The sequence below is a fragment of the Engystomops pustulosus genome, chromosome 8 (assembly GCF_040894005.1).
Source record: "Engystomops pustulosus chromosome 8, aEngPut4.maternal, whole genome shotgun sequence".
NCBI lineage: Eukaryota > Metazoa > Chordata > Amphibia > Anura > Leptodactylidae > Engystomops > Engystomops pustulosus.
Window position 1 is genome coordinate 34,583,513 of NC_092418.1, and position 72,089 is coordinate 34,655,601.

A 72,089-nucleotide genomic window follows, 5' to 3' on the forward strand; every position below is an offset into this window, starting at 1 on the left:
TTACAGTGAACTCACGTGGCGACATTAAAAATTCAAAAACTGAAACAGGAACTTTGCATCAGTCGATAGCACAATGGGGGTCATTTACTAAGGGCCCGATTCGTGTTTTCCCGACGTGTTACCCGAATATTTCCGATTTGCGCCGATTTCCCCTGAATTGCCCTGGGATTTTGGCGCACGCGATCGGATTGTGGCGCATCGGCGCCAGCATGCACGCGAGGGAAATCGGGGGGCGTGGACGAACGAAAACCAGACGGATTCAAAAAAACCGCCGCATTTAAAACAAAAAATGTGTCGCGAAAATTGCACTTACCTTCACTAGGGCATTCCAGCGCGCCTCCGGGGAACTTCAGCGCAGCAGCGCCACCTGGTGGACGGCGGAGGAACTACCTCAGTGAATCCCGGCCGAACCCGAATCCACCGCAGAGAACGCGCTGCTGGATCGCGAACGGACCGGTTAAGTAAATCTGCCCCATTGTGTACATAATAACGCAACTTATACAATTTATTATTTGTATCTGTTTTTTTTTAGCAATTTTCCTCTCTGCAGACTCTGCTGACGATGTCTCCCATACCACATCCTTCCAGTGCTTCCGTGCCGAGTACTTTTGGGTAGTCAGGCACACTGACTGATCTTCATTTTTCGCCGCCTAGTACTGCACTGGGAAAGTGGGGCATTTTATGTGCACTAAAATCCATCATGATAAACCAGGACATTACTCATAGATCCCGGCATTGTGGCTGTGGTAATCTTCTTATATTTGTTATCCATGGCCTCTTCCCTTCTAAAATCAACCTTTTAAAAATATGCCAATGAGCCTGAAGGAGTGTTACCAGAGCCCCTCCATGCTGCAGATACACAGGCTGTTACATTGTGCAGGAGCACTTCCCTCCTCCCATAGCGTACTGAAACTTCCTCTGCTGCAGTGAGATTATATAAGGCAGTGGGATGGGAAAGTGCTGATAGAGCAGAGGAGGATGGGGAGACAGTGTAACACTCATGAAGCTGAAGAACAGAGGGGCTCCCGCAGGAGCCCTTTCAAACTCATTAGCATAATTCCATTGCTTTTAGAAGGAAGGAGGCCATGGATAATAAATATAAGAAGATTACCACAGTCACATTGCCTGGATCTATGAGGAAGTGTCCCTGGGTTATCATGATGGATTTTTTATGGTAGGTTTCCTTACCTAGGTTTTCCTAACTAAACCACTGCAAATTAAGGCGATGGCTGTCAATGGCTTGTAGTGTGATGGGCACCATGACACCAACTTTTTTTCAGCTAAGCACCTGGAAATGGTCCGAGCAGAGAGTTTGTAGCAAAGTCTTTTAAAGTTACAAGTCTGAGTTGGGATGTTCATCTGTTATTCCTCCTGGAAATGTAATAAGCCGTCTTTCGTGGTACCTCTGCTTGACATGGGTCACTGTATATGTTTAGACTATTGTCTATCCCCTAACATTTCGCTAATGCCGACTGCAGCATCTTCAGCATTTAGTAGTCATAGCAATAGTATATGAAACTAGGAAAATCAGCGTAGATCACACGCAGCGGAAGCGTTTCCTAGCAACAGCAGAGTAGTGGCACAAAAACATCTGTACGTGGAAATGAAGAGCAGGATACGGGTTTTCTTGGGAATGTGGCACAATTAATCCGCCTGTTTTCCGGCACCATGGCAGCGATACCAAGCCACCGTCCTTGGATAACATATCTACCAGGTCAGTGCTTCAGCGCGAATCTCTGCGGTCACAGACCCTGAAGTAAGGAGCTGACGTTGCATGAATTTCTTATTTGCTTCTGTAACTATTTCCCCTTCTTACAGCTGTGATTTATAGTTACATGTTAGTATAGCTCTAATATTTCTACCATACTATACAGGTGCAACATCAGCGTATTTGTATAGGTGGGTAGTTGGGTCTTCCTATACCAAGAGCAGATGACTGGGAAACAATGGGGGTCATTTACTAAGGGCCCGATTAGCGGTTTCCCGACGTGTTACCCGAATATTTCCGATTTGCGCCAATTTCCCCTGAATTGCCCCAGGATTTTGGCGCACGCGATCGGATTGTGGCGCATCGGCACTGGCATGCATGCGACGGAAATCGGGGGGCGTGGCCAAACGAAAACCCGACGAATTCGGAAAAACCACCGCATTTAAAAAAAAAAAAAAGTGTTGCGAAACTTGCACTTACCTTCACTAGGAATAGGCCGGTGAACTTGAGTGCATTTCGGCGGACTTCAGCGCAGCAGCGCCACCTGGTGGACGTCGGAGGAATTACCTTAGTGAATCCCGGCCAGTAGGCCCTTTGGGTGACAGAGCCTCAGCAGGCCCCGTTGCAGTAAACTTACTTGGCGGCATTAAAAATTTAGGAACTCAAACAGTCTGCTGTTCCCTTAAATCTTCCCTAATTTATAATTTATTCACATCCCCTGCTGCTCCTCCTAGTCCCAGCCGTGGACTTCAGAGCTGGGGCCTGGAGAGAATGGGGGGTGTGCTCTATCCTAGTTCCCCCGGCGGGAGCAGGAGGAGGGTTACTGGAGGGGGCGTGCTTAAATTAAAGTCTGCTCGAGTGCCGTCAGCCTGAGCGCCTCCGGCACTTTTATAATGTTATTATTTCAGCAATAAAGAAACCAGAAAACTTGTAAAACAAGGTCCCCCCATCCCCTAGACATATGGAGCAGCATATTTAGGACACTCTACCACCAGTAATCTGATGGTAGATGCCTTTTAACATTTGGGTTTACAAAATGTGAACTTAACACAATATTAACATGTGTATTTACAGCATGTTAACATCCACTTACAAAACACTAATGTTAACTTTAAGCAACCCTGCTCTGGATTGGCTGGAATTCGTGCAAAAAATGCAACATTTTACCGCAACATTTGCACCAAAATGTCTGACTTTTTCAAACGTCCACATCTGGAAACTGATGACTAATCAGGCACCCCACTGACAAAAAAACAACATGACGAACTTTGGGAAACAGCTGCAAAAGTCGCTAAAAAGCACTAAAAGCTAAATGTTGCAAAAAGAAAGAAAAATTTAAGTGGTTGATAAATGCCCTCCCCATACATGCAGACACTGGGGCTTATTTACTAAGGGTCATGCAGCCACATTTTCGTTGGGTTTTCTGACTTTTCGGGGATCTCGTCAGGGATTGTGTTGTAGACGATTGGATTTTGGCGGATCGCATCGGCTTTCATGCGACAGGAATCGGGGGGGGGGGGGGGGGGGGGCAGGCCAGATTCGGCCAAACCGCAGGATTTAACTTTGAATTTGTGTCGCAAGCACTTACATGCACCAGGAAAAAGAAGACGAACTCCGGCTGACCTGATCAGGGAAGCGACACATGCAGTATATCGGGGGCACGCTCGTAGTGAATCAAGGCAGCTGTGCATTGAAGTCGGGGAACACACCTCAGGGATCGTGCATGGACGGGTAAGTAAATCTGCCCCACTGTGTCTTACCGCACAGGACTTGTCATGGGCCACTCATCTTTCTATGGAGAGGAAAGGAGTGAGGTGCACCCTCTCTTCTGCTCCACCCAGGTTATGGCCCTGGTGAGCACACGGTCATCTGCATGACAGCTTCCATTTCTTGTGGCCTGGAGGCAGCCGGGGCCCAGAATACCGGAGTGGCTGGCGGTTGCGGCAAAGGCACGCTGTGGTCACGGAGCTTGGTATGGGGACCAGAGGGCGGTTCCACAGCCTGGCAGGTCTTGAATAGGTGGTGTGTGCAAGAAATATGGAGGAAGAGGCTGATGTACTGGTTATCCCTGGGGCAACCCCTGAGTGTCTGTAGGATAGGTCCCTGGGTAATGGATGGGGAAGCCCGTGGTGGTAGACAGCCATATCCAGGGATCAGACGGAGACAACGTTGTGCAAATCAACTTACAGTTCTTTACTGAACATCTGGTAACGGCCAAACGGTAACAGCAGGTTTAGCAAGCTGGAAGAGTCATGGAGAGTGGTCCACAAGAAAGTTACATTCAGCCTGGTACTAGCGGCAGGCTGGGCTGATAGTGTGCTGCTCACTCTGACTAGACTGAAACAGCCTAAAGCTGATGCCACACATGGCGTTTTTTGGTCCCGTCGACCAGGGGTTTATATACTCCCTTGGTCAGGTGGTAGCACTTCAACACTCAGCTTCCAGCTTGCTTTACAAGAACATCATTGGACTATAACATCAGGTATTTATAACTCTTGCCTCACCAGGCAGTGGCTACAGCTGCAATTACTAAGATTACCTAGCAGTAGCTTCTGGATGCGTTGTGCAGGCTCACCAGATAGATCCTGAAATGGAGAGGGCGCTATTTGCAACAACCACCTTGCTTATGCATTGGCAGGGGTGTTGCATTAGACTAAGGCTACATTCACACGATGTGTGCCCGCCGTACCGTAGTACGGTAGGCACACGTCGGCATCGGGGAAAGGAGCAGGGGATGAGTGCCACTCACCCCTACCCCTCTGTATAGTAATATATGGCGCACGGCGCCATATTCCGGGGAAAGATGGGACATGCACTATCTTCCTCCTGGCTATGGTACAGTGCCATACGTATCGCTCATGTATGGCGCCGCGCGCCCATTGCCGCCTATGGGGGACGTATATACGGCAGTGTGAATGTAGCCTTAGATGATATTTGTTGTGGTGTGAACACAGCCTTAGGCTTCAGCAGTCTGGCACCTACAGCACCTATTTTGTGTGCCAAATTTAATACAGAAGTTTTCGATCTGCCACCTAGAAGGTCATCCCTTTTGTGACATGTAGTTTCTAACTTCCTCATACTTACAATCAAGATACAACATATACACACCCAGACCAGGACAAGGACATGTGAAGTTACTTTCACTTTTCAGTACCTGTAGCTGCTATGTGTGTTTGTACCATAAGAAGATGCCAGAGTTGTCCTTCATTAGGGAATCATAGGGTGGTCCTAACCCAGGACATCACAGCTATATGCTCAGCTATTTGTGTGGGTTTCCTCCGGGTCCTCCGGTTTCCTCCCACACTCCAAAACATACTGGTAGGTTGATTAGATTGTGAGCCTTATTGGGGACAGGGACTGATTTGGCAATCTCTGTGCAGTGCTGCATAATCTGTGTGCACTATATAAATAAAGGAATTATTATTATCTAGGATAAGTGCACAATAGGCTTATAGGTTTCAGCTGCTGTACCCATAAATGCCAACCTTAAGGTCCCTGTAAGAGGCGGCCAAACTAGACAAAAGCAAAGTGTCAACATGAAGCGCCAGACACGAAACTCTAAGATAAAAGTGTCCATTTTTGCTAGCCATGATCAGCAAAGGTTTTGCCTAACTACTTGTAGTGTGATCACATCCGGGCCTCAGAGCCTTTGAGGGCCTGTACTGTGTCATGGACGAAACCTTTCAAGATTTAAAATCCATCATGATAAACCAGGGACATTACTCATAGATCCAGGCAGTGTGACTGTGGTAATCTTCTTATATTTGTTATCCATGGCCTCCTGCCTTCTAAAATCGACTTTTAAAATTTTGCTAATGAGTCTGAAGGGCTACTGGGAGTGTTCTGTAGCTTCAATGACTGTTACAATGTCTCACCCTACACCCAGCACTTCCCCCTTGGTCTGCCTGATGTAATCTCACTGCAGCAGAGGAAGTTTCAGACCAAGTGGAGGTGGAGGACGTGTTCCTGCACAGTGTCACAGCCTGTGAAGCTGTAGTACAGAGGGGCCCTGGTAACACCCCAGAGCACTTTTGGCTCATTCACATTATTTTAAAAGTTGAATTTAGAAGGAAGGAGGCCATGGATAACAAATATAAGAAGATGATCACAGTCCCGGTGCCTGGATCTATGAGTAAGTGTTTATCATGATGGATTCTGATAGTAGATTACCTTTAAAGTGAACACAGAAGAAAACATACGGCTCCAAGAGAAGGGGGAAAGGTAAGTAACTTTTTTTTCCCCTAAATGTACAGCAAAAGGAAAGGGGAGCAATGAGCGTGTGGGGGCCATTATATATCAGAAATGGGGGTAATATAAGATAGGGGGGTACAGAAAATGGGGGTTATTATGAGTTTGGGGTAAAATTAGGAGGGGGCTTTATATGTGAGGGTACTATAGGAAGGAGGGGAATATATGTTAGTGGTCTCATTATGGGGTATTATATATTGGGTCCATAGTAAGGGGGGATACTACTGTGCCACCAGTAAGGGGGCATTATACACGACGAGGGGGTAACTTTTAGGGCACACATGGCTGGGGTATGTGAGGTGATGTGACACGTGCTGCTCCAGCCCAGGGCTCACTGATCACACAGCACATTCTGGAATCCTCCACAGGACACGTCCTCCCCTGCACTGCGCAGCCCATCCGCCAGGTGTCGCTGTATCATTACACAGGAGGCCAGGAGAGCGCCACCAAGCGGACAGCCACGCAGGAAAGCCAGGCAAGACGAGAAGGGGCGGGATCATCGTATCACAGCCAATCACAGAGACAGCACCAGAGAAGGAAACGGATCTGTTAATGACAGCCAATCACGGGACGTAAGTCAGGGAAAGCGGGCGGGGCCTCCGCCAACAGCTCCGGAGCGAGCAGTTCACACAGCGACCCAGAGCCGCCTCCTCCTCAGGAAGCAGGAACCGAAACAACTACTCCCGCCGCGGCCTCGTCCTCCCGTGCTCCGCTCCTGCAGCCTCGTCCTCTGCTGCTGGCCATGCCGGCGAGGGGAAGGTAATGAGCCGCAGAGCCCCGGGGACAAGGCTGAGCAGCAGCAAGACGTATCAGCGGAGCTGGAATGACTGGCAAGCCAGGTCAGTGCGGCCGAGGCCTAGTGCAGCCCGGGGGCGGAGAGGAGGCAGCACCGGGAGCGCGGAGCCCGGCTATAGTGCAGCCACCGGGGGCAGAGCTGAGGCCTGTACTGCCCGGACACAGCCTGACTGCCCCGTCCTGTCACCCCCCTACCGTGGCACAGCCTGACTGCCCCCACATGTCACCTCCTACCCGGGGCACAGCCTGACTGCCCCCACATGTCACCTCCTACCCGGGGCACAGCCTGACTGCCCCCACATTTCACCTCCTACCCGGGGCACAGCCTGACTGCCCCCACATGTCACCCCCTACCCGGGGCACAGCCTGACTGCCCCCACATGTCACCCCCCTACCCGGGGCACAGCCTGACTGCCCCCACATGTCACCCCCTACCCGGGGCACAGCCTGACTGCCCCCACATGTCACCCCCTACCCGGGGCACAGCCTGACTGCCCCCACATGTCACCACCCCCTACCCGGGGCACAGCCTGACTGCCCCCACATGTCACCCCCTACCCGGGGCACAGCCTGACTGCCCCCACATGTCACCCCCTACCCGGGGCACAGCCTGACTGCCCCCACATGTCACCCCCTACCCGGGGCACAGCCTGACTGCCCCCACATGTCACCCCCTACCCGGGGCACAGCCTGACTGCCCCCACATGTCACCACCCCCTACCCGGGGCACAGCCTGACTGCCCCCACATGTCACCACCCCCTACCCGGGGCACAGCCTGACTGCCCCCACATGTCACCACCCCCTACCCGGGGCACAGCCTGACTGCCCCCACATGTCACCACCCCCTACCCGGGGCACAGCCTGACTGCCCCCACATGTCACCACCCCCTACCCGGGGCACAGCCTGACTGCCCCCACATGTCACCACCCCCTACCCGGGGCACAGCCTGACTGCCCCCACATGTCACCACCCCCTACCCGGGGCACAGCCTGACTGCCCCCACATGTCACCACCCCCTACCCGGGGCACAGCCTGACTGCCCCCACATGTCACCACCCCCTACCCGGGGCACAGCCTGACTGCCCCCACATGTCACCACCCCCTACCCGGGGCACAGCCTGACTGCCCCCACATGTCACCACCCCCTACCCGGGGCACAGCCTGACTGCCCCATCCTGATGCCACCCCCTACCCGGGGCACCAAATGTCATCTATTACAAAGTGCACCTCATGTTTAACCCCTTAACGACTTGGCCATGTAGCACCTTCCTGATTTGTTTCAAATCTGCCCCGTGTCACTATAAGTGGTTACAGCTCTGATACACTTTTACATACCCAGGGGATTTTGAGTGTTTTCTCATGACACATTGCACCTCATGATAGTTGAAAAATTTTGGTGATATGTTTTGCTTTTATTTATGGAAATTCTTTACTTTTCTGACTCACATTTGTGACTCTAAATTAACTTGATAACTGGATGTTATGAGGCCTAGAACTTTGGGTGCGATTTTTAACATTTTTCATAAGCACAAAATCGGACTTTTACATAGTTTGTTAACCCCTTGATCGGTTCACAGGGGTTAAAACAAAATCTTCTTTTTGCGGCTTAATGAATCAAATTTTTTTTTTTTTTTTTTTAAACACATTCTTAGAGGTTAAAACACCAAAACGTTCCTCAAAGTTTGCTACCCGATTTCTGCAGAGTGTGCCGGTACCCAATATGTGGTAGTAAACTGCGGTATGTGGACACGCCATGGCCTTGTAGGGGAGTTGTGCCAATCAGAGAAGATTTGAATTTTTGGGCAATTTGGACATAAAAGGGGTTATTTTCTGCGAGATCAGACTTTAAAAATCCTTAATTTTAGTGGCTGTTTAGCTTATCGATGAGACCTTATTAACTCTTTAATGTCTGGAGAAAAAGCAAATCACCAATTCAGGTTCTGGATTTCTTGCATTGGGCCATTCTCCTTGATCTAAAAATGTTATCTTTATTCTAAGGATCCCTATGATTACAGTGATACCTCATGTGTAGTTTTTATATAAGAAAAAAAACTAAAATCCATTTGTTTTAGTTAAGTCATCTTTTTGTACGCACAGCTAATATTTTTTGGCTGACAGGCCTGGTTATTTTTTGTGGGGGGAGTTGTTCTTTTCAGTGGTACCGTTTTCGTGCGTGTAACTTTTTAAATAAATTTTTTAGTGAAAGGATTTGATTAAAAAAATATATAATTTTGGTAAGTTTGTAGGGATTGTTATACGCAGCAATAACAAATATGTGGAGAGGTGTTAATAAGATGTGTGTTTAGGAGACTTTAAAGTGGTTTGCCTGTCAAACAAGTTAGGTCCTATCCACGGGATAACTTGCTGACTGCTGGGGGTCCCACTGATGAGACCCCTACAGATCACAAGAACAGGGAGTCATGTGCACCCCAGTCAGACCACCGAGATGAGTAAAGTAGCTTGAAGCACATGTCTGTTCTGCTCCATTCATCTCTATAGAGTGGAAGGAGATTGCCAAGCGCCATACTCGGCAATCTCTGTCATCTCCATAGAAGCGAGATGTAATAGTACAGCACTGGTTCTGCTGTGTCCATTATGTCCAGCATCAGGAAGGGGTTAATGACTGCCCCACGTCATGAGTGCCCAATCTTATACACCAGGCACCTCATGTCAACCGCGATGTTATCCTTCATGTCTTTCTTGCCTGTGTGTCAGCTGTGTTTTTCACAGCCCCATAGACCAAGAATAAGAATAGGACCACTTCTAAGTGTTTTTTCTTTTTTTTTTTTTTGCATGGATGCAAGGCTGAAAACAGGGCTGAGGAATCCTGCTGTGTGTATGAACCTACATAAATATATTTGGCTGTAAAACAGACACAAAATCCTCACCTGTGGAAACAATCGTGTGCATGAGGCCTGATTCTTGATATGTCATGCGTCTGTATGTGTGATTATCAGTCCATTTCCGTAGCAGCTGCACTATAAAGACAGCGCTCTTATCAAATAAAATACAAAATAATGGTTAAAGGGAATCAATCCTTGTAACCCAGGGGCACTTACTCATAGATTGTGGTAATCTTCTTATATTTGTTATTCATGGCCTCCTTCTTTCATTAAAAAATAAATAAAAAATCAACCTTTGAAATTATGCTAATGAGACAAAAGAGATCTATGAGTAAGTGCCCCTGATTTATCAGGATGGGTTTTGATGGTACATTTCCTTTAAATCAAACTACTGTAGTTCACATTCAGACCCCAGTCGTATAACTAAAAGTCTGGAATGGACTTTGCTGCTGGATTCAGTTGAGGTTGCTGTGATGTTATGGGGTCTCCAGTCCTGCAGAGCTGAAGATGGCGAGGGTCTCTGTGTTGTGTTATTGACTTGAATTCATACTGAATTCCCAACTTCACTCGCAGATTTTTGTTTGGTTATAGAAATATTGTTACTTTTCTTTTAGCGAAAAAGGAAGAGTGTGTCATACCAGCCCAGCAATTGTCAACAATAATAGCAATCTTTATTAGAACAAATATAACGATACAAGACCTCAAAAACATAAAAACACTTAAAGGAAACCTACCACTGCCCGCATGATGAAATCATGCGAGCAGACCACCCGGTAGGCTACTTAATGCTGATGCCGGCACATAGTTTTGTTAGGCACGGCGATCGTTAGTTTAGCTAAAAAAAAACTATTTTTTTGCATATTTAAATGAGCCCTCCGGTGCTACCCTGCGCCATCTTCGGGCTGGCGGTGGCTTCCGATGTTTAATTATTCCTCCTTCAGGTGCCGAGAGCTTGGTGACGTCACGGCTCTCGGCACCTGAAGGAGGAATAATTAAACATCGGAAGCCACCGCCAGCCCGAAGATGGCGCAGGGTAGCACCGGAGGGCTCATTTAAATATGTAAGAAAATAGTTTTTTTTTAGCTAAACTAATGATCGCCGTGCCTAACAAAACTATGTGCCGGCATCAGCATTAAGTAGCCTACCGGGTGGTCTGCTCGCATGATTTCATCATGTGGGCAGTGGTAGGTTTCCTTTAAAGGGCGCAATGAAGCACACTGTACACAACTCGGTGAGGTGAGTACAATATAGTCAACCTCACAAAACCCCTCTGGCTGTTAGAAATTTACATGGTGTTTATGTAAACACATTTTGTAAACAAGTCAACATGCAATACAAGAGTACAATAAACAAGTGAAGCAACACTCACTATATAAACTGTCAGAAGCTTATGTCACAAGGTAAGTAGGTCCAAGAACAGGCAGGGTGTAACAGGAGGGTAAGATACACCAAGTACAGCCAGGGGTCCCAGGTAATCACCCACGGGTACTTTTCTTTTGATGTCTGGTGACATTTTTCAGCGATTAACCCCTTCACGCCTCCATCTTATCTCCGATCGTCGCTCCCCCGAACGTCATCGGGGGGGGGGGGGCGATCGGTTGCCATGGTAGCCTTGGGTCTTCATTTGACCCAAGGCTACATGGTTTCTGCCTATTCATTACAATGAGCCTGTGGCTCATTGTAATGTACACTCACCGGCCACTTTATTAGGTACCCAATGCTAGTAACGGGTTGGACCCCCTTTTGCCTTCAGAACTGCCTCAATTCTTCATGGCATAGATCCAACAAGGTGCTGGAAGCATTCCTCAGAGATTTTGGTCCATATTGACATGATGGCATCATCCATGATGCGAATCTCCCGTTCCACCACATCCCAAAGATGCTCTATTTGATTGAGATCTGGTGACTGTGGAGGCCATTTGAGTCCAGTGACCTCATTGTCATGTTCAAGAAACCAGTCTGAGATGATTCCAGCTTTATGACATGGCGCATTATCCTGCTGAAAGTAGCCATCAGATGTTGGGTACATTGTGGTCATAAAGGGATGGACATGGTCAGCAATAATACTCAGGTAGGCTGTAGCGTTGCAACGATGCTCAATTGGTACCAAGGGGCCCAAAGAGTGCCAAGAAAATATTCCCCACACCATGACACCACCAGCCTGAACCGTTGATACAAGGCAGGATGGATCCATGCTTTCATGTTGTTGATGCCAAATTCTGACCCTACCATCAGAATGTCGCAGCAGAAATCGAGACTCATCAGACCAGGCAACGTTTTTCCGATCTTCTACTGTCCAATTTCGATGAGTTTGTGCAAATTGTAGCCTCAGTTTCCTGTTCTTAGCTGAGAGGAGTGGCACCCGGTGTGGTCTTCTGCTGCTGTAGCCCATCTGCCTCAAAGTTCGACGTACTGTGCGTTCAGAGATGCTCTTCTGCCTACCTTGGTTGTAACGGGTGGCGATTTGAGTCACTGTTGCCTTTCTATCAGCTCGAACCAGTCTGCCCATTCTCCTCTGACCTCTGGCATCAACAAGGCATTTCCGCCCACAGAACTACCGCTCACTGGATGTTTTTTCTTTTTCGGACCATTCTCTGTAAACCCTAGAGATGGTTGTGCGTGAAAATCCCAGTAGATCAGCAGTTTCTGAAATACTCAGACCAGCCCTTCTGGCACCAACAACCATGCCACTCAAGTGTTAACGAGCAGTTGGACAGGTGTACCTAATAAAGCGGCCGGTGAGTGTATAGTGTGCAGAAATGCCATATACAGGCGGTCCCCTACTTAAGGACACCCGACTTACAGACAACCCATAGTTACAGACAGACCCCTCTGGTGAAGCTCTCTGGATGCTTTACTATAGTCCCAGGCTGTAATGATCAGCTATAAGGTGTCTGTAATGAAGCTTTATTGATAATCCTTGGTCCCATTACAGTAAAAAATGTTTAAACACCAATTGTCACTGGGGCCAAGTTTTTTTTTGTCTGGATCTACAATTATAAAATATACAGTTTCGACTTACATACAAATTCAACTTAAGAACAAACCTTCAGACCCTATCTTGTACGTAACCCGGGGACTGCCTGTACTGTGATACAGTTGTATTGCAGTATATGGTAGGATTGATCGGACCGTCTAGGGTTAATGTACCCTAGATGGTCTAAGAAATAGTGGGGAAAAAAAAAGTTTAAAAAATGTGAAAAATGAATAAAATATTAAGTTCAAATCACCCCCCTTTCCCTAGAACTGATATAAAAAAACAGTAAAAATCACAGACATATTAGGTATCGCCGCATCCCAAAATGACCAATCTATCAAAATATAAAACCGGTTACGGCCGGCTGTGTCCTCCGAGACGGAAAATGGCGCCCAAATGTCCGAAATTCGACTTTTACACCTTTTTACATGACAAAAAAAATTATCACAATGTCGCACAGACCTCAAAATGGTAGCAATGAAAACTTCGGCTCATACTGCAAAAAAATGACACCTCTCAGCTCCGTGCACCAAAGTAAGAAAAAGTTAGCGTCAGAAGATGGCAATTTTTTTTTTCTTTATTGTACACATTTGTTTAATTTTTGAAAATGTATTAAAACGCCATAAAATCTAAATTTGCTATCACCGCGATCGTACCAAACCAAAGAATAAAGTAGAGCTGTTATTTGGAGCAAAGAGTGAAAGTCTTAAAAACTGAGCCCACAAGAACGTGACGCTCACGTGGGTTTTTTTCAATTTTTCCACATTTGGAATTTTTTTCCGGCTTCCCAGTACACGGCATGGAATAATAAATAACATCACGGGATAGTAAAAATTGTTACGCACAAAATAAGCCAGGGGTAGGGAACCTATGGCTCGGGAGCCAGATGTGGCTCTTTTGTTGGCTGCATCTGGCTCTCAGACAGATTTTAATAACGTCTAAGCCTGAGTCAAAGAGAAGAGCGTGGGAGTGATGAGGAGCGAAGTGAATATATATATTTTTTTTTTTGCTGTGACTACCTATCTACTCGGGGGCATGTGCTGTGGCTACCTATCTCCTGGGAAGCATGTGCTGTGGCTACCTATATACTGGGGGGCATGTGCTGGGGCTACCTATCTACTGGGAGTATGTGCTGGGGCTACCTATCTACTGGGGGTATGTGCTGGGGCTACCTATCTACTGGGAGGCATGTGGTGGGTGTCAAGATTTGGTGTAGTGAACCCCCTGGGCCACCGTGGATGATGATGTAAGCAGACCAGAATCTAAGTGGCACCTGGTATTCACCAGAGCCCGCCGCAAAGCGGGATGGTCTTGGTGCAGCGTGGTACCACCAGGTCATTCCACAGGCGCTACTTATCCACGGTGGTAGCAAAGGTCGAGGTACAGGATCGCTAGGCAGTCTCGTGGTCAGGAACAGGTGGACATACTCCAGGCAGGCGGCGATGATGCGAGGTCGGGGACGGAGCAAGAAGTCAGGGCTGGCAGCGAAGGAGCAGAATCAGGAACAGTTTGGGGGTCACAACGGGAGGTCAACACTTGGGAAGGGAACACTGTGGAAAGCGTCCTCATAGGCTTGAAGCACTAAGATCCAGCAGGGAATGCTGGGAGTTTCCGATCTTTATAGGAACCCAGGAAGTGGCCAGCGCCAATCAGCAGCGCACTGGCTCTTTAAATCTGCGAGTGCTGGCGCGGGAGCAGGAACGTGGAGATGTGCGTGAGCTTGGAAAGGAGTGCAACCACGGAGAAGGACACGGGTGTGCCTGCGATCCGAGACGTAGATCGCAGGGGCACCTGTGACACAGGGACTACCTATCTGCTATGGGTATGTGCATATGGTACGGCTCTTATGGAATAACATTTTAAAATATGTGGCGTTCATGGCTCTCTCAGCCATAAAGGTTCCTGACCCCTGAAATATGCCCTCACACAGGTCTGTACATGGGAAAATGAAAAAGTTATGGATTTTTGAAGGTGGAGAGAGAGAGAAATGAGCGAAAATACCCTGCGTCCTTAAGGGGTTAATGCTGCAGAAGTGGCTCATGTGGGCCCAGCACTGCTCAGCGATGCATTGTTTCCCGGATGTGCCTGTACATCTATGGGTTTGGATTGTGGGAGGAAACCTACTCAATCACGTAGAGAACATACAAACTCTTTGCAGATGTTGACCCTGGGTCCCCAGCGCTGTAAGGCTGTAATGATAACCCGTCAGGCAAATTATCCCCCAAAACTAAATATATTTTCAAAAACTGCCATTATAATGCATTGTCCCATCTCTTCATTGCCCCTCTACATGCCTGTAAAGTTAAGCAATCATGTCCTAAAGTTGTATGCAAATGAGATGAGAGGTCCTAAGAATCATTATCATATTCAGCTGTTTCTCGCCCCCCCCCCCCCGAATGCTTGATTCAGTCTGTATAATTATGTAATGGCTCCTCCACGTGATTCCTGGTGCAGCCTGTGTGTGTATGAAATACTCCTATACACATGGCTGGCAGCCTGTATAATGTTGTAATGGCTCCTCAATGTGCTTCCTGGTGCCGGCGGCCACAATGATGTGTAGCTGATGTCGGTGTCTCACACATGTCAGTAGATGAAGCACAGACACTAGCAATGCTTTACTATACATTACACACAGACATGAGCAGGGGGAGGAGAGACATCACTTTCTCTCTCCATGTGCACAGCATCATTTACATAATAAAGAAAAGATTAGTTAATTCATACATTAATCATTCTAAAATAAAGGCTGGGATGGATCCTTGTGAGCTGCTCCAACAGGTAGTAGTGACAGGACTAATGACAGAGACCAAATGACAGGTGTCCTTTAATGGGAACCTACCATCAGATCTACCTCAATAGGTTTAATTCCTGATCTTGTGGGGTAAGTGCAGTGAGTCGCAGCCTGTGGGTAGTGGATGTGAGCTGTATTTTTTTGACAGAGGAGGTCCATGGCATAAGCCATAGGCCACGTTCAGACAGCCATGTGCTTGCCAGGTCTGATACCGTGCGTAGCACACAGCAAGGCAAACCCCTGTGAAAAGTGGTTGGCCTGATCACATGTGCGTTTCCATCTAAATGCTTGTGATCGGTAACCAGCACCCATGCAAGACTCTGTGTCCTGCTTACAGATCACCACTGTGAAAGCAGCCTAATGCATGATGTAAGATTACTAGAATTATTTCAATTGGCTATTTAAGCTGTAATCCTTTGTATAAATAACTTCTATTAATGCTGTATACACATAGGAATGAGTTATTTGTACTAAAGTAAATTTCATGCTCCTCCTCAGCAAAAAAAAAAAAAAAAAATTCATCAAAATTTAAGAGGTGTATGATAACCCATATTACAAAATGTTGGTGCGACCTCTGCATTCACCTAGTATTTCTCTTACCCTCTATAATGGAAACGCCAGCAGAGTGCAGCTCCTATTCTTTATGCTACAGACCTGTATCTAGTAAAGCTTTCTGCATATTCGCCACTCATTGCTTTGTCTCCTGCCGCACCTTAAGGAGAAAGATTAGGTGGTTCCCGGTGACAGATCACATAGAAATAGTCCAGTGCACCCAGAGAAAACCAATGCGAGCACAGGGAGAACGTGGATCACCATAAACCCTTTGTCCTGCTCTGATTCAGACGTGGCCTTTGTGCAGTCAAGGAGAACTTTTTCAACACTGGTGTCAGGAAGACTGTTTCTTGGGCTCCGTTCACATTAAATTTATGAGGGATACTGTGGGAGGATTTTTTTGGTGCACCTGGCAGAAGGCTGCAATGCTTAAAGACAACCTGTCGTCAGAATTTTACTCCTCATGCCAGTAACACCTGCTGGTAAAGGGTTAAAAGTCCTCCCCATATCGCCTAAAATGATCTTGCACTGTACCTTATTTTCAGTTGGTTTTATGATATGCAAATTAGTCTAGACGAGTCCATTTCTGAATAGAAGAGTCTTGTTTTCTGCAGGCTGACATTGACCCTAGTTTTCCTCTTGATTGATAGCTAAGTGTGTCTTCTTCAGATCTCAGCCTGAGTAGATGGAGGGTCCTGTTCCTCTCCGCTTTCTTTCCTTACCAGAATACTGTCCCTCTCACTGCAAAAGCACATGGGGGGGGGGGGGGGGGAGGGGGGTTAGTAGGATTTACTGTGCCTGTTCTTGATGGAAGGTTCCCTTTAACACTGTAGCCGTACTGTAGATCATATACTAACTTTTGTACTGCTTAGTCTGTTTAGGTAAAATTGGGGCTTTGGCTAGCTGCCATTTGTCACATGGGATGTAGTTGTGGTTATAGTTGTGGTTGAAGGCGATCTTGACAACCCTTTGGTATCTTGTAGCAGACTCTTCACAGCTGCCTTATCCGAATGAATGATTCTGACTTCTGTGTTTATTTCTCTCCCCGTAGATCTGATAGCGCTTCATCTGACCACGACCCTTTAAAATACTCCACTACTAGAGATCGGGGCAATTCTGCCTCCTATGGATCACACACTTCAAATTCAGCTGGACGACAAAAGCAAGACGATGTCAGGGTCCATACTGAGGTGCACAATGAAGAGGAAGGTGAGGACAGTTGTATATAACCCCTTTTCAAATTAACATGTGTTCTGTTTTTTTTTTTTTTTTTTTTTGGGGGGGGGGGGGGAGGTTGGCTAAATATACAGCACAAAAACAAAGGCAACATTTTCAGTATATTACTATGCCAGGCAATGCCATGGAGTTTCTATCCTCTTATCCACATGCCCAGAGCAGGCAACAGTGATGGATGATAACCAATCTGAGGGATTTTAAATTGGGAGACCCCCCCCCCATCCTATCCTAATCCGTGAATGTATCTTTTCTTCTGGACGTGATAGAGAGTTGGTTGCTATTCGTTCCTTGCTTTTTCAGATGGCTTCAGCATCAATGGTGGATCTGGAGAAAATGCTTTTAGTCGGAAGTCGTTGGGGCAAGAGCTGAGGGTTAACAATGTGAGCCCTGATTTCACTGTTCAGCATGGAAACCGTGCTTTAGTCACAAAAGACATGAGGAAATCACAGGGTACGTTATGATCGCCATGAATGGGAACAATGGATGCATCTTTTCTTATGTCTGGGTATTGTATATTTCTCTTTCTACAATTTATCCAGAAATTCTTCAGTTGTTTTTATTGCAGCTTACTATTTAACAGTTGTAACATTAAAGGACACCTGTCATCAGGTCTCTGTCACTATTTCTGTCACCTCTACCTGTTAGAGCAGCTCACAAGGATTCTATCCCAGCCTTTATCTAGTCATTTCAGACATTAATCATTAGAAAATCATCTATTCTTTATATTGTGAATGAGGCTGGTCACTTGGTCAGAGGCAGTGATGTCACCCCTGTTACCCCTCCCCTCTCCCTGCTCATGTCTGTGTGTAATGTATAGTAAAGCATGGCTAGTGTGTGTGCTGCATCTGCTGACATGCTGCATCCTCCTAATACACAGACACAGATATCAGCTACACAAGTACCTGACATGTACTGCCTGGAGCTGCTGTATCTTTCACATACACACACAGACTGCAGGAGGCGTGGCCACCAGCAAGCACATGGAGCAGCCATTACATGGTGCAACTGTCAGTCAAGCACTGGGGGTGTGGCTGTGCCTCCCACTCATGAATAGAGTGGACAGCTTGAATATGCTAATGACTCAATGGACATTTCACAGGTCATTTGCATACAGCTTTAGGACCTCATTGCTTAAGTTTACAGGCATGTAGAGGGGCAATGAAGGGATAGAGGCAATGCTCTCTAATGGCAGTTTATGAAAATATATTTAGTTTAGGGGGGTTATTTTGCATGACAGGTTCTCTTTAATTCATTTTTCTCGCATCTTTAGAAACTTAAACTACAATTCCAAGTGGTTACAAAACTTTCTCTGGTCCCTTGCATGTGCTTGGAATAAGGTGGAAAGCACCAACGGCCCCACATCAGTTCTGCTTTCACTTCATGTATTATGTGAAAACAAGAACACTAACACTAACCCGTGGATCGGACCCCCCCGGTGTGCTTACCGGGGGATCCGATCCCTCCTGCCGCTGCCCCGGGTTCCGACGAGTGACCCGGGGCTGTCGGCTCCTCTTCTCACCGGGTCCTGCCTTCCTGGCAGGACCCGGCTGTAAGTAACTGAGCATGCTCAGCATGCTCAGTTACTTTCACTATACACTGCAATACAAGTGTATTGCAGTGTAAAGGCTTGAATAAGCGATCGGATGATCGCTTATTCAAGCCAAGAAGTAGAAAATGTAAAAAACTAAAAAAAAAAAAATAAATCTTTTTATAATATAATTAAATAAATAAATAAAATAAAAGTCCCATAATCTCCCCAGTAACACATAAAATGCAAATAAAGTATATAAAACACAAAACACGTACATATTTGGTATCACCGCGTCCGTATTAATCTGTACAATAAATCTAAATCAATATTGAACCCGCTCGGTGAACTACGTAAAAAAAAAACTCGAAAAACTTCCCATAATATACCATTTTTCATCAAACACCATCACAAAAAATGTTCTAAAAAGTGATCAAAAAAAGTTACGGTACCTAATATGATACGACTGAAAAGAACAACTGTTTTCGCAAAAAATAAGCCCTCAACCAGATCTGACAACAGAAAAATACAGAAGTTATGGCCCTGAAAAGTTGTCAATAGTTAAAACAATGCGATTTTCTCCAATATTGGTTTTGCTCAGGAAAATTGAGCAAAATAAGAAAAACTATATAAATGAGGTATCACCGCAATCGTAGTGAACCAGAGAATAAAGATAAAATATTATTTTTACGTTACGGTGAGCGGGGGGAAAAATGCTTACAATCCAAAATAAAAATTTATGATTTTGTTTGTGTCCCCCTTGAAATGGTTAGTAAAATCTCATGAATAAGCTTTAGACTCCCAAAATAAATTATTTATACATTGTATCTCATCCCATAAAAAATAAGCCCTCATATGATCGCATTACCAAAAAAAATAAAAATTTATAGGTCGTACAATGTGACAATACAAATCTGCTGTGAATGGCGCCTCCATTCATTCTATGCTCGGCCGTGCGTCCGTACAGCAGTTACCACCACATATGGGGTATCAGTAAACTCGGGAGGAATTGGGCATCAAGCGTTGCAGTGCGTTTCATCATTTAATTTATTCTGAAACTGTCAGTTTGGCCTAAATGAATGTATTTCCAAAAAAATTCCATAGTTTCTAAATCGCAGGTCCATATTTTTTAACCGATGTGAAACACTTAAAGGGTTAATAGACTTAATAGAAGTTGTTTTACATATGTTGAGGGGTGAACTTTCTATAGTGGGGTAATTTATGGGGTTTTACTATTATTTAGGCCTCTCAAAGTCACTTGAAAACTGAGTTGTCCCTCAAAATGTGAGTTATGGCAATTTTCATGAAAATAAGAAAAATCGCACCTAAAGTTCTGCACCTCATAACATCCTAGAAAAATGACCGGAAGCATAAAATATCATCTCGGCATAAAGCAGATATTCTGTAAATGTTAATTATCAAACTTTTTGGGTAGTTTTACTTCCTGTCTGGAAACCAGAACATTTCAAACTTGGAAAATGAAGAATTTTTACAAACTTTTGCCAAATTTTCACTTTTTTTCAGAACGAAACGCAAAACTTATCACTTAAATTTTATAACTAACATGAAGTACAATGTGTCACGAGAAAACATTCTCAAAATCACCCGGATATGTTAAAGCGTTCCGAAGTTATAACTAATTATCGTGAGACATGTCAGATTTGAAAAATCGAGTCTGGTCATTGAGCTGAAAACTAGTGTCGGTGATAAGGGGTTAAATGACGCCCTTCTTTTAGCTAAAAATAGTTTCCCTTACATCCCCATAAATCAACTTTGTTATATTGCCTGGCACAGAGCTGTCAGTCAGAATAATGGGGTGTGGCTCACTGCCAGCCTCAGAGGACAAGAGTCTGAAAAGCTAATTTGCATAACGAAAAACCGTCTTTAATTAAGGTACAGTGCCCCACTAGCAGCTAATTTTAGGTGGTATGGGGAGGACTTGTAACCCTTTATCAGCAGGCATTGCTAGTCAGGGAGGGTCAAAACCTGGTGACGGATCCTCTTAAACAATTGTTTGTATCTTTCATTAGAGCGATCGCTGTCCTATTCTGATGAGTCCCGACTGTCGAATCTTCTTCGGAGGATCACCAGGGAAGACGACAGGGACCGAAGACTGGCTACTGTTAAGCAGCTGAAAGAATTTATTCAGCAGCCAGAAAACAAAATGGTAAGGTTTGTTTTTCTATGATGCATCATGTTGAGTTTTGATGCTTCCGTTTTTCTTTTGTCCTGTTTAATGCCCGCTCTAGTTTTATAGTAAAAATATTCATGTGGTTGAAAAGTCAAATGATTAGATCTGACATGTGGTTGGTTCCAATTCTGATGTAACCTAAGCCAGTTGAAGATTTATTTATTTTTTTTTTCTTTAAATGTACCTTTTTAGTCCATATTCAGTTGTTCACGAGTTTCTGGTTTTGTATTATCGTTGTTTGTTTCTTTACCTCTAGTTGGCTATAACTATAACGCATTGATACAGTTGTTATCTCTGTGCAGGTGCTGGTTAAACAACTTGACAACATCCTGAGCGCTATAAGTGATGTGTTAAATGAAAGGTCAGTCCTAAATTTACTTGTATGCGTCTTCCATGTACTTCTGGAAAAAAAAATATATATGTATGTATGTATATATATATGTGTGTGTATATATTTTTAGAGGTTTATTCTCTGTTGAAATGAACAACATATGTCCAATTTTTGGCTTTTCTATGCAGTTTCTTTAACCCCTATTTTGGCCTTAAGGACGCGGTCCAATTTTTCAAATCTGCCCTGTGTCACTATAAGTGGTTATAGCTTTGGGACGCTATAAGATATCCACGGATTTAGAGAATGTTTTCTCGTGACGCATTGTACTTCGAATTGTTTTAAAAATTTGGAAAAAATTCTTTAGTTTCAAAGTTCTAAATTCTCTACTTTTGATGCAGATAGTCATAGCACTCAAATTCATAACTTACATTTCCCAAATGTCTGCTTTATGTTGGCATGGTTTTTTAAGATTCCACAGCTTTTACTGTTTAGGTGCCATATTTCAAATTTTTGGGATAATCTGCAAAACCTGTATTTAGATGGTCCTGCTGAACTTTTAATTGACTGCGAGAGGCCGGATTTAATAGCGAGAGCACTTTTAAGAAGTTTGTTAACCCTTTAGAGGTTTTATAAGGATTAAAACAAATTGGAGGTGCGGTGCGAGCAGGCAGGACAGCACTTCCGATCACAAGTCCCACCAACAGCAAAAAAAAGACCCATCATCAAAAATAATGCCGTGTCTGCTATAACCAATGTCCTTCATTTTTATCAGTGCATGACATGCCATGACCAACCAGGGCTATGCATTCTAAAATGTTTCCGCAAATACCATACCTCGCTAGAATATATATTTTTTTTTTTTGTCACTTTTTATGCTCATTCAGATGAATATTATGCGGACTGTAAAAATTGGTTTCCAGTTTCCCTCAAAACTCACAAAAGTAACAAGGTTGGGAATATGAGATTTCCACACTGATGTGACTTCTGAAGGGATTCTATAATTTACTTGCTCAATTCCTCTGCCAGGAAGATGGGACTTGTAATTCATTGAATTGTGGCCTAAAAAGCTAAAATGTGTTCCCTCCATTGTAGGCCCTGCCAATTGTCCAAAAAGCATATAATGGTCATTTTGGGGCAGTAAAATATTAAATCTGGGATCCATTGTGTTCATTCTCTTTAAAAAAAAAAAAAAAAAGAAAAGAAAAGAAAAAATAATAAATAAAGTTAATTTTCATATTTGCTTTGCATTCTGAAAAAAGTGGTAAGCTCTAAATACATGATGATTATCCCATATATATGGACCAAAAATGGTGTAGTATCCAAAATAGGATCACTTCTGGGGAATTTCTGTGATCTTCATTGCCAAATTTCTCTTCTAATGGTGGATAGGGTCTAGAATTGGTTCTAGCTCTCTCTCTCCTGCCAATTGTCCAAAAAGCAGATAATGGCCATGTTGGGGGCATTTTTCATCACAGCAGGAACAGTGAAATAGAATTTGAAGACCATTTTCTCAGTTTCCTTTACTCCATGTGACATGTTGTGATTAATTATAGGAGAAAATTGCATTTTTACCAAAAATTGCCAATTTTTGCCAGTTTTAAAAAGTATGGATAAATCGTATGAATTAAATTTTATCACTGAAAGATAAATCAACATGTTACAAAAAAAAATCCACCAGAATGTCTTGGATATTTAAAATTGTTGTAGAGTTATTCCATAAATTATCCACATACTCCAGATTTTTGAAATCTTGCAAGGTCCTTAAGGGGTTAATATGTGTTATATTTTTTTTGGGGGGGGGACAGATTCATCATACTGGTGGTATTACAGCCCCAGAAGTGGCACACAGGTCTGGGGGTCTCTGTGAAGCCTCCTACAAATAACGGGTTTCTCTTGGTCCTTGCCTCTGTCAGGTTTGTGTAGTTTTGCTAAAGATGTTCTTGTTTTGTTTCTCCAGTAGTAAACTTCTCCAGGAACTGCGGCAGGAGGGGGCGCAGTGTTTGGGCTTGCTCTGCGCAGCACTGAGCTATGAGGCGGAGAAGATATTCAAGTGGATTTTTAACAAATTTAGCTCATCTTCTAAAGATGAAGTCAAACTACTCTTCCTGTGTGCTACTTACAAAGCTCTTGAAACTGTGGGAGAGAAGAAAGCCTTTTCCTCAGTAATGCAGGTACGGAAGGAAAGCATTATTTCTTGAACATGATCTCTTATAGCAGAGCCAATGGTAAGACGCAAGGTTATGTTGGATTGTCCCAGCCTGGGATGCCAAGAAAGTGAACATCTTTGTGCCATTATGTTGGATAGAAAACACCATATGCCTATATGCAATGAAAAACGGTGAATATGATGGTTTGTTGTTGTTGACCACCACCTTCTTTCCTTTAGTTGGTAATGACCAGCCTGCAGTCCATATTGGAGAATCTTGATACACCAGAACTGCTGTGTAAATGTGTGAAATGCATCCTACTCGTGTCCCGCTGCTACCCACATATCTTCAGCACAAACTTCAGGGTGAGTCTTCTATGTAAAACTAAAGAAAAAAAAGCCAATTTCTTTTAGCATCAGTCTTTGCTTGTTCTTTGCCTTTTGACTGCTGTTTGGATTGTAACTTGCTTGTCTCCACTTTAAGGACACGGTTGATATTCTAGTTGGATGGCACATCGACCTCACACAGAAATCTTCACTCACACAACAAGTGTCAGGTAAGGGACACTACCAGGGCAGATCCTCATTGATTGTGTTTATATTCCATTTTGAATAAACCAGTAAGTCAGATGATTCTAGAAATCTCCACAATATTACTTTCACAGCCTAACATAATGAGTCAAGTAAATGCTATTGTAGTTTTTGTCATACTTTGTGCCCTCATTTTAAGTTCTGAATATAGCCTTTGTTTGCCTCGTGCTTATAGGGTGGCTACAAAGCCTGGAGCCATTTTGGGTTGCCGATCTAGCGTTTTCCACTACTTTGTTGGGGCAGTTTCTAGAAGATATGGAAGCCTATGCTGATGTAAGGAACATTTTATACTGCATAACACACATTATATTTTATGACTATTCCACAAATCTGCTCAAAACCTGAAAGTTGTTAATTCCTTTCTTCTTACTTTGTCCTCTGCAGGATCTCGGTAACATTGCCTCTGGTGAATCTGTTGATGAAGACATTCCTCCTCCATCAGTTTCATTGCCTAAGCTGGCAGCACTTCTCAGAGTGTTCAGTACGGTGGTACGAAGTATTGGGGAAAGGTTCAGTCCTATCAGAGGTCCTCCAATTACTGAAGCTTATGTGACTGATGTAAGAGTTAACAACATTGAGATGAGAATAAAAACTGCTTTTGTTGATTCAGCAGGTTATCTGTAAAATATTATTTGGTAAACTACACTCCTGTTTTCTCATTGGGGCATATGAATGGCTTAGATCAGCGTTTCTCAACCTGTGTGCCGTGACCCCGGTGGGGGTCGAAAGACCAAAACAAAGGGGTCTCCTAAAGCCATCGGAGCCACGATTTTATGGCATTTTTGGCACAAATACAATATTCTTGTACATGGTTAGGGTCACCACAACATGAGGAACTGTATTGCGGGGTCACAGCATCAGAAAGGTTGAGAACCACTGGCTTAGATGGTCAAGGTCATTTCATCAGGGACCCCATAAGCAAAAACCAGCCAGATTAATTTGTATAGCTACGTTTCTCTAAAGATGGTGATATAAGGCTTCCCTCTGTAAAAGCAATTGGATGTTGTTTGGAAGTGAACTAATCAGCTTTAAGGAATGTTCCATGAACAAGGAGGGAGGGCTTGGATAGGTATCCTTCTTCAGGTTGCTCTGGTACTTCTAGTTTTGGCCCAGTGAGAAGTTCTGGGGAGAGAGGGTACGCTACTTCAGTTCAATGAGTGTTGTTCTCCGGCACAGCACTCATTGGCTGATCCCATTTAATCTGAGGAACTTCTGGTTGGGCATAGGGGTCAAAACTAGAAGTATCTGAGCAAGAGAAGTATGTGTGTGGTTGTTGTTTTGCAACTGCTCCTGAGGGTTTTCCATATTCAAGGAAAAGTTAAATGTTATAAACTGGAAGCATTTTGTAACATAGATCCCTGAGAAATTCTTCAAATTGAAGATTTTACTTAGTGATTCTCTCTTTTTGGTCTAGAGGCTGAATTGAGGCCAGTGGTGTCCTAAGTTGTTAACCCTTTAAATTGTGACTGTTTGTTTACTTTTGAATTGATGCCTAAAATAACTGGGTACGAGCTGTATGACCGCAAAGCTTATGTAGATGCCTAGACCTATTTCGGCAGTGGTCCTGATTTTAATTATTGATCAACAATTTTTCCACTGAAGTGAAATTTTTCTTATTTAAATCCTCAGATCTTGTATCGTGTGATGAGATGCGTTACAGCAGCCAACCAGGTCTTCTCTTCAGAGACGGTATTAACAGCTGCCAATGAATGTGTTGGTGTGTTACTGGGCAGTATGGATCCCAGCATGGCAATACACTATGAAATGATAATCGCTTACGGGTTAGACCAGCTGGAAAACTGTCAGACATCCGGTACCGATTACATCATCTCTGTCCTCAATTTACTGACACTAGTACGTATGTTGTAAGGGTTTTCTCATTACCACAAATACATTGTTCTCCCAGGACCTAGGAGAAGGGGGATTTATCACGTTGTCTCCATGTTTTTAATTCTTTCAGATTGTCGAACAGATCAACACGAAATTACCTTCATCTTTCGTGGAGAAACTATTTATGCCCAACTCAAGGCTGCTGGCGCTACGGTTCCATAAGGAGAAGGATGTAAGAAATTTTGTTTCTAGCATTTTGTATAGCTCCTTTTATAGCCTCAGGAAGGGCTAAGCCCTGTAAATGGTTGGCTTTAATATGTCCAACCTCATTTTTAGGTAATTGGTGCAGCAAATGCCCTGTACCAGGCAGTATTGACACTGAAGAACATTCCCGTTTTGGAAACTGCATATAAACTGATTTTAGGGGAAATTACGTGTGCGTTAAACAGCCTCTTGGGTTTCCTGCAATTACCCGAAGCCTGTGCCGAAATCCAGCATGAAGCCTTTAAGAACCAAACTTTTGGTGTGGACAGCGCAAAATTTGTTGCTGTGTTTGACTTGAATGTTCTGACGACAATTGGAAATGCAAAAAATTCACTGATTGGGGTAAGTTCTCGAAATATTAAATGATCAGCTGCTTGTGTGTCTCGCAATGTATATTTTATGTCTGTTCCTGCTTTATTACAGATGTGGGCCCTGTCTCCCACCGTGTTTGCATTGCTGAGCAAGTACCTCATGGTTGTACACAGAGAGATTGCTGTTCACTATCCAGAGGTCCAATACTCTGTGCTCTGTACATTGTATTCACATTGTACCAGGTATGGGAGTGCATGTTAACTTTTATTTTGACACAAAAGTTATCTCAAAAGTACCAATTCCTCTAAACTATTTCCCTCTTTCCAGACATGACCATTTCATTTCCAGCAGTCTCAGCTCATCTTCTCCCTCCTTGTTTGATGGCGCAGTCATCAGTACAGTCACCACTGCCACCAAGAAGCATTTCTCTGTTATTCTAAATCTTCTGGGAACGCTGCTGAAGAAAGACAATATTTTCCCAGATTCTCGGTAAGCTAAAATACAAAAATTTTCAAGTAGGTTCCCTAACATGGATGCGTTACTGAAGCTCCTTTCCATCATAAGCCTTGGTTCACACTTTGTTTTTGCCATACGTTGTAAGGATATGTGGAGCAGATTCCCACTGCTGTGTCCTTTAAAAGATATGGCTCAGAATCATTCCAAGGTAGGCTTCGCCCTACAAATTCAACTTAAGAACCAACCTAAAGAACCTATCCTGTACGTAACCTGGGGACTGCCTATAAATCAATGATTTTGGTTGTGGCATCCAGTGGGAATATTAAGACGTCCACTGCAGTGTAAAAGAGTATTTTCTCCTTTGCACAGACATTATCTTATATGTAATAATTTTTTTTCTGTATCCGTAGGAATTTGTTGATGAACTGGTCAGCAGAAGTGGCTGTCCTCATGAAGAAATCTGACACATACGCACCATTGTTTTCACTGCCTTCTTTTCACAATTTCTGCAAAGGACTACTGGCAAATAGTAAGGCTAGGCAGTATGTTACTATTAGCAATCTGTTTTCTTTTAGATGATATCTACATTCTGCCATGTTTGTCATTCCACATTGCAGCTCTTTCTGAAGATGTGTCGATCAGCTCCCAAGTATGTAACAGCCTCCATGTTCTGTCATCCTCACTACCTGAAGACTTATTGCAGAGGTATGTTCACAGTACGCACCCTGGACATTCGATGTTCTATGTGGAGATTGCGAAGTTGCCTGTTAAAACCCTTTACAATTGTTTTTGGTATGAGAAATGTTGGCCATGCTTTGACTTTTCAGACTTGTATTGAGAGTTTCTAATTTGCCTTAAATGCCCTAACCTCTTGTTGTAAATGATAGAGGGCTCTCACTACACTTAAAGTGAACCGGTCACCAGGATTTTTTTTTTTTGTGCTGGTTCTAATAGCATATACTGTGCTGATTTTATGCATTTGTCCTGATTACCTGGTCCCCTGCTCATCAGTGTGGGGCGAGTCTCGGGGAACGGGCAGCTGCAGCCTGTGTGTGTGCCTGTGTCTCCTCTCCTACACTCCAGCAACCTCCTACCCTGCCTACTCAATGCATCTGACAAGATGTGGGGAGGGAGCTGCATGAGTGGAGAGGAGACCGATACAGGGACACACAGGCTGTTCCTCCCAGGGACCTTCCACACAATGCTGGCAGGGAGCCAGGTAATGTAAAATAAAATACTAAAATTATTCAGAATGCTGATACAGGCAAATTGTTTAAAATCTGCATAGCATAGGCCATTGGACCCTGTCAGCAGATAAAAATGTAACAGGTTCCCTTTTAAATTCTCCAGATGTGCAATTCTTCCCTTTCCACTTCAATATTTAAGTTAATATTGTATGTTACAGGTGTGTCGATGTGTGCCGCGTGCAACTCGTTTCTAGTGGGACACGGGTCAGACAAGCTTTTGGAAAACTTTTGCAGTCTATTCCTTTAGACATTGTGTTAAGGTATGTTGTACAGACAGAATATAAATTAAAAAAAAAATAAAGGAAACCACTTACTGGCAGTCTCCAGGTTACATACAGGATAAATTCTGTAGGTTTGTTCTTAAGTTAAATTTGTATGTAAGTTGGAACTGGCATATTTTGTACCAGAAACAATTTTTTTGTTCCTATGACAATTGGATTTTCAAAATTTGGGGTTGTCATGGGACCAAAGAGTAACAACAAAGCTTCATTGCAGACACCTTAGATCACTGTTATAGTTGACCATTGCAGCCTGGGGCAAAATTTCAGTTTTGCCAGCATCCAGAGGTCTGTCTGTAAGTTGGGGACTGCATGTAGTGCGTATTACTTTATTCTGTCCTATTGCCACATTTCAGAAAAATTGGAACAGAGATAAGTTACTGAATCACATCAGAAATCATAATTTTTAACTTGCTAAACCAGTGAAAACTATTGAAACAAAAATCATAACTCAAAGCTCCAAGACTACGAATATTAGTTTGCAGCAATTTTCTTTCCTGTCCCAGTCCCTGTGGTCTGACATGTCTGCCTAATATCACTGTTTGCATGGAAATTGATGGAGCATCTGTTTAATAATGTGAATAGTTTCTAAGGAAAGCTGTGATATTTTACCCCTTTTTTCTCTTTGTCTCCAAAGTAATACCAGTCACACTGAAATGCAGGAAATCTCCTCTGCACTAAGAATCCACATGAGCAAATCTCCCCGCAACACGTTTCATCCACAGGACTTTTCTGATGTCCTCAGTTTTATCCTGTATGGGAGTTTTCATAGATCAGGGTAAGACTTGTGTTTGATTCGGGAGCAGAAAGATTCTAGGTCGGAGCAGTTTTATTTTTGCCTTTTTTATTTTTTTATTTTTTTTTTGTGTAATTTGTGGAAAAATATAAATTGTAAATTGAACAACCAGTTGTCTGATGGAAACATACTAAAATGTGTCCAATCGTATGTATGTTTGTTGCTATGTTATTTAGAAGTAGGAAGTTTGTTTTACATTGGAGAATCGTCCTAAAGCCAAGAGGTTTACATCCGGCAGAGGGAGGGGAAAAGTGCTGAAAGAGCAGAGAGGGAGGGGAGATGGTGTAATGGCCTGTGAAGCTGTAGCGTGGAGGGGCTCTGCTAACACCCACATGAGCCCTTCACACTCATTAGCATAATTTAAAAGTTTATTTTTAGAAGGAAAGACCCTAGATAAGAAATCTAATGCCTGGAATTGGGTAGATTTCCTTTACGTCCCACTAGCATAAGGACATGCTGTAGGTTTTAAGGGCCACAGAACCGGTGAATGATTACCATAGACCTCTAGTTAGGAAGGTTGTCTTAATCCAGACTAAACAAACCTTTACATTAAGTGTAACCATTCAAAGCAACATCGGTGATTAATTTCTATTCTTTATAGCAAGGATAACTGGCTGGAGAGGTTGTTCTACAGCTGCCATAGACTGGATAAGCGAGACTCTGCACTCATTCCACAAAACCTCCTGAAGATTAAGGCCGTCCAGTGGCAGTGGGTTGTGTGGGAAGCGGCTCAGTTCACAGTTTTGTCAAAGTTACGGACACCACTAGGAAGAGCTCAGGATACGTTCCAAACCATTGAAGGTATGTAGTAGCCACTTCTCATCTGCACATCTTTGTCAAAGTTTGGCCATTTGTTCTAGTTAATGGTCTTTTATCTTCTTGGTCATCTTCTTGTTTATGGACTGAACTTCCCATGTGTTCAGGTATAATACGAAGCCTGGCCGCTCACACCCTGAATCCGGACCAGGATGCGAGTCAGTGGACCACTGCCGACAATGATGAAGGGCATGCTTACAATCAGTTGCGTCTAGTACTTCTCTTACAGTATTTGGAGAATCTTGACAAGTTAATGTACAATGCATATGAGGGATGTGCAAATGCGTTAACCTCTCCACCCAAGGTACGCGATATGTCATAATGTATTGCAGAATGAGATGCGATAAGAGCCTTGTCTTGACATTTGTCTCATTCCTTCTTGAAAGGTGATCAGAACTTTCTTCTATACGAACCGGCAGACGTGCCAGGACTGGCTCACTCGTATCCGTATTGCCATCATGAGAGTGGGATTGTTAGCCGGACAGCCAGCTGTGACTGTCAGGCATGGCTTTGACCTGCTCTCAGAGATGAAGAATAATAGTGCTTCCCAGGTAAGTAGTCTTATAGTAGGATGCTCTTGTTGAGCATTATGGCCAAAACTAACTGTTTTTTTGGGGGTGGGATTATTTTTGTGAAGGGAACAGAATTTGAGCTTACAGTGATGATGGTGGTGGAAGCCCTTTGTGAACTGCAGTGCCCAGAAGCTATACAGGGACTTGCTGTGTGGTCCTCCGCTGTGGCCGGAAAAAGCCTTTCTTGGATCAATTCTGTGGCTCTACAAGCAGATGGAAGGTACTTTAACCTGCATCATGTGATTTAATTTAGTTTTGTGTTTTTGTTTGACTAAATCCAAGACCTGCAGATATCCATAATCTGGTTGTTTCCATGTGGAAACATATTGGGCTGGAGTGGCCTTATAAAAATTAAAATGGCACAAACATGTTAATAGCTGTAATGTAACTACATTACACCTGCAGATGGCTGCCTGGCCCAAGGCCTAGTGACCCAGCATCTTGGATCTATCACTGATCATCCACTTGCATTACACACAGGATTATGGCCTGAGCAGGGGACATCTGCAGCTTCAGAAGAAAGAAACCTACACCTCTAGCTTTTCCCCAGATGGCTCCCTGCTGGTAGCAGAGTAGCTAATAAGCATTAGCCAGATATATACATGTTCTGCTAAATAAGGAGACTTAATGTGGTCAAATGTGTGTCAGCGGTCTCTTCACTGAGGATTAGGCATTCATACTGAGACATTTGGGCCCCTGCAGACGATGTTGCTTTTGTTAAATGTTATTTCTATGGGTTCATGCACAGATGTAGTTTCCTCACCCCTGTGTGTGAGCCAACTGCATGAGCCTGACCCCCAACCGACCAACCATGGGTCCATTGTAATTCTCTTCAGTGGGGGCTAAGGATGTGTTCTGCACTTATGCTTGGGACTTTCCTGGCACACATTATAGGGACAATAAATTAATTGGAGCAGACCCCTTATTTGTTATAGTTGGATGCCTATGACTAGATGTCATTTTGCCTTCAGTTTGTAACCAGCTTTTGTATTGCAGGTTTGAAAAAGCGGCGGTGGAGTATCAGGAACACTTGTGCGCTATGACTGGGGTAGACTGCAGCACTTCAGGATTTGACAAGACAGTCCTGAAATTGGCGAATTCGAACAGCACCTCTGCCAGCCCCAAACATGCTAATGGTATGTACTGAAAGCAGGTTGTGGTGGACTTGGGGATTGAGTTTCCTTCGGTCTTGTACTGCTGCTGGCAGCTCCTGCTTTATCCAGGGATCATTACAGTAACTATGATGAATGCCAGAATTGTCTCTGGTTTTCAGGGGATGCCAGAAAGACTGTCCTGACAAAACCCAGTGATCCCTTACCCGAAGTTGTCAACTATTTGGGCAATAAGGCCTGCGAGTGCTACATATCCATTGCGGATTGGACTGCAGTGCAGGAATGGCAGAATAGCATGCACGACTTGAAGAAAGGAGCTTTGGGAAGCTGCATTAACGTGAAGACAGACTTCAATTATATCAAGTGAGTCCTTACTGTGCCTCTGACCTTGTAGACTGAGGGTCACAGATGCGTGTACACACCAGATTCATGTTTATAACAATGAATAGCAGTGACACATCAATGTTAACAAAGACGCTGGGTTATAGTTTACACCTGAAATGGTGCTTTATATTAGCAATGATTTTACATATGTTTTTTTTTTTGTTTTGTTTTTTTTTTCTTTTTACCAGGGCTTTAAGCAGCTTTGAATATGGAGAGTTTCTTGAATGTGCAGAACAGCTTGAATTACTACCTGGAGAAAACCTCAGCCTTGTAAACGGAGGCTTTAAGGAAAAAATAGGTACCATTCTTATATCTGTAATTGGGTTCCTTGTTGATGATCTGATGCAATACATTTAGAGCCAAGGGGTGAGCACCCCTGCAATGGGCCTAACTGTGTACAATTTTTTTTTTTTTTTCCCCCCACAAGGGAACACTGAGATGAATATCATTTTGATCTCTTTCTAAGGCACTGCACTTCTGTCCCTCTGGAGCTCTGGTCCATGTGGTGTATAAGGGGTTAAGCACCCGGTATCAGAGGTTTTACAATCCTGGGTTTTGGAGCTGGGGGTGGGCTGGGATAACGTGTGTGTGGGGGGGGGGGGGGAGATGCAGTAGTGCTGATTGTGTTCATGTAAGTGACCAACAGTGAATGTTTAATTGGTGTAATATATTTTTCCTTTTTATGGATGAATAATTCTGTGATGTATCCTGATCATAGGGACACCCTGCAGCTACTGGGACCTTATGTTGACTATCAAATTTTCTGCCTGACTAGAACGTTTAAAATAGTATTAATCTTTATTAGAATTAATTTAAAATGATATAAGACTAGTCTTGTTTAATATATATACTTTGTTCAGGCGTTGGCCAGCAAATTGGACTAGTATTATGGTCCTACAGAGGTACAGTGTTTGATAGTGTTTATTTGTTTTACACTGTCCCTGTATGCGAGCCACAGATAGTCTAACATGCAACAGAATTTGTTTGTTGCTTTAGACCAGGCATAACATAGGCGGCACTGATGATCGGCGATAACCTATATGTGGTATTGATTTGCGTCGCACCTAACGCGTTTCTGCATCCCTATTTCGTCTTAGGATGCGTCCTCAGAGGTGCTAACTTGGTGCTATTAAAGGTGCAACCTGATTTTTGTTTACACCCGCAGCATTTCCCCCCATGGCATTGTAGCAGGCCGTAACGCGGCCGTCTAATGCCGGGGGTTTTATGGGGTAGTCTCCACCCCTTCCCGGGGAACCACCGGGAGGCGGATTGAAAACCCGGCTCATGGTTGATGGACAGGCCATCAACTCGTTGCTACTATGTAGCTACTTACATGGAATCCTGAACCGGAGTCGCCCGGCTTTTGAACGCTGCCGCTCCGTGTGACTCCCTGTAAGACATCCCACTGCGGGGAGGCGCGTGACTGAGCATGCGGCACGCCTCCAAGTGGTGACATCACTGGGGCGCATCACATGATCGCACGACCATAGTCACATGATCGGATTCATGTGCGGTTTCCATAGAGATGGTTTAATGCATCGGGATTTCTAAGTATTTGGCAGATAGAAGGTGGAGAAAGCTATTACGAATGGTGCTGAGGTATCGGAGATTGTCTTCTGTGATGGTAAGTAGGGACATTGTGAGGCAGTTACATGAATGCATATGCAATGGCAGGATATAGGATGATGTACCTATATGAAACGGGCATATGGGATATAGTCATTAAGACCCCGTGGTTTAACTGTATCGAGGGTGAAAATCCAGTGGGATTCTCTTTGACAGACTAGTTTGTCAAAATCGCCCCCCCTGTTAAGAGGGTTAACGCTTTCTATGCCCTGGAAGCTGATCACCTCGGGAAGTCCTTGGTGACATTCCCAGACATGCCTGGCAACCGGGGAATCTTGTTTGTTGACAATATCCCTGACATGTTCACCTATCCGTGTTCGCAACTCACGGATGGTTTTGCCAACATATTGGGTGGAACATGTACAGGTTAGAAGATAAATAACTCCCGAAAGATACATTTCTTGATGGGGAACAATTTGCCAGTATTTGAGCTCTGAAAAGTTGTCCCCTCTTGAATGAACTTACAATTTTGGCATCTTTTACATTTAAAGGTGCCTGGCGGGGGTTTTGGAAGCCAGGTAGATTTTTTACTTGGCAATAGATGGCTGTGAACCAAGCTATCGCCCAGATTTCTACCCCTACGGAAGGTAATCTGAGGAGCATCTCCGATTAATTCCCCAATATCTGAGTCTCGTTTGAGTATACCCCAGAATGTTTGAAGCGTTTCACGAACCAATTGGTGTCCAGTATCATATGTCCCGATGATGCGGGTCTGAGAGTCGGTATTGTCTCTGGGACGAGGATGTAGTAAGTCCGTTCTATTGGTGCTTAAAGCATGATGGTAAGCTTTCTTTAGCACCCCCTCGGGGTATCCTCGTTGACGAAATCTCTGGTGCAGTTCTTTGGAAGATGATACAAAATCGGGAAGGAGGGTGTTATTCCTTCTCGCTCTCAAGAATTGCCCTTTGGGTATGCCTTTCAATAAAGGCTTGGGGTGGTGACTCTGCCACCGTAGAAGATTGTTTGTCGCTGTAGGTTTTCTGTACATATGGGTTGTTAGCATCCCATTATGAGATTTTCTGATGGTAAGGTCCAGGAATACAATTTGATCTGCCCTGAATTCGGATGTAAAGAAAAGACCTATTTCGTTGGTGTTCAGACAAGCGACAAATTCCTTGTATTCTTCTGGTGTTCCAATGACCTTATGTTGATCAGTGTTGGAGTACATTAGCGTTCCAGTTCCCGCACAGCACTATCATGGGGGAAATAAAATTCTTTATGCAAGACCTCTCCTTTACTGGGAAGAGAGAAGCCATGTGTGACTTGAATATGAAACCTATTTGAAAATTCTGTTTTATTTCAAAGACATGAAGAAACTTCTTCCCAACATGCTCGGTCCTGATCCGCGAGAACTTCAGAAGTGTATTGAGGTCCAGTTGCTGAGAAGTTCTGTGTGCTTGAGTTTGGCCCTGAGCGAACCAGAGCAAGAACAGAAGTGGCAGGCGATATCTGAGTAAGAAAAGCTGCTGGTTCATTTTTTTTCCCCTTATGATGTGGTTCCATGGTTTCTTAGCCATCATTGGGTGTGACATATGGGGCTTTGGGCACTTCTGCTGTCCCTAGAAAGGATAAGAGGGCTCCACACATGTGTAAAATCAAAATAAATTAGTATTTTTTTATTCTTTACAGGAATCTTGCAAAACATCTGAAGCAAACAGCCCGTATAGCTATGGGACCTTTAAGGCTGTCGACGCTGACTGTATCCCAGTCATTTCCAGTTTTAGGAACACTGCAGCTATACTGTGCATCCTCTCTGGAGAGCACCGTGTCAAGCAGATTGTCTACTGAGGTAAGGATGGTTCTCATTACATTTTTTTATAGTGAATCAATGGTAATTAAATGTACGAATTTGTATAAATTTTCTATTGAAATGTTAAGTTGGTGCCCATAATTGGTTGGTTTATAATGTCACTTAAATAAGGACTAAAATACGAAGTCAACATTGTTGCTTTTCCTCCTAGGACTGTCTGATACCTCTTTTCAGTGAAGCTTTGAGGTCATGTAAGCAGCATGACGTGAGGCCATGGATACAAGCTCTGAGATACACCACCTTCCAGAATCGCATGGCTGACAAGTTCAGAGGTAGGTCTTTACTGCATGTCACATACTGTCAGGAAAGGCAATGGTTTATTTACTGTACGGCTTATTATCCTCACCTCCCCCAGTCACCAGTGGCTTTTCCAGGTAACCTGGAAAACCCCTCTGATTTTACTTTAGAGGGAATGCATCATTTAGTAGTTTACTACATGTCACTAGCACAGCATTCTGTTATTTAGTAAGTGAAAGTAGCTCCATCTGCATCTGTTTCTCAGATTTGCTTGTCTATTAATACTTTACAGATCAAACAATGTCTGTCAAGACTCATCTGATGGAATTGGGTTTAACAGCTGCTAAATGTGCAAGGAAACGGGGCAACGTCACACTAGCCGCAAGGTTAATTGGCCAGTGCAGTAATATCCAAGTTGGACAAGTTACTAATGCCCAGGATCTAGTGGCTAGCTTTAAGAAACTCTCACTACACGGACAGATGGATGAAAAATGGGGACCGGAGCTTGACATTGAAAAGGCTAAATTACTGTACGCCGCCGGTGAGTTTGACCATGGATAATATAGTGTGTGTGTGTGTGTGTGTCTGTTCATTTATCAGTTGCCACCTTTTTTTTAATATATAACTTTGCGGAACGTATTCAGACTCCTTTTAAATTTTCTTCGTAGCCAATTGGTAAGATCAAAAAAGTTTTATTTTTGTTTCTTGCTCATTAATGTACACTCTGCACCCCATGGTGACAGAAAAAAACCAATGTAGATATTTTTGCTAGTTTAATAAACAAGAACTGAAATATCACTTTGGTCGTAAGTATTCAGACCCCTAGAAGTGGAGGCAGCTGTGAAAGAGATTAAAACCAGCCAAACGCCTAATTGAAATACAAACACGCATGCGTTTTTGGTCCATTTAAAAATGGTCCAAGAACGCAGTGTGATAGCACCCTTATACTTAACTCACATGCTGTCCATAGTGGTTCTAGTCTTTTTATTGGAGTTCAACTGTTTTATTAAACAAATTGGACTTTATTAGGAAAGGCACATGCCGGTCTATATATGACCTCATAGCTTTATAGTGCACGTCAGAGAACATGAGAATAATGAGGTCCAAGAAACTGCCGAAGGAGCTCAAAGAATTGGGGCAAGGCACAGATCTGGCCAAGGTTACAAAAAACATTTCTGAAGTACTCAAGGTTCCTAAGAGCACAGTGGCCTCCATAATCCTTAAATGGAAGAAGTTTGGGATGACCACAACTCTTCCTTGACTTGTCCATCCGGCCAAACTAAGTAATTGTGGTAACCCCAAGCTAAGGATCTGCAAGCAAGAATGGAAGGGGATCCCTAAATCCAGGTGTGAAAAACTTTTTGAACCAAGAAGATTAATGCTTGTACTCGCTCAAAAGAGGCTTCTACTCAATACTGAGCAAAGGGGCTGAATACTTATAACTATCGGATATTTCAGTTTTTCTTGTTTTAATAAATTGGCAAAAATAACTACATTTACAGTTTCTACCAAGATGAGGTGCAGAGTGTACATTAATGTGCAAGAAAAATTTTTGTGATCTTAACAATGGCTGCAATGAAACAGAGTGAAAAATTTGTCTGAATGCTTTCCATTTTCCAGATATATTAGCACAACTGAAGGTAAAACTGATGCTGTTTTGATGATGAAATACCGATGGCATCTGATATGTGAATGAACACCAAACTGTCTAATATCAGCCAGATAGAAACGGATTATAGGGCTCACATAACATGTCTCATTTGTTTGGCAGGTCAATCAACTCACGCCATGGAGATGCTGAGTTCATGTGCCATTTCCTACTGTAAATCTGCAAAAGCTGAATATGCTGTGGCCAAGTCTATCCTAACCCTGGCCAAATGGATCCAAGCTGATTGGAAGGAAATTTCGGGACAGATGAAGCTAGTGTACAGAGCACGACCACAGGCAAATCTTACTAACCTGTCTCCCCTGGGCAAAAATGTACTCGCTCTCGTTGATCTCCCGCCTGTTAATGCATTGGACGAAGAGTATCCACGTATAGAAAGTGAATCCACAGGTAATTGTATAATCGCCTAAATTATTTATGGACTGTAATCTAAGAGAATCTGCCAGTATATTCATACCGACCTTACCACTAGCATCATGAAGTACTGACAGGCTCCTCTAATGCAGAGAGGTGTGTTTGATATGTTTTTTTGTCCATCTGTTATCCATCCATTCATTCAACATAATTTCATTTCTATGGGCTCATTCACACAGCTGTTTTCTCCAAGCCCTGCATGTGAGCCGACTCCTATTACCATGTTTGCAGTCTTTTTTTAAGGTCCTCAGGGCATGAGTGGACCTCACCCTCTCGTAACGCATGTACCGCATAAAGAAACTGTGGATCTGTTCTCTGCAGCACACATTTTAGACCTGATCAGGTTTGACTTTTTCTTTTGTGTTTAAGACTTGTACTGTATATTCTTTTCTTTATAACAGTGAACATTGGTGTTGGAGAGCCGGATTTTATCCTAGGCCAGCTGTATCATTTGTCTTCTGTGCAAGCTCCTGAAGTGGCCAAGTCTTGGGCTGCTCTGGCTAGTTGGGCATACCGATGGGGCAGAAAGGTGGTGGACAATGCTAGGTAGGTAACTATGCTGGACAAAGTGTATTTTATCTAGTTATTTCTTAAACCAGATTTGTCTGCTTCCATATTTTGGCGGGGGGGGGGCAAGGTTGCTTTCTTCCGAAAACGGCACCGCATCTGATCATGTAAATGGGATAAAAAAAACATTGCCCTTTTTTGACTACCTTGTAAGGCTGCTTCAATGTGTTTTGCATCACACTGTACTGAACCTTTGGTTCCTGATAGGATTATACAGATAAATTTAGCAGTACCGCACATCACACTTGGTCAGGCATGGAGCTGTTTTTGAAAGAAAGACACCTTGGGGCAGATTTATGAAAGTGTCCCAAGGTTAGACAGTTCAGAGTAAGGCCTCTTGTGTGCTAGCGTCGTGTTATGAACGGATGCCTAGCGGAACATGTGACCACAGCCTAAGACTAGACAGTCTTATTCTGCACCAGATTTATAAGTGTCTAATGCTGGATGATAAGTCTAGAGTCGTACTCTGCACCTCCTATTAGTTGGGTTACTTTATGCCAGAAAATTAGGACACAATTCTGTCAAGTCGGCAGTATTTCTGCTTTATTTCTGCAGTATTTTTTTTGGCACGAGGCCACGCGCTTTTGTCGAGCTAGTCGCAGGAAAGACAGAACTGTCTAAAACCCTTTATAAATGAGGTGCAGGCAGTTTTTTTTTAATATATACAGGCGGTCCCCTACTTAAGGACACCCAACTTACAGACAACCCATAGTTACAGACAGACCCCTCTGACATCTGATGAAGCTCTCTGGATGCTTTACTTTATTCCCCGGCTGCAATGATCAGCTGTAAGGTGTCTGTAATGAAGCTTTATTGATAATCCTTGGTCCCATTGCACCAAATAATGTTTCAACTCCAATTGTCACGGGGGCCAACTTTTTTTTGTCTGGATCTATATTATAAAATATACAGTTTCGACTTGCATACAAATTCAACTTAAGAACAAACTTCCGGACCCTATCTTGTACGTAACCCGGGGACTGCCTGTATATTTGAGGTCCTAAGGGCGTGGTTACCCGTTGCGTTTACATAATATTTTGAAACTGATAGGATGTTTCTCTAATTTTCAGGTTTGCGTAAAAGCTGTGTTAATGCACTGCTTTTGAGCAAATCTCTACTACACTGCTGTTGTGTTATGTTCTGAAACGCAATTCAACTTTCACAATTTCAGCTTTTCTAAATGCCATTTCCAATGTACGAACCATGAGTGGAGTGAAAAAAAGATGAGGTGCAGCACCACTCAGTGATATGTTCTCACCCATAATGACCCACACCTGCTTATGGCTTTGAAAACTGCATCTAAAAAACTGAACGTGGGTACTCCTCCCTATGATGCTGTCGTACTATAGTGTTGCGCTTTTGGAATCAATGTAATCAAAGCGCCCAGGAAGGTGCCATGGCTGATCGCATAAGTGTTTCTGTACATTAGTGTTTGTGTATTGTCTAAATGCAAGACGTTGTGTGCTGGCTGCCGAACGCATGTCCTTGCTTAGAAACGCAAATGTGAACGGCATGACTCCTCCCCGGGCGCTCACTTTGATTCCATTTCAAAACCTTCTCATCTGACAGCAGTTGAAGGGTGCAGTTACATGGTGTGTTTTTGGTCCATTCCTGGAGCGTTTTAAACGCAAAAATGCTTGCGTTTTAAAACCTATGCATTTTCAGTGCATGTTTACCATGCTTTGGTTGGTTTGAATCCATTGTTCGTTTCTGGAAGTGTAAGCTAGGAAAATGTTAATACAGCTGCTTTTAGAAATTAAGAAAAACTGATTCAAACCAGCCAAACGCATGGTAAACCTGCAAAAATGCATCAAGAATGGACCGTGTGACCACATCCTAAGTCTCTGCATGTTATGTTGTGTTCTGGCCTGTAACAATAAAGTTTGCCGAGTTGCTCTTCATTCATTTAATTTATATATAAAGTGAATTGAATTTTCCTTGTGACAACTTTACTCATTATCTTCCAATAACTTGTGTATTCAGTCAGGGTGAAGGTGTTAAGTTGTTACAGCAAGAGAAACTAGAAGTGCAAAGTCTCTTACCAGATAATGTCTCTGAAGAAGATAAAGAAAAAATCTATGGCATTTTGGGACAAGCAATGTGCCGTCCTGCTGGGATCCAGGTACATATGGACACTGCCAAGTGATGGATTACTCCACGGTCTGTTTCAGCTCGTAGCAGCTGCTTCTATAAGGCATATACTAAGCAATAATTATACGATGACAATGAGCCATGCCTAAAGATTTTATACTGGACCTTCATGTCCACACTGTCCTCCCACCTGCTAGAAATGAGAAAATGTAAATTGCCTGTTAGCATGTGAAGTTTTTTTTTTTTTTTTTTTTAACCTCTTTTTCATGTTTCAGGACGAGGATATGTCGCTACAGATTACAGAGAACGAGGGCAATGATGAAAATGATACTGTTGATGTCATCTGGAGACAACTTTTATCCAATTGTCCCTGGCTGGCAGACCTGGATGAGACTGCTTCCGAGGGGCTCATCAAGCTGTGGCGTAAAGTTGTGGACCGCATATTTAGCTTGTACAAACTTTCCTGCAGTGCATACTTCACCTTCTTAAAGCTAAATGCTGGACGGGTGAGTCTGTGTCACTGCTTACAGTACCAGGATAATTTCACAATTTCAGTCCTGAAATAGGTTTATAGACAAATCAGCTGGGGGCCTCTATAGATCTGCTCAATTTAAGTGTTAGACTGGTTACACGCGTGTGCAGCCTGTGTAAAGATGCCGAATGGTGACACGATCCCACGGCCTGCACACAGTCGGATGAGATTCCCTGCATTACATAGACATATAATGCAAGGGCGTTTCCTCTACCGGCCGAACAGCCGCACCAGAACTGTATAAAGTACTACAGTTCCAGCGATGCTGTTTGGCCGGCAAAGGGAAGGTCCTTGCATTATATTTCTATATAATGCAGGGACTCCTTTCCTCTACTCTGTGTGCACCCCATGGGATATGGCATGTTTACACAGGCTGCACACGCGTGTAACCAGTATAAAACTTAAATTGAGCAAATCTAGAGAGGCCCCCAGCTGATTTATTGAAATAGGTTGACGTGGATTTTGGCACTGAAAATGATATTTTGATAATTGAGGGGGGGGGGGATATTACTTGTTTATATTTTCACTGTTCTTCTATGTGTTCCACTAGGTGTCACTTGATGAAGATGATCCTCGCTTGCATTTGAGCAACTCATCTAAGCAGAGCACCGATGACGTCATTGTGATGGCCACGCTACGATTGCTCAGACTGCTGGTAAAACACGCTGGAGAACTTAGACAGTATTTGGAGCAAGGACTGGAGACTACACCCACAGCTCCCTGGAGAGGTGATATTTCCATACAATGTTTTAATGGTTTGTGTAACATCCCCTTTCCACTTTTGTATCTAAAATTTAGCAGTGGTAAATTTTACATAAAGAATGCACATTTTATTTTATTTTCCGTGTGCTATGCACTTATTCAACAGACAGCCGACTGCCCAAGCTGCAAAAGTCAAAGCAGGTCCTATTCCTGACCTTTTTTGCAGTTTCAGGAGTCTTTATTCTGGTCAATGGTGAATGAGTGGCCCTCACACACCAATAACAAACAACGGAACATGGGAAACCAGTCATGTGCACTACAGGAAACCCTGCTGAATTTTCATAAGTTGTCCTGTGTAGATATACCCAGAAGTGGGCATTAAATGGTTCACATTTACCTAAACATATGCTCCTTTTATGCCATGTTCTAACTTCTTCTTTAATTTTCTTTTTCAAGGTATAATTCCTCAACTCTTTTCACGGCTCAATCACCCCGAGGTATATGTGCGTCAAAGCATCTGCAATCTACTATGCCGAGTAGCACACGACTCTCCGCACCTCATTTTATACCCAGCGATTGTGGGAAGCATTTCATTAAGCAATGAATCTCAGTCTTCTGGTGAGTTCTCACTATTGTCAGGTTATTACTAGAATTCTTTTAATTTTACATTTCTGCAAGTAAGTGTCCCTGGTTTATCATGTTTGACTTTGATAGTAGATTTACTTTGAGTTATCGCCCTATCCTAAAGATAAGGAGGGTCATTGCGGAAGCTCTAGAGACCTCTTGGAGCTGTGCTCGACAATTTTTAAATTCCAATACAATTAATAAATTGAATGGAGCATGATTGTCCAGCCACTCGTCCCATTAGTCACACTGGGACCCCTGATTTCTGTCTTAATTGGTGTGCAATACATTGCCTTTAATGGTATTGTATAAAGACTCTAGAGATAGAAGTATAATACTGTTTCTGATGGCAGGAACCAAGCTGTCAACGGCCATTCCCACTCTACTTGGGAATATGCAGGACGAGGAGCTGATGGCTGCTGAATGTGATGATGAGAGTCTTCCAGCTTCTCAAGAAAGCAACAAAGATGAAATGAAGAACGGCCTCAATGAAGACCAAACAATGATGCAAGACTGCTACAGTAAAATAGTTGAGAAGCTATCATCCGCTAGCCCCACCATGGTCCTGCAGGTTTGTATATTACAGTTTATGGCAGACACTTCATAGCCTTTTTTATTTTCCATCGATTATCCAGTTTTATTTGATGATTTTATTTGTGTTTTTTGCACAGGTTCAGATGTTGGTAGCAGAGCTGCGGAGGGTCACGGTGCTTTGGGATGAGCTCTGGCTCGGCGTCTTACTACAGCAACATATGTACGTGCTGCGGCGTATTCAGCAGCTGGAGGACGAGGTGAAGAGAGTCCAGAACAACAACACGCTGCGCAAGTATGTCGTCGTCATAGATTTAAACAGATTAGTAACCTAGGATTCTAATATGGCGGTTATGGTAGACTGTAGGCAGTGTATTCCGTCTTTTTAAATTTATCTTTTATTTCACTAGAGAGGAAAAAATGGCGATTATGCGGGAGAAGCACACGGCCCTAATGAAGCCCATAGTGTTTGCTCTGGAGCATGTGTGTAGTATCACATCTGCCACTGCTGAAACACCCCATGAAAAGTGGTTCCAGGACAACTATGGAGAAGCCATTGAAAATGCCCTGGAAAAACTAAGAAACCCATCCAACCCGTCTAATCCGGGGAATAGCTGGATGCCTTTCAAACAGGTACAGTACATAGGTTTTTATGTCTCTGCTGTGTTTGTAGGGTTACTCTTATAACCTGTGCATGTTGTGACCTGTAGTTCTGCCATACAAGGCTGTGATATGACCCACAGGGCAAGAGTATAATGTAGTTGTAATACGATGGGTTGCAGGACTAGGGGGTAATGTGTGGACTTTCCAGTCCTCCCTAAGCACACAGTAAATAATGGGGTAGTACACATATGTTACTACTGATACACACTGTTCTTGTCTCCATCTGTATTAACCCAATAGAATAGGATTCAACTCGTTTTACACATAGACCTAGAGACCCCATTATCACAAATGTTTGTGGTGGTCATACATTTTTTTTTTACTTATTCACTGGCAACGGGGGACCAGTAGCATAGTGGAAGGCTGTGATGTGTATTGCCAGGGGTGGGAGTTTTTGAAGAGTCTTACAACCTCACAATTTGTGCATAAGAGTCTACCCATTTTTTCTTTTTTTTTTTTTTTTTTTTTAAATTTTCTAGATCATGCTGAGCTTACAGCAAAGAGCACAGAAACGAGCCAGCTACTTGTTACGGCTCGAGGAAATCAGCCCTTGCTTAGCTTCCATGACCAACACAGAAATAGCCCTCCCTGGAGAAGTGTCGGATAGGGACACCATCACCATTCATAGTGTGGGCAGCACCATCACCATCCTGCCCACTAAAACTAAGCCAAAGAAGTTCATATTCCTCGGTTCCGATGGGAAAAATTACCCTTATCTCTTTAAAGGTAATCCCCTCTTTTTTTTTGGGGGGGGGGGGGGGGACGGGTCTACATTTCATAATATTTTTACCTGATCTTGATCTTTGTTTCTAGGTTTGGAAGATTTGCATCTTGATGAAAGGATTATGCAGTTTCTTTCTATTGTGAACACAATGTTTGCCACCATCAATGGTCAAGAGTTGCCACATTTCCAAGCCCGTCATTACTCAGTGACACCTCTTGGCACCCGCTCTGGTCTTATTCAGTGGGTGGATGGAGCAACTCCGCTTTTTGGTCTTTATAAAAGATGGCAACAGAGGGAAGCTGCGTTACAAGCACAAAAGGTATAAATTATGTTTCTGGTATTGATGAGAATTTTCTTTCATTATTTTTCCAAATATCTGTCAGTAAAAAGAACCTGTCCGGTGTTTTTACACCCTATATTGCTCCCCACAACCAAAAGTGGAGTGAGGTGCACCACAGGAAAGTGTTGAAGCTGGTTATTGAGGAGGATCCCACATATCACACCAGCATTTCCTATGGATATGTCATAAGTGTTCTATAGAGATCCCTTTATAAACCTATATACAAATTTGCGTATAAACTAGTTTTTCTAGTTTCAATACATACCTCTGCATCTTCATGGTAACAGACTTACAGATCATCTGACCATGTAAAACACCATGGGTTATCCTTCAGGGAGATGCCAATATTGGTTTGAACCCATGGCTGGAAGTCAACAGGGGAGTTTCTCTTTTCCAGGACACTACATTGTGAGAAATAGACAATGTTTTTCCTCACCATCGGAGGAGAAAGAAACTTCACAGTTGAGTAAAGCAATATTTGTCTTTGCTCCTAGGCCCAGGATTCTTACCAAACTCCTCAGAACCCAGCGATGGTTCCCCGTCCCAGTGAGCTCTATTACAGCAAAATCGGTCCAGCACTAAAGGCAGTTGGACTGAGCGTGGATGTGTCCCGCCGAGACTGGCCTATTAACGTGATGAAGTCTGTACTAGAAGAATTAATGGAGTCCACACCCCCAAATCTACTAGCCAAAGAGCTGTGGTGCTCCTGTGCCACTCCAAATGAATGGTGGAGAGTTACACAGGTATGGGCTAATAATCGTCCTCTGATTGACAGCTATTTTTGGGCTAATGATAATGTGTAATTCTGGTAGTAGGGATCTATTTCCTGTGTATATCTCAGTAGAAAATAATTACACTATTAAGCTCCGTGTACACGCCTGTAATTTTTGTACAGTGGCTGAAGTGCAATTGAGCAGGAAGCCGGCTACGTGAAGCTTGTAAAGGAAATGTTCTGCTCAGCAAAGTGCTGCAATCTCTTCAAGCTGCCAATCATTGATGATTCTCCATTGAAGTGACTTTGTTGACCTTTCGATTACAATATGTTGACTTGATTATTTATTTTTTCCTTCTCTTAGTCCTACGCCAGATCCACAGCTGTCATGTCAATGGTTGGTTACATCATAGGTCTCGGTGACAGGCACTTGGATAATGTCCTCATTGATATGACCAGCGGGGAGGTGGTGCACATAGATTACAATGTTTGCTTTGAAAAAGGTGAGTTTTTTTTTTTTTTTTTTCCTCTCATATCCTTGTAAACTTATAGGTAAGTTCACCAATAAGCACAGCTTACAATATCTGCATTGCTCTATTCCACAGGCAAAAGCCTCCGTGTTCCCGAAAAAGTTCCTTTTCGGATGACCCAAAACATTCAGAGTGCTCTGGGAGTAACCGGAGTGGAGGGAGTCTTCAGACTGTCATGTGAACAGGTGACTTATAGAATTTATTTATCCATTTATTTTACCTGCAGTTGAGTCTGACATCTGGATGTTAGCGTCATTGTACAACTTTTGTTTCCTATCCAACACAGGTCCTTCACATAATGAGAAGAGGGAGGGAGACGTTGCTGACTTTACTCGAGGCTTTTGTGTATGACCCTCTGGTGGACTGGACGGCCGGTGGAGAAGCTGGGTTTGCTGGTGCAGTCTATGGTGGAGGTGGGCAGCAGGCAGAAAACAAGCAAAGCAAACGGGAGATGGAGCGAGAGATCACACAGAGCTTGTTTTCTTCTAGAGTGGCAGAAATTAAGGTAGAAACCTGCTCATATTACAATGACATGTAAAGAGCCTCTCCCTAAGTGTGACATAAAACAAGTGTATTTCTATTACATACGTATGTTAAGCTGCTTCTTTGTGGCAGGTGAACTGGTTTAAAAACAAAGACGAGATGCTGAGCGTCCTTCCCAAACTAGACTGCAGTTTGGAGGAATACCTGAGCGTGCACGAAGAGCTGTCGGAAGTGGAGAAGCTGCAGGGCAGGCTGGTGGAAGAGATGTCCTTCTTAGAAGGAGCTGAAGCTGCGGATCACCCTGCTCATACTCTTCAGCATAGGTGGGTGCTTTATATGTTTTGTCCATATGTATTAAAACAAAAACCTCAACATAGTTACAGGGGTACACCATTGGATGGCGAGGCCACACCCTTGTGTACCTGCTGTGCCCACTATATAGAGAAAACCGGACCCAGTTTTTTGCGTTGGTGGAGCCAAAGCTCTGACGATAGGTGGGATATGCACTCGTCAGTAGTTTTATGGCCTAGCCTGAGGTTGTGTTCCCACGTCTCAATAACATGTTCTCAAGAACTATAATCCACATCTTCTTTTTGCTTCCACAACTGCATCAGAAAACCTGAACATGGGAATGCAGCCTGAGGATGTGCCGTACATTTTTAACATGTTTTGCTATTGATCTATCATCATAATAAATATATATTTAGTGCATGTGTATTTAATCTCTCGATTATTGTTTCATATTTCCATCATGGAAATTTTGTAGTAGTTCAGCGGTTTACAGATGGCTGTGAATTTGCTTCTTTAGGTATTCTGAACATACCCAGCTCCAGACACAGCAGCGAGCTGTCCAGGAATCTATCCAAGTGAAGCTGAATGAATTTGAGCAGTGGATAACGCAGTACCAGGCCGCTTTCAGCAATCTAGAGGCAACCAAACTGGCAGGGTTACTTCAGGAAATCAGCAGCCAAATGGACCTGGGTAATTATTCCTCTTGTTACTGCCTGCACCCAATATGCATTATAATATGTGATTTGAGTAGATCATTATCTTTGATCTGCAAAACTCTCTATTCTCTGGCCTGTTGGGTACACATGAGTTTAGCCAGGCAGATCAGGCTGCATTCAAACTCTGTGTTAGAATTGTGACAACATTGTGCTAATAATGCGCTAACTTTTGTATTTTTGTTGCATTAACAATGTGTAAAATGCTGTGTGAATGGAGCCTGTTTACCTTTTCTAGCTGACTGGAGACAGAGAGCTACCATTCTTAACCTGTAAATAATCTAGGCATCCAGAACTACAAATGTGAAGGTGATCTGAGTTAAACTTTTTATTCTTTGCACCCTTAGGTCCTCCCAGCTATGTACCCGCTACAGCTTTCTTACAAAATGCCGGCCAAGCACCCCTAATACAACAATGTGAACAATTTGAGGGGGAGATGGGTACACTGCTGCAACAGCGACGCTCTGTGCTTCGTGGCTGTCTCGAGCACCTTCACAACTACGCCACTGTGGCCCTTCTGTACCCAAAATCGGTGTTTCAGAAACACAGAATGGAGCAGTGGAAAACCTGGATGGAAGAACTGATCTGCAGCATGACAATGGAGCACTGCCAGGAGTTATACAGGAAGTAAGTGTAGAAATCAGAATACAGGCCGTCCCCTACTTAAAGAAAAGTAGTTAAAGGCAGACTACTCTGCCCAATGTGACCTCTTTTGAATACTTTACTATAGTCCCAGACTGCAATGATCAGTTGTAAGGTGTCTGTAATGAAGTTTTATTGATAATCCTTGTTCCCATTACAGCAAAACATTTTGATACTCCAATTGTCAGTGGGGGAAAACTTTCTGGAACTACAATTATAAAATATACAGTTTCAACTTGCATACAAATTCAAGTTAAGAACAAACCCATGGAACCTATCTTGTACGTAACCCAGGGACTGCCTGTAGATCCTATTATGCCAGAGATCAGGGATTTGGTTTTCTACTACCATGTACACGACTGTAAATGGCGGCCTTGAACTAGCTGCAAAAAACGGCAGCTAGCAACTACTTTGCTCCTGTGGAGATTGTAGGGTTGAGGAGCGTTCACAAAACTCCACTATCACTACATGGCTGCAAACCTTCCCGTTTTAAGCATGTATGCATGTAGCCTTATAATATTCCCGGCTCCTAGAATAATACTGGGATATTCCAACCTCTTAGACAATCGCTAACACTAGTCTGTTAACTCCAGACCCTTTGGTGCATACTGGAATACTCTTTAAGTTAAAGGTGTTGGGACAAAGCTTTCTGCTATCCACATCATGGGGGACAACAAGCTGATCATTGAGGGTCCAACTGCAACTCTCAAGATCTAACGAACAGGTAATGGAAGTGCAGAGATGACTTGAGCTCTGTGTTTGGCTATTTCTGACCCTACAATACTATTGAATAGAGCAACGGGGTCCATGCTCGTCCTGCTGTTCCACCCATCAGTGAGAACATTACTACCGTTATCTGGATTGCTTGGGGTCCCCGTTCTGATGATCCACTTGTTATCCTCTATCCCAAAGATGTGGGATAACAGAAATTATCCACGCCAAATTTTTGGAAATTGTATGTTCTTAGAAGTGTTTAATAAGTGATGTTTTAATTTGACAAATGAGTTTCAGTGAGGCTTATATGCCTTTTTTGTAAATAAACTTGAAAACTTGGTGCAATACCTATTAATTCAAAGTTTCTGCAATAAGAAGTAAAGTACAGGCCATACTGAGGTTTGTTTTTGCTTTGTTTTTAGGTATGAAATTCAGTATGCGCCTCAACCCTCTCAAGCTCAGTTCATTTCTGCCACGGAGTTGGCCCTGCAGCGTCATTACGCAGACACCAACAACCGTCTCCTGAGACAAGTGGAGCGACTTAAGCAGGAGGCCGTTTCTGTGCCGGTGTGTGAGGATCAGCTCAAAGAAATCGAGCGCTGCATCAAAGTTTTCCTTCATGAGAACGGTGAAGAAGGCTCCCTGAGTCTGGCCAGCGTTGTCATCTCTGCCCTGTGTACTCTGACACGGTATACATCCTATTACAGTCCCTTTTTATTAGTTATCATACACTTCGATGATGAAGCTACCTTATATAATTGCTTCATGTATATTACAGGCGCAATCTAATGATGGAAGGGGCTGCATCTAGTGCCGGAGAGCAGCTGGTGGATCTGACATCACGGGATGGAGCCTGGTTCCTAGAGGAGCTCTGCAGCATGAGCGGCAATGTCACCTGCCTCGTCCAGCTACTCAAACAATGTAAACTCATTCCACAAGATCTGGATATACCAAACCCCTTAGAAGCCTCTGAAGCTGTGCATCTTGCTAATGCTGTATACAGCTCCCTACAGGTAAATGGGGAGATCCAGAAATTTTGTTTGCAATGAGTAGCAGGTAGTGGATTCAATGCATTTTGTAGCGAAAGGAAAGCAGGTCATCCTAGAATTAAAATAAATGTAACACTTGGTAACAGCATAAGCAGCCATTCCCTAGTGTCATCTACTGCTAATATTTGCAGATTTTGTGGCCCAAATCATAGAACGCAGAATATAGAAACTAAATTCGCAAATGTCCAACTCTCTCCCTTTCTGCCATTTAAAGGAACTGAACTCCAACTTCTGTCAGATCATTTTCCCGGAGGCTCTGAGATGCCTTATGAAGGGTGAACAGACCCTGGAGGCCATGCTGCAGGAATTGGACAGTCTGATTGAACAGACAACCGATGGCACGCCGCTACAGGCTCTGGTCGATTCACTGCAGACCTACCTAAGGAACGCAGCCATGGGCCTGGAAGATGAGGCGAACGCTCACTACATCGACGTTGCAAGGTATTCAGCAGACTTGATGATATGGAATAGGAGAAATCAGATTTTGGTCAGCCTTAAAGTGGTAATCCCATTTCATCAAATTAACGTTATTGTTTTTGGATGTTGTTATATGATTTTCCAATATACTTTTTTACTATCAATTCCAGTTTTCTGGATCTCTGCTTGCTGTTTTTCTTTAGAGAGCTGCTATATTTACCATATTTTTCATACTATAAGATGACCCTCCTGACCTCTGTAATGGAGATCAAGTGAGGCGCTTACATAGCGCTGTATCCGATCTTCCAGAGAAGATCCACTGCTCTCTCCCTCTCCCGTGTCCGACATGTCTACTCACTGCCAGTGGTGATGTCAGAATTATGTTACTGATGCCGAGAATGGGGGACATGCTGCGCTGGGACGGGGTTCCTATGTGTGTATTCATGTGTATAGCAGTGTGTGAGTGTGTGTGGCGCACTGGGCGCTGCATGTATGGCTGTTTTATTGTTTTGTTTTGTTTTTTGTGCGACCAACAGAGATAATTTAATTGGTGTGAAATTTTTTTTTTTCCTTTTTTGGAAGACTATAGCGTCTTAGTCCTAAAAATATGGTACTTCCAGTGGACAGAACTCCGCTGCTATAACACACACCTCCGATTACTCTGTATGATAACGTGCAGCTGTGTAACTGTCAGATTTCTGTCCACTGTAAGTAATAAAAATAATTTTTTAAACAATAACTTTAATTTGCAAGAAATACGGATACCCTTTTCACCCCTAATGGGAACCTGTCACCTCAAACATATTTACTAAGCCTTGCCCCTCCCCAAATCCCGCCCCACCCCCCAGGTCAGCCGAGAAGATCAAGGTCCTGGTCGGCTGATGAAGTAAAAGACAGGAGGCTTCACTTTAAAAAAAAAAGAAAGGGGGGGTTAATACTGGGATGTAACTATGGGTTATGCGACTATCTAGTGAGACTACTTGTTTTCACAGGTTACTTCATGCTCAGTATGGAGACCTCATTCAGCCAAGAAACGGATCTGTTGATGAAACCCCCAAAATGTCAGCTGGGCAGATGCTGTTGGTGGCGTTTGATGGGATGTTCGCCCAAGTGGAAACTGCATTTGGATTATTAGTTGAAAAGGTACAGGAGGGGTTCATGATTTACAACAGTATAATGTTCTTGGAAAATCCAGATTTTTTTTCCCTAATAATGTTTTTATTTATTTTTAGTTAAAACAAATGGAAATCCCTCCTGCTTGGAGGAAGGTGGACATCATCCGTGAAGCACGCAGCACTCAAGTCAACTTTTTTGAAGACGAGGAGCTTCGACGTGTTCTGGATGAAATCTTTTTCTTGAAGAGACTTCAAACCATCAGGGAATTCTTCAGACTCTGTGGAATTTTCTCCCACACTTTGTCTGGTGAGTCTCTGAAAACAACCTGGACTCAAGGTCCTATAGACAGAGGGTAATACAAAGTTTGCAAGGGATGGGGGATAACGAGCTGATCAGTGAGAGTCCCAGCAGTGATTCCAAAACTGGGCGAGTGCTTAAACTCCCGCTCCATCTATTGGTGAGAACTGGACCCCCATTCTGTGGATTGCTGGGACCCTCACCGATCACATTGTTGGCACCTATACATAAGTGATCACTTGGGGGGGGGGGGGGGGCCCTGCTGGTTGCGTGGTATGAAGGGGGTATATTATACTTGTGATAATTTGCCATTTCTGGGCAACACCGTTCAAGCAGCCACAATGCTTAATACTTACATGGTACATGATACTTCAGAAATACAACAAATTAATTCTAATATCATTTTATAGTATAATTCTACAAACATGCCCATGTATTACATTCTTTTGTTGTACTTTGCGTTAGGGAAATGCCCAGTGGATGATCCGGCCCCTGTGAATGGACCCGTGCAATTAGTCAACGTTAAAACCATGTATAGAAATTCATCTCTGAGCGAAGAGCAGATGGCCAAGCCCATCAAGTCCTTTACAGCTGACTTTGTGAGGCAGCTCCTAATCGGCCTTCCTACACAGGCGCTGGGGCTGACCCTCTGCAGTTACATCAGCGCTCTGGGCGTGGACATTATCGCCCAAGTAGAGGCCAAGGACTTTGGGGCGGAGAGTAAAGTCTCTGTGGATGATCTCTGTAAGAAGGCCGTGGAGCACAACATCCAGATCTCGCGGTTCTCTCAGATTGTGATGAACAGAGCAACCGTCTTGGCCAGCTCTTATGACACTGCTTGGAAGAAACAAGACTTGGTCCGCCGCCTAGAAACCAATATTGCTTCCTGCAAAACCAGCATGCAACGTCTGCAGCTGCACATCGCAATGTTCCAGGTAATGGGGGATCCAAGCTGAGTCTTGTCATGTAGAAATAGTTTGTGTAAGCTGATATGTGCTGTGTCCATACATACATCATATAGGACTTTGATGTTTTCAGTATAAGATGGTACAACATGGGTCAGCCCTTGCAGACAGTTTGCTTCCGTTTCCCCTGGGTAGCACTAACGGATTAGTCCAAAAGCCACCCAAAAAAATAAAATCAGTATGACTGCTTAAACAGCCACCTTATTTAACAAAGGGCATCTCCTCTTTGGGTGGTCAGACACTGGAGGTGTAAATTGACTAGCCCTAGTGAGGCTCATCTGCATTAATGAGGATCACTGACGCCCAAGCAGTAAAATATTCTGGGATTTTGATCCACGGTCAGGAATGTTACTCTGATGTATAAAGACATCACCAAACCTGTCTATCATTGCAGTGGCAACATGAAGAACTGCTGATCAGTCGCCCCCAGAATCCGTCTGTTACGCCCCCTCCACGCTCTGCCATCATAACAAGTATGAAGAAGAAATTGCATACGCTGGGACAAATTGACTCCTCTATCGCCGCAGCTCAGGTAAAGATCTGTTGTTTCATCTCATTTAGCTGCTTTACTAGTGCTAAGTAAAAGAGATGCGGTGATGACTTATTCACAGGAGTGTTTGATCCCACGGGTCTGACCCAGATCAGACATCACTAGTCTTCATACTATTAGATATCAATGTATATAATAATATCATAAGTTTGAGGCTTTAATGATGTGTACCTCATTGATTTCCCCTCAGGAAAAGCTAGCAGCTCTAGAAGCCAGCATTGAACAGCGTTTAAAATGGGCAGGAGGGGCAAATCCAGCTTTGGCTCCGGTCCTCCAAGATTTCGAGGCGACGATAACAGAGCGAAGAAATTTTGTACTGAAGGAGAACCAAAGAACTAGCCAGGTATAATATTAGTCTGTGAAGTAACGGCGAGTGATGCGGTTAGCCAGAAAAGATGACGTGTAACCTCTTGCACTGTCCAGGTGACCTTCCTGTGCAGCACCATCATACACTTTGAGAGCCTCCGGACCCGGACCGCGGAGACCCTGAGCCTGGACACCAGCTTGTTTGAGCTCATAAAGCGCTGTCAGCAGATGTGCTCCTTCGCTTCTCAGTTCAATAGCTCTGTCTCTGATCTGGAGCTGCGACTTTTAAAGAGAGTGGTGAGGATTGTGCTTCTTATCTAGTTTGGTCAGGTTTTCTACATAAACCATTTAGTCCTCTGTTTCGCTGTGCACATAGTTGCCAGTCAGTCTAATTGCAAGGTGTTCACTCTTCTCCCCCTCATCTCGGTCATTTCTGAGCTTCTCTAATTTTTGCAGGGAGCTGCCAGTGAGAACAGTATTGGGAGCCCAGAATGGCTGGTAGCTTCCCACAAGCAGCTGAGCCACGACATGGCAAACCAGAGAAATCTGCAGAGCGAGAAGGAGCAGCAGGTCGAAACGGTGTGCGAAACCATCCAGAATCAGGTGGACTGCATCAAGACTGTACTCATCAGTCACAACAGACAGCTAGGTGATGTGAAGCACCTATTGAAAGCCATGGCAAAGGTAAGGTGCCAGGTCGCTGTCCTCTGGTATCTCATATACAGTATTGGAAATGTGACTGCAACAATTTCCCATGTTAGGATGAAGAAGCCGCGTTGGCCGATGGTGAAGATGTGCCCTACGAGCGGAGCGTGAGACAGTTTTTGTGCGAGTACAAGTCCTGGCAGGATAACATCCAGACTGTCCTCTTCACTATAGTCCAGGCTCTGGGACAGGTACGCACCCAAGAACATATAGAAATGCTGCAGGAGATCACCCCAACTCTGAAGGAGCTGAAGACACAGAGCCAGAGGTAGGAGTCAGGCTGTACCTTTAAATAAGATTTAGATTTTAATAGGCGCTATGTATTAACGTTTATGAATTCTACTTTTTACCCCAGCATCTACGACAACCTGGTGGGGTTTGCATCGCCTCTGGTCACAGATGCTACCAATGAGTGTACCAGCCCCATCTCCTCCTCCACGTACCTGCCCAGCTTTGCTGCAGGTAATTTCATCCCCTTGTATCTTCCTATGAAGCTTTTATGACCTGTAGCTTCTTCTTTAACATCTGTGTACACTACACAGCCGTGCGTAGCAACACAATCCAGAAGACCCAGCCAGAGGGCATGTCTCAGAACACAAAGAAGCCGATTCAGAAATACTTGGCCCCGTCTGCAGACACCCCACCCAGCACCGTACCAGGGCCCGTCAAGTGCGCTGTGTCGAGTCCTAAAAAGGCAGTGCGGGATCCAAAGACTGGCAAAGGTACATCCACCCATACTACCTGCTCTGCTCATGTAGTCATATGTTCTGCTGTGTCCTTGTTGTGATCCGATCAGAAAGTGCCAAACCTATATAACTTTAGTGTGCACAGTATAAAGCCTGATAAAGTTTTTTTTTTTTTTCTTTTCCTGACACATTTTTTTATTTTTTATTCTGTCACTTTTAGCTGTGCAAGAACGTAATTCTTATGCAGTCAGCGTGTGGAAACGTGTAAAAGCCAAGCTGGAGGGAAGAGATGTGGATCCAAACAGGAGGATGTCTGTTGCTGAGCAGGTAACTGTTAGAAAAGAATTGTGCATGTGGAAATGGGGGTTTCCATAGATTGAATCTTATTCCTAAGGGGCTGGTTTGCATCTGTATTCAGGCTTCCATTTAGCAGTTTAACTTTAATAATGGATCTGTTTTATTCCGCATGGATTTCAATGGGGGTGTTACCAGAGCTCTTCTGTGTTACAACTTTACAGACTGTTTTACTTTTTCCTTTCCACTGTGCTCAGGGTAACACCCCCCGAGCCCTTCAGGATTATTGGCATAATTTTGAAAGTTGCTTTTAGAATGAATGAGGCCACAGATAAATACATGATAAGCACAGCCATGATGCCTGGATCTGAGAGTAAGTGCCCCCGGTTTAGCATGATGGGTTCGAACGGTAGATTTCTTTTAAGTAACAGAAGACTCCTTTCCCTCAGTTTTTTTTCTGGATTTGGGATGGTCTTTATTTGTAACGGTTTGCACCATCAGTAAATCCTTCCTTATAAATCCAGCGCTGTTGTCCCATGGGGATGCAGGGATTCCTAGCGTCTTGTAGAACTGTGATGCCAGGGGTCAGTCTTGGTTTGTGTATTGCACATGGACCCGGCACAGTCTTCTGAAACCATATTCCCTGGAATGGGTGGAAGGAGTCCAGTCACTGGGGACGCCTCGTACTCCCCTTGATGTAGGGAAACATTTGGCCATTCATCCTCAGTTTACCGTGGAACCTCTGTATTGGTGATCGGTGGCCATCCCAATTTTGAGACCCGACTAATTTCTGAAAAATAATCCAGCAGTTTCCATCATTCACCATAGAAGATGTGAAGACTCCCTGGGCTCGGGATATTTGTTGTGATCGCTTTTCCTAGTCTATTTGAGAACTTCCACAGCCCATCCTTCACCAATCTTCTTTCTCCCATGTCTTAGGTGGATTTTGTGATTAAGGAGGCGACAAACCTAGATAACCTGGCTCAGCTGTATGAAGGTTGGACAGCTTGGGTGTGAGAAAGAAGACTGCAAACAAGCCTGGTTAAGCACAGTCCGTAAAATCCTCCAGAATCAATCAAGTCTCAGGCATCCACAGCCGCGCCAAGGCCGGTGGCGATGTATACTGGGGGCTTAATCTAGGAAATCCTGGTGCAGTGGGAAAAGGAAATCCCACAGGAACGCTGCACCCAGAGAAATGTTCAACATCAATGGGCAGCAATCCCCAGGGCACAGAGTATAACGCTCACCGTCTGGTTAACGTGATTGTCTTTCTGCTATGGAAGATCTGACCATTAAAAAAAAAAAAAAAAAAAAATGGCTGCAGAAAGAAATTGGGGGATCCTCCAGACAGCATGGTGACCTAGAACTCTCTTCCATGTGACCCTGTCAACTATTGAGGAAACGCTGAAACCCTGTTCGTAAAGGGGGGAATAACTGGGGCCATCAAGGATTTGCCGTGAAGGAGATGCTGTCCGTTTTTTGGGTTACTCTTGTTGCTTTTGGCGACGTTGCTGGTTGAGTTGACCAGTTTAGCACAGAAGAGGCTAGGAGATGAAGCATGGCCTTTAATTACATGGGAAAAAAACCTAGCTGAAACGAAGCAGCCAAAGAACAGAATTGTGAAGTTAGGTGGACTTCTGAGCCGAAGAAGAAGCCTTGTTCTCCATTCTTTTCTTCCCCTAAATTCTCGAAGTTTAGGAAGACTTGTTAATTTTTTTTTTTTCTTTCCGACTCTTATATTTCTCACGCAGTCGTCCGCTTTTCTGTACGTGCGTTTGCTAGTTGGGCAGATTATCAGAATAAAAAAAAAAATAAAACTTTGAGCTTTCAACCCCGTTCCTATAGATACAGCTTCCCTATGGTTACCGATTTAGTGTTGTCCGCTCTCCCGAAGGGATCAGCCACCCAATCAGAAAAAAAGTTTTTTGGGTCTTTTCTTGTTTCCCTAAAACTTTTTACTTTTATATTCTCCGGTCACAGCGTTGTTCTGGTTGGAGTAGACTGGCGCGGTGGTTTCTTCACATTCGCCTCAGTACTTAGTTTTGCATGATTTTGAGATTTCTTGCCAAAAATCAGCACAATCTCCCAATTCCTGGAGTGGCGCCTATTCAGCGGAAGGCTCCATCCCATGCACACATCGTCCACTTTTATTTTTCTTCTATTTTACACTTTTCACACAGAGGCACGGATTTACCGAAACTGCAGGACATAGAATTTTTTTTTTTTTTTGGTTATCCTTTTTATACTGTTGTTGGACGTGATACACACTTGTTCTGTCCCAGCAGGTAAAACCTGTATTATCCCTTCAGTTAGCGCTAGTGACTTCAGGTTTCTTTTTTTTTGGGGGGGGGGGGGGATAAAGGGGGAGGGTTTAGATCTTGATACATGATTTTAAAATTTGACTTTTTTTTGTTTCCTGTAGCCATTGTATGATATGTCTGTGATCTGATCCCTTAGAGTAAGTAGATGAAGGTCTGATACTGGATATAAAGAGCACATGTTCTCTCTGTTTAGCCAAAATTTTGATTCAACCAGCAGCTGCCATTATACCGTTCTGTAAGTTACCAGCAATATTTTACCACATTTGCCCGTCCCCTGCCAGGGAGAACTGCAGCGAATGCTGGAGAAACGGGTCTCAGTCCTTCCCTGATGACGACATTTGATCAGTTTCACGATTTTTAAACCTTTATTTTTCTTCCACCCAAAACCTAAAGTATTACTGATATAGAGGTGACTGACGTTGTGATGTATGCGGATAGGAGTAATGCATGCCCCTCGTGTACCAGCAGACATTACTACACCGGTGATGGGAGGACTTGGTGTCTACATGAAGGAATGATAGATTTTTTTTTTTTTTTGGCCACTTTTACGATTGTTAATGACCCTCCTTGTGAGATGTAGATAAAGGAACAGATGGTAAAACGTTTCATTTTGAGCGCTCTTCACTGACACCTGTAATATGACATTTCTGCTTTCAGCTACAAGGTCTAAGAAGAATCAATCCTAATTCCTATTAAACTTGTACTTGTTTTTGATAACTGGATGGCGTTCAGTCCTAAAATAAAAAATGCTTTGCTTTACTCACGTGGAGTATAATGTTCTGATGTCTTCTTACTACCAGTACTCTGTACATTACAAGATCACTTTTTTAGGATTGGACTTAAGTTGAATTTGTATGTAAGTTGAAATGGGTATAATTTTATAGTTGTAACTCTTGGGGGGAAAAAATAACTTTTTGTCCCTGTGACAATTGGACTTTTTAAAGGTGTTTTTTTTTTTTTTTTTTGTGCTGTCATGGAAACCAGGATTAACAATAAAGCTTCATTACAGCTGATCATTGCAGTCTGGGACTATAGTAACATCCAGAGAACTTCACCAGAGGTTCGTAACTAGGGACGGTCTGTAAGTCGGGTGTCCTTAAGTCGGGGACGACTAGAATGTATAAAAATGGACACATACCGCTAGATCCACTTCTAGCCTTGTCCAAAAAAAAATAAATACACGTGTCCGATGGTAGTGATCTGTGTTCCCATTTGGACTACTGACAGCGTAGAGATGGGGAATCGGAGCCCATATTATTTACTGCATGCGACTGGTTTGTATCTTGAAGTTTTTAAATTGGGTTTCTTGCCATAATCAAAATACTATGGCTCCTGTAAGAAAGTCTCTTCAGAATGTCTGAGTTGTGACATCTACCATCTCCACCTTTCACTTTGACCACTAGCGAGGTAAACTCGCTCCATGCGCTTGCAGGGACTTGCCATGTCCTTTCAGGGATTCCAGGTTGAGGAAACCCTGTAAGTTTCTCTGACCCATCTCTCGGCTCAGGAACAATGAACCTGGAAGAACTTGACCTGTCGGAGATTCAACTAGTCTCCAATAGTTTAGCGACAGAGACTTCAGTAAATGTGGTGGCCCAGGGTGTCACACCCAGTCTATTGGATACATACAGGACATTGGAAAACCTTGGATTACATTTCGTTTTTACAGAAAATGTAGAGAAAATTTAAGGGTAAGAATAAGGAATATCTTAACAACATAAAGAATTATAACACATGAGAAATGCAAAGTCACAAAAGTTTCCCCCTCTCACCTCGACAGCACCCAACCGGAGAGAGGGGTATGCCTTCGGCGTGGTTTCTTGTCCCTGGCGGGAACTCGGGGAGCCTTGGTGAGGTTCCCACATGTGGCAAGAGGGGTGGCCGTGAATCGTTACCTGCCGGAGGCTTACCGCAGTTGGGGGATACCTCCGCGGGGTGAATCCGCAGCGCTGCGGGTTGCAGCCAAAGTGTGGAGGGACTCCGGAGCATACCCCAGCATCAAGTAGGGGGTAGCTTGGTGGAAAGGAGCGGCTGAGCACTGCATAGCAGAGACCGGAAGTGGGGCAGTAGTTGGTGTACCACATGACTGTGACATCAGGCGTCAAATTTAAATTGGAGATCCCACACAGCGGTCTCTGTGTATTCTACACTTTCAGCCGGCCACAGGATCTATTCAGCTCCAGTCTGCTGCTTCCGAGGTACTCGGAAAGGTTCCCCTTCAGGAGTGAGGCACAGGGTTTTATTCAACCCTTTTCTTCATAAAGAAACCGGTGGATTCCCTACAAATTATTATAAACTTGAAGCCTCTAAATCAATACCTACAGATAGACAGGTTCAAGATGGAGTCAACTGTAAAAACTGACTGTGAATCTGCTTTTCCTCTTCATCAGGACGGCACCACCAGAGAGATCGGGATCAGCCCTCCAAGGACAGCCCTCCTGTCCTTGGAAGGAGACGTGAGCATCCCGTGATAAAGGTGTCTCACTTACCCTTCCCTATGAAAGGAGTGTGGGATGCGGTCAGTTCTATCCTCTGGTGTGGGGATAAGGATCGTGGCGCTTCCTTCCTCTGTGCGCGGCGCCTCGGTCGGAACCTTTTCTTTTTAGAAGCCGGCGGCTGCCAACAGCAGCGGAAAGCGTGCACCAGAAGTGACGCGTAGTCACTTCCGGTTTTGGCTAAGAGCGCCCGAAGTGGCTCATATTATAAAGCGATAGGGCTCTCCTTTCATGTAATATTACAGGAAAGGGTGGGTTTTTTCTTTGTCCCTGTAAGTCCTCCTTTTGTTTTCCCCTCACCGCTGGCCATCCTGACCGGAAGTAAGGTCAAAGGCCACGCCCACTTGGCAGGAGTTTTAAAAATGGAAGAGGGGGACTGCTGAGTTACAAGTCAGCTGTGCAGTATGGCAGATCTTGCTGAGACACCCAAGACTCCAGCCCCGGTAACTATACTGCAGGGCGATGAGTGTCTTCACTTTTTTTGTACTGCTCTTATAATGGGTGTTATTGTTTGCCTATCTTAGGGAGAAGAGGGGCCTAAAAAGGCAACCCGTAAGACGCACCATAGAGAATATAAAATTGGCGCGCATAAACTCCCAACCTGCCCCCGCTCACTCAGGAACAGCCACGCACCTCTGCGGCAGTATATGTTGCGGAGGGGTCAGGATCAGAGGAAGAAGGTGTAGCCTCAATTAGTGATTCAGGTTCCTTGGCCTCCGAAACAGAACAGGCAGGGCGTCCTCTGTTTAATATTGACGACTCTGATCACCTTCTTAAACTCGCCAGGATGACTATGGATATTGAGGTCAAGAGACGACCTAAATCCATTCAGGATATTATGTTTTGAAGGCCTAAAAGAAAGACGTAAATTGTCTTTTCCCCTTCATGAGACAGTGTTGTCTCTGATGCAGAAAGAATGGGAAAAGCCAGATAAAAAGTTGTATATTCCTAGATCGGTCAAAAGGAAGTATCCCTTTGACTCGGATGTATCCAGTACATTGGGCTCTGCTCCTAAGGTGGATGCGTCTGTAGCAAAGGTCAGTCGCAGGTCATCTCTCCCGTTTGAAGATCTAGGTTCCTTCAGAGATCCTATGGATAAGAAAATTGAAAGCTTCCTCAAAATGTCTTGGGATTCGGCTACTTCGGCCTTTAAGCCTAATATTGCAGACACGTGTGTTCCCCGTTCTGTTGTTTTTGTTAAATCAACTAGAAACTGATATCCGAAATATGGTACCGAGGGATGCCCTAGCTTTGTCTGTTTCTAATGTACAAAAGAGGGCCGCTTTTCTAGCAGACGCCTCTGTTGATGCTCTTGGACTCTCTGCTCGTTCATCAGCATTGTCCAATTCAGCCAGAAGAGCCCTCTGGCTAAAGAACTGGCCAGGAGACATAGGGTCAAGAAATAGACTATGTGGAATTCCATGTGACGGAAAGTTGTTATTCGGGAAAGTGTTGGAAGAGTTATTGGAGAACGCAGGGAGTAAGGTGAAATCTTTTCCCACTACAAATACCCAGAGTGGTTCCTTTCGGAGACCAAGGTCTCAGAAGAGGAGCAGAGAGGAATCAAAATTTCAGACTCTTTCAGAAAAACAGAGGACTCTTGTTTAATCAATCCAGAGACCCCAAGCGTCAGAGGCCAAATGCTTTATGACGCCAAGCTCCCCGTGGTGGGAAGACTGGCCCACTTCTTCGAAGCTCCCTGATATCTCCGACCAGGCAAGTGGGTGTTGCAAACAATTCAGAAGGGCGTCTCGATGGAATTTCTCACTCCTCCTCCCTCCCGATTATCACATATCCTGCTTCAGGAGAAAACAGAGAAGCGATGATTACCGAGGTCCGGACCCTGGTCCAGAAGAAGGTATTGTGTCAGGATCTCTTGCCGAACAGGGCCGGGGATTTTACTCAAATCTATTCCTGGTAAAGAAACCGGGGGGTTCGGTAAGGGTTATTTTAAATCTAAAACCCCTAAACAAATTCCTGGTTGTTCCAAAATTCAAGATGGAAACCTTGAAGTCAACAGTGAACCTACTGTTCCCCAATTGCTTCATGGCTTCTATAGACCCGTCCGATGCTTATTATCACATCCCCATACATCAGGACTTTCAGAGATACTTAAGTGGCCGTTCAGGTAGACTCAGAAATTCATCATTTCCAATACAGAGCACTACCATTCGGGATCGCTATTGCTCCAAGAATCTTTACAAAGATAGTGTCAGAAATGGCAGCTCTCATAAGAGAAACTCAGGGATTGTTCATACCATATCTGGACGATTTCCTGCTGGTAGGGTCATCATGTCAGGAGGTATTCAAGCAGCTGTCCATGGTTCTTCAGTTATTAAAGAAATTAGGGTGCTTAATAAACATAGAAAAATCATCTATGGTTCCTACAACAAGAAAGCTCTTTTTAGGAATATGGTTGGACTCTCAAAGACAGAGGTCCTTTCTTCCAGCAGACAAGGTCGAGAAAATAAGATTTCTGGAGTTAGAAGTAAAACAAAATCCTTTGATTTCCTTAAGGAAGGGTATGTCTCTTCAGGGTCTTATTTCAGCCTCCATCCCTGCTGTTCCTTGAGCTCAGTTCCACTCAAGAAGTCTACAGAATTTTCTTCTAGAAAAGTGGGACAGGGGTCAGACCTCTTTAGATGTAAAAGTTCTGCTTCCCATAAAAATGTTAAATTCCCTAGATTGGTGGTTAAACATAAGGAATCTGGAGGTGGTTCTTCCTTGGAACGCCAGTCAGGACAGACTGATCACTACGGATGCCAGTCCATGGGGATGGGGAGCTCACATGGAAGATCAGTTTTTTCAGGGTACTTGGGACATAGCAGAAAGGGAGCTGTCGTCAAACAAAAAAGAGCTGTTAGCAGTCTTAAAAGCCCTGATTGGAAACTCTTCCTCTATTACAGGGACATGGGGTGGCTGTGATATTGGACACCACTACGACCATTGCCTATATCAACAAACAGGGCGGCACAAGAAATTTAGGCCTTATGTTCATAGCCACTCAGATCCTAACCCTGGCAGAGATCTTTTTTACATCCCTAAAAGGGATTCACATAAGGGGTGTAGAAAATGTTAGGGCAGATCCTATATCAAGGGGAATGGGAGCTGAGTCAGTCAATATTTCCAAAGATCACCAGGCTTTGGGGGATGCCAATGATGGATCTTTTTGCCACAAGGAGAAATAGCAAGGTAGAAAGATTTTTTTTCCCTGAACAGGGCAGACCTTCCATTGGCTGTGGGCGCTTTTTCTCAAAAGTGGGACAGTCCTCTTCTTTATGCCTTTCCTCCCATGATTCTCCTTCCCAGGACAATGAGGAAGATGACAAGACAGGGCAAAGGTGATATTGATCGCCTCCTTCTGGCCTCGTCGGGCATGGTTCTCCAGTCTAAGGGAGCTGTCAGTAGCCGATCCCTGGGTACTTCCGGAATCCAGGAATTTGTTGTCACAGGGTCCGATCCTCCATCCAGAGATAAAAGCCCTGCATCTGACTGCATGGCTATTGAGAGGATGATTCTCCGAAAGCAAGGTTTGTCTCGTGAGGTTATTTCTACTCTGCAAAAGAGTAGGAAACCAGTAACGTTTAAGATCTATCATAGAGTTTGGAAGGCTTACTTTTCCTTTTCTGTTCAGAACCCGGAGCTGTTGGCTCAGCCTAATATTACTCAGATCCTTGAATTCCTGCAGAGAGGCCAGCTATACTTAGGGTTCAGGTGTCGGCTCTAGGAGCCTTATTTGATCAGGGTTTAGCCAAACATCCATGGATTTCCAGATTTATTAGGGCAGCAGGTAGAATTCGGCCCAGAATTAGGTGTAAGTTACCTCCCTGGGATTTGTCAATGGTCCTCAGGATTTTGTCAGGCCCTCCGTTTGAGCCATTGGAAAGTATTTCTATAAAGCTTCTCACACTTAAGACAGTTTTTCTTACAGCCATCTCCTCAGCCAGAAGAGTAGGCGAAATGGCAGCTTTGTCTCATAAACATCCATATTGTAGAGTCCTGGATGACAGGGTTATCCTTAGACCAGACCCAGGGTTCCTGCCTAAGGTAGTATCCGATTTCCATAGATCTCAGGACATGATCCTTCCATCATTCTGTGGTAACCCCAAGACAGAGAAGGAAAGGGCTTTTCATTGTCTTGATGTTAGAAGGAGTATTGTACAGTATTTGGATGCTACTTCTAGGTGGAGGAAATCAGCTTGTTAATTTTCTTTTCAGGAGAGAATAAGGGGAATAAAGCATCCTCCACAGCCATCGCTAGATGGATTAAAGTGACTATTCAGATGGCCTATGAGATATCGGAAGTTCCTTCCCCGGATGGCATCCGTGCGCATTCAACTAGATCATTAGCTACATCATGGGCCGAGTGTAGGGATGCTATGCTGGAACAAATTTGCCAGACGCCCACCTGGTCTACCCCTCACACTTTCCTTAAACACTATAGGGTGGATGTGATGGGTTCTTCTTCTCTTTCGTTTGAATGGAAAGTCTTATCCTATATTATCCCCCCTAATTGTCTCGTTTATTTCTCTGTAATTCTCTAAGGTGGTGCCGTCGTGATGAAAAGAATGAATTACTGAATTACTCTTACCGGTAATGTTGTTTTTCTCAAGTCACAATGGCACCTGGTATCATAGTATATAAGGCTGGAAAAAGATGCAAGTCCATCAAGTCCAACCTTTAAGAATTAAATAAATGTTTTATCCCCATAACCCGTGATATTTTCTCTCTCCAGAAAGGCATCCAGGCCTCTCTTGAACATGTACATAGAGTCCGCCATAACAACCTCCTGCGGCAGAGAGTTCCATAGTCTCACTGCTCTTACAGTAAAGAACCTTTGTCTATGGTGATGGTAAAATCGCCTCTCCTCTAGGCGTAGAGGATTTCCCACCCAGGTGTTACTTTTATGTGTGGTGTTGGTTCACGGGTGTTGCAAAAAAAAAAAAAGAGACATTAAGAAGATATATATATATGCGCCAAATGAAAATGTGTATATGTTTTTGTCTACTAACTAAACGGCCCTTTCAAGAAAATCTCTGTAACCAAACTGAGGAGGAGTAGGAGGAGCCTCTTTTTTATGCTCAGGTTTCCTGTCCTTGGAGGGCGGATCCCTATCTCTCTGGTGGTGCCGTCGTGACATGAGGGAACAACATTACCGGTGAGAGTAATTCATTGTTTTTCAGGACTGTTACATGGCATCTATAGATCTGGTGGATGCTTACTACCACGTTCCTATATCTCAGCAGCCAGAAGTACCTCCAGTTCAGGGCCCTAACCTTTGGAGTGGCAATAGCCCCAAGGGTACTCACTAAACTAATATCATAAGTGGCAGCTTATGTAAGATGGCATCATAGAATCTTTGTGCCTATGAAACTGGATGTTTTTCTCCTGGTAGGAAAATCGATAAAAGAACAGTTCAAATATCTCTAGTTCTTGGGATCCTATAACATCTTGGGTGGATCCTGAATCTGAAAAAAATCATCCCTCATACCCTCCAGGTCGAAAAAATATTTCTAGGAATCCAGCTGGATTCAAGTTGCCAGAAGTCCTTTCTTCCTCCCGAAAAGGTTTTGAAGACAAGAACCTTAGTGGAGGAAAGAGTCTCCTATGATAAGGACAGTAATGAGAACTCTGCGCTTGTGCACAGCAGCCATTCCAGCAGTGCCTTGGACAATGTTCCATGCAAGACCCTTTCAGCTGCATATGTTTATGGTCTGGGACGGAGACTAGACCAGCCTAGACCAGAAGATTCCACTTCTCTAGTTTGCTGGTCAAAAGAAGAGAACCTCCAAGTGGGCAGATCTTGGAAGATGGAAAGACCTCTGTCCATAGTGACGGACGCGAATGCCTGGGGATGGGGTGGTCAGAGCTTCTGTACCAGGGAGCATGGAACAAGGAGGTTCAGAGAATGTTCTCGAATTACAAGAAATTTAGAGCCATCCTGCAGGCAATCAGAGAATCCTTACCAGTGGTCCAAGGGACAGATCTAAAGCTTGTCAGACAACGTGACTGCAGCAGCCTTCATAAATCACCAGGGGGGAACCAAGAGCAGACTGGTGGATCTTCTAACTTGCAGAGATCAACCCGAAATCGCTCTTAGCAGTCCACAATTTCCTTGTTCGTTCTTTTCAGTCAAATATTCAACCAGTTCATTGTTTCATGATGAATCTCTCTCCGGAGGATTAGCACAACTCTACAGAAACACCGATAAAAATAGGCCACCATTCAGACCAACTCCATCGCGTTTAATCCTCCTCTATTGCCAATATTCCTCATAGCAATCCACTAGAAGAAATATGTGTATGGATAGTGTAGTATGTTTTTTACACTTAAAAACCCAACCCCTGGGACTACACAGAGGATTCTATCAGGGCGCAAGGTAAGACTCAATTATATTGAAATGCAAATGCTTAGAGAAGGTAGAATTTGCAGATTTGCAATGTAGCTGTAATGGGCTCCTGTAACCTTTCTTTAGTGAAAATGAGGTCCCTGCTGACAGGTTCCCTTTAAAAATAGATTCATACAGAGAGGATATCCAGAAGCATCAATAAAACAAGCTTATGAGAAAGCTGCATTTAGAAGGGGTTCCCATAAAACACCAGGGAACATTGCCGCTCCATACAGGCTAGTGAGGGAGCGCCCAGATTAATTGACCACGTATGGAAATGCTACAATGGAAATGCCTCAGTATTGCGATTCGGTGGAATAGAAAATGTGCCAGTATTGGTAGATGGAGGTGAAAGGAATAAAGGTTAACCCTTACTTGACAGGTGCAGGTGAACGGTGAGGGCTCATGGGCTGAGCCCCTCTCTATAGCCGGTAAGTCTTTGATGCATATTCTAGCAAATACTTACTAGTTAGGCCCCTTTCACACTTGTGTTTTTCACGTGCATTTCTGCGCTTGCTTTTGACGCGCAGAACTTGCATTGCACTCTGACCCAATGTAATCAATGGGTCTTTTCAGAATTGCATTTTCTTTCACGCACACACGCACGGTTTTTTTTATCGCACGTTTAAATCTCGACATGCTCTACTTTTCACGCGCGTGAAAAACCATACAAGTCTATGCAGACGCATCAAAAACGCATTGCACTCTGAGACACTTGCAAGTGCAATGCAAGTGCAATGCGTTTTTCACGCATCAATTGCCATAGAAAAGATAGAGCTCAGTCCTGAGTCCATGAAAAACGCATTGAAATTGCATTGAAAACGCGCGTGAAAAACTGAGACACTGAACAAACTGACTGAAAACTGATTGCACTCTGATGCAAAATGTGCGTTTTTCACTGACCAAACCCTGATCGCACCCTGATCAAACACGTGATCTGCAACGCAAGTGTGGAAGGGGCCTAACACCCGCGGTCGGTGCTAGCAGCGATCGCAGGTGTTAACCCATCCATTAGATTACCTAATTAATGATCGATTGCCATGATGGCCTCGGGTCTTCCAAAGACCTGAGGCTGTTTTGTTTTAACCTATTCATTACAATGTGCGATTCACACATTGTAATGTATGAGAAGGAAAATCCCTATACACTGCCATACTGTAATATGGCAGTAAACGGTAGGATCACTCAGACAACCTAGGGTTAAAGTACCCTAGAGGGTCTGAAAAATAGTAAAAAAAAAAAAATAATCACTTTCCCAAGAAGTCATATAAATAAACAGTAAAAATCATTAATAAGTTGGGTATCAATACATATTGTCAGGTTTTAAATTCTTGTAAATGTATGAAAACTATAAAAACTATAAAAATTTGCTATCCCCGTGATTGCACCGACCCAAAGAATGAAGTAGACATGTCATTTGGGGCATACAGTGAAAGCCGTAAAATCCAAGCCCACAAGAAAACAAATGCATTTTTCAAAAAATTTCACTGCATGTGGGATTTTTTTCCTGCTTCCCAGTACACGGCATGGAATATTAAATACCGTCACTATGAAGTGTAATTTATTACACAGAAAACAAGCTCATACACAGCTCTTTACATGGAAAAATGAAAAATGCAAAAAAATGGAAATGCAAAAACAAAATATGGCCTGATTGTTACGGGGTTAAGGCAAGAAGCAAGAAGGATTATTAGGACCTTCGACCCCTTGGAACGTAATGATACAAATGATATGGGGGTCATCTTATAAGGAATATCTCCTAATTTCCCACTTGCTGGTGTTGTAGGGTAGCCGCCACTACAGTAGATTTTTGGGTATAGAATGTGCAACACCCTCGCCGATGCAAGGCGAAGGAGTGCTTGCGAATACGTCCCACAGCATGTCACTACATCACACTACATAGTCCTTATAGGACACAGGGGACATTGCAGTGGTAGATCCTGCCTGGCAATTCAGGAGTTAAGTGTTTTGTATGATGTAAGATCTATCATCCAATCACCTGTATTACATTCTGTCCAATGTAAGCTGAGATGTAATTGGAGGAGCAGCCACCACCTGACCAGGGGAGTTACAAAACCCCTGGCCAGGAATGTTCTAGGGAGAGTCTCTCCCAGGAGGGAGAAGAGACCAGTTCCAGTCAGACCCTCTGGGTCTGCAGGGCACAAGATCAGAACAGCTAGAGACTAGTTTAGCCTAGCTCAGATGAGAAGAGAAGTAGACTAGGTAAACCCAGTCCAGACCAGATAAGAGCAGGAAGAGCCTAGCCCCTGCCTCTGAAGAGTGGGGCTAAAGGTGGGCGCTAAACTAGCCTTAAAAAGGTGGAGTGTCTACACCAGAAATGCCAAGATTTAACTGACTCGACTCGCACCAAAAGGCAAGGACGTTTTTATTGAGGATAAAAAAGCACTTACAGATTTCTATGGTACAAATAAAATCAGACCTTAATGTCCAGAGTGACGCGTTTCGGGAGTAATCCCTTCATCTGACTGAAAAAATGGACAATGACAGCAGTGGTTGAGGTGGAGGTTTAAAAAGCCACAATAATTGGCATAATAGGGAGTGGTAAGGCAAACACCCTATCAAATAAATGGGAGTGGTAAGTTAAACACCCTGTCAAATAGATCGATGAACATACTCAATAAAGAGGAAAAAAACCAACACACTTACATATGGAGACTTCATGGGGTTGTGTGGGGACGCCGGCACCTGCGTAGTAAAACCACAGTCCGGCGCGCGCCCAGGAAGGAGACTGAATGGATAGTGTCAGTGGAGCGCATGCACAATGCTCTACATCGGTAAGGCGCCGGAGGGTTGTGCGCGTGCGCAGCCGATGTCCACAGTGTAGGCATCTGCAGAAGCGGTATGCTCAAATGCAAACCTTAAATTTAGGAAATAACATGGTATAATAGTTATTTAGGGGACAATTAGGTAGATGTATGTTATTTGATATAATTATTTAAGGAACTGTTTGGTAGATGCGCAAGCATAAGGTAATTATTAGATAAAACAAATAAATATCGGGAATTACTAACTGATACATAGATATGATAAAATAAATAAATCAAATAGGTTAGTATCTGTTACATGGATGATGGGACATTATTAAGTGTCTATACATTGAATAAAAGATAAATGAATAAGAACAGTAACATAATAAGAGATGAATAAATAATTACATATAAATATATAAATACATTGCAACAAGGAAATAAACAATCATGATGAAAAAAATATATAAATAAACTACAATTGAATAAAATACAATTAAATAAAATGTGATACAGTTCAAACAGATGTCTTGGCTAATAATATGGGTTATTAAGATAGAGAATTTAGAGTACATTTTCCAGGCTTTCATTGAGTCCAGCAGGGACTAGGGTGTTAAGCTTAAAAATCCAATACATTTCGCGATTTTTGAGCTTGTTGAAACGTTGAGGGGCAGAGGGGCTGATTTGTTCAATGGGCGTTATTGTGGTGTTTAACTTACCACTCCCATTTATTTGATAGGGTGTTTGCCTTACCACTCCCTATTATGCTAATTATTGTGGCTTTTTAAACCTCCACCTCAACCACTGCTGTCATTGTCCATTTTTTCAGTCAGATGAAGGGATTACTCCCGAAACGCGTCACTCTGGACATTAAGGTCTGATTTTATTTGTACCATAGAAATCTGTAAGTGCTTTTTTATCCTCAATAAAAACGTCCTTGCCTTTTGGTGCGAGTCAAGTCAGTTAAATCTTGGCATTTCTGGTGTAGACACTCCACCTTTTTAAGGCTAGTTTAGCGCCCACCTTTAGCCCCATTTCTACTTTTTCGTTTATTGCACATTTGATACCGGTCCACTATTGTGGGAACCGGTCATACCAGGGACTGTGGAGCTGCAGGAACTACCCGGACTTGGAGGAATACTCTTGGGATTTTACATGCATACCACCAAGTGGTAAACGGGTGAGCAGTTTTGCTTATTCCTTACTGAACACTACGCCGACGGTATCACACGAGGCGCCGTCCTCCTGTTGTTCTTTTCTTTTCTCTTTATATGCATCTGAAGAGTGGAGCTAATAGATTAATAGATTAGATAGTTAGAGAGGAAAGGGGTATCATCCTACCTTCAAGGGTGATACCTGAAGCCCTACAGGACAAGCTGAAGCTTCCTATTAGGACACAGCTACCTCCCAGCCTGCCCTCTGCATCCAGGCTGGCGATCTACCTCCTGAGGCTCCCTCCAAAAGCATCTCAGCACTCCATCACTCTGTTAAAGGCACGTTGCTGAAGTTCCTGTCGGTTCCAATAAAGAACTGTAAGTTGTTTTTGTTCAACCTCTGCCTCCGTCTGGTCCCTGCTACTACAACTACCATCATCACAGGCACCCTGTCCATCACACAGAGACTTATACTCTAGACACCAAAGGGTTGCCCCAGGGAGATCCGCTATAGCAGTCTCTCCCTCATCATTTCTTGCCAACACCACCCTGCTGGAGACCTGCCAGGCTGTAGGACAGCCCTCCGGTTCCCCATACCAAGCACTGTGACACAAGCGTGCCTAGGCCGCAACCGCCAGCCACTCAGGTACTGCGGGCCCCGGCTGACTCCAGGCCCCGAGAAAAAGGCTAGGCCCCGGTGGGGGATGTTGCAAATGAATATATTGCTGGATGGATGTGGGAAAGCTGGGTGTTTTGCCACTAATGAGGATTAATTTGCATCCAGCTGTCATTGTCATCAGGAGGAAGAAGTAATGTCATGTAATGTCATGATTGTGAATAACCTGCCTTTAACCCATGATTGTATCACACCACCTATTCAGGTAAATGCAGAGTGTGAACAGGCAGGAAAATGTGCAGCCAAAAGTAATAAGGGGGTTAGCTCAAGTGTGCCCCTAGAGGTTGTGGGTTGTAACTCCCAAAGATAGCAACACTGATACGTTTGCTGTAACTAATGGCAACCAAGATAGAGATTCTACCTTAATGGTTTCTTGTGTAGTTAACCCCTTAACGACTTGGCCTTTTTTAGTTTTTTCACTTCCATTTTTCACTCCCCACCTTCAAAAATCTATATCTTTTTTTATTTTTCCACATAAAGAGCTGTGTTAAGGCTTATTTTCTGTGTAACAAGTTGCACTTCGTAGTGACGGTATTTAATATTCCATGGTGCGTACTGGGAAGCAGGAAAAATATTCCAAATGCAGTGAAAATGGTGAAAAAACACATTTGCGACGTTTTCTTGTGGGCTTGGATTTTACAGCTTTCACTGTGTGCCCCAAATGACATGTCTACTTTATTCTTTGGGTTGCTACGATTATGTGGATACCAAATTTGTATAGGTTTTATAATGTTTTCATACATTTAAAAAAATTAAAACCTCCTGTACAAAATTTTTTTTTTTATTTTGCCGTCTTCTGGCAGCAATAACTTTTTCATACTTTGGTGTACGGAGCTGTGGGTGGTGTCATTTTTTGCGACTTTTGATGGCGTTTTCATTGCTATCATTTTTAGGACTGTGCGACCTTTTGATCACTTTTTATTAATTTTTTTATATTTTCCAAAATGGCAAAAAAATTTCATTTTTGACTTTGGACGCTATTTTCCGTTACGGGGTTAAACGCAGCGAAAAACCGCTATTATATTTTGATAGATCAGACATTTTCGGACGCGGCGATACCTAATATGTTTATGATTTTTACTGTTTATTAATATTAATATCAGTTCTAGGGAAAGGGGGGTGATTTGAATTTTTAGGGTTTTTTTATAATTTTTTTTTTTAACTTTTTTTTACTTTTACTATTTTTCAGACTCCCTAGGGTACTTTAACCCTAGGTTGTCTGATTGATCCTACCATATACTGCCATACTGCAATATGGCAGTATATGGGGATTTTACTGCTCAT

The 72,089-nt window shown here is 43.6% G+C and overlaps 1 protein-coding gene across 1 annotated transcript; it reads left to right on the top strand.

Moving 5' to 3' along the window:
- Positions 1 to 6,534: 6,534 nt before the first annotated feature.
- Positions 6,535 to 56,349, top strand: SMG1 (SMG1 nonsense mediated mRNA decay associated PI3K related kinase). The gene is made up of 63 exons (XM_072120637.1): positions 6,535 to 6,795; positions 16,968 to 17,125; positions 17,453 to 17,602; positions 20,711 to 20,847; positions 21,174 to 21,232; positions 23,160 to 23,373; positions 23,589 to 23,714; positions 23,833 to 23,905; positions 24,115 to 24,212; positions 24,324 to 24,497; positions 25,569 to 25,793; positions 25,900 to 26,001; positions 26,106 to 26,375; positions 26,457 to 26,587; positions 26,673 to 26,834; positions 27,212 to 27,330; positions 27,419 to 27,506; positions 28,207 to 28,308; positions 28,964 to 29,104; positions 29,724 to 29,923; positions 30,046 to 30,242; positions 30,325 to 30,489; positions 30,576 to 30,730; positions 31,507 to 31,646; positions 31,784 to 31,985; positions 32,195 to 32,304; positions 34,938 to 35,085; positions 35,262 to 35,421; positions 35,594 to 35,714; positions 35,972 to 36,220; positions 37,451 to 37,735; positions 38,161 to 38,305; positions 40,310 to 40,448; positions 40,693 to 40,923; positions 41,500 to 41,677; positions 42,108 to 42,269; positions 42,629 to 42,846; positions 42,947 to 43,101; positions 43,217 to 43,439; positions 43,949 to 44,195; positions 44,283 to 44,512; positions 45,028 to 45,276; positions 45,610 to 45,748; positions 45,851 to 45,960; positions 46,062 to 46,280; positions 46,391 to 46,581; positions 47,067 to 47,239; positions 47,610 to 47,889; positions 49,041 to 49,307; positions 49,397 to 49,631; positions 49,882 to 50,108; positions 51,077 to 51,227; positions 51,317 to 51,506; positions 51,963 to 52,432; positions 52,857 to 52,994; positions 53,203 to 53,355; positions 53,436 to 53,615; positions 53,775 to 54,002; positions 54,080 to 54,291; positions 54,379 to 54,485; positions 54,566 to 54,745; positions 54,930 to 55,036; positions 55,943 to 56,349. Exons 1-63 carry the CDS (start codon positions 6,719 to 6,721, stop codon positions 56,018 to 56,020), a joined length of 10,950 nt encoding a protein of 3,649 aa, XP_071976738.1. The 5' UTR covers positions 6,535 to 6,718; the 3' UTR covers positions 56,021 to 56,349.
- The last annotated feature ends 15,740 nt before the right edge of the window (positions 56,350 to 72,089 follow it).

Coding starts and splice junctions, on each gene's coding strand:
- SMG1 (XM_072120637.1), top strand. CDS start 6,719: ATGAGCCGCAGAGCCCCGGGGACAAGGCTGAGCAGCAGCAAGACGTAT. Junction 26,002..26,105: donor GGTTCCATAAGGAGAAGGAT/GTAAGAAATTTT, acceptor CCTCATTTTTAG/GTAATTGGTGCAGCAAATGC. Junction 47,890..49,040: donor TGCCAGGAGTTATACAGGAA/GTAAGTGTAGAA, acceptor CTTTGTTTTTAG/GTATGAAATTCAGTATGCGC.